Source organism: Leuciscus leuciscus (assembly GCF_965113295.1).
Source record: "Leuciscus leuciscus genome assembly, chromosome: 16".
NCBI lineage: Eukaryota > Metazoa > Chordata > Actinopteri > Cypriniformes > Leuciscidae > Leuciscus > Leuciscus leuciscus.
This window is the reverse complement of record NC_138740.1, coordinates 5,602,675-5,663,622: the sequence shown is the minus strand read 5'-3', so window position 1 is coordinate 5,663,622 and position 60,948 is coordinate 5,602,675. Positions and strand designations below refer to the sequence as shown.

General features: G+C 38.4%; 1 protein-coding gene and 2 long non-coding RNA genes across 4 annotated transcripts; 1 reads left to right on the top strand and 2 right to left on the bottom strand.

Annotated features, from left to right (window-relative positions):
* Positions 1-392: 392 nt before the first annotated feature.
* cpeb4b (cytoplasmic polyadenylation element binding protein 4b) lies at positions 393-36,875 on the bottom strand. 2 transcript variants are annotated; one of them, XM_082141279.1, is made up of 11 exons: positions 36,444-36,875; positions 33,721-34,879; positions 20,764-20,854; positions 15,177-15,227; positions 14,151-14,174; positions 11,895-12,065; positions 11,672-11,761; positions 7,993-8,111; positions 7,748-7,862; positions 6,790-6,971; positions 393-4,210 (listed from the first exon to the last, which is right to left on the bottom strand). In XM_082141279.1, exons 2-11 carry the CDS (start codon positions 34,825-34,827, stop codon positions 3,983-3,985), a joined length of 2,178 nt encoding a protein of 725 aa, XP_081997405.1. In that variant the 5' UTR covers positions 34,828-34,879; positions 36,444-36,875; the 3' UTR covers positions 393-3,982. The 2 variants fall into 2 exon arrangements, with proteins under 2 accessions (XP_081997405.1, XP_081997406.1); XM_082141280.1 differs by lacking the exon at positions 14,151-14,174.
* LOC309478035 lies at positions 15,234-19,090 on the top strand. The gene is made up of 2 exons (XR_014198772.1): positions 15,234-18,390; positions 18,439-19,090. It is a non-coding gene; the product is annotated as an uncharacterized lncRNA (long non-coding RNA).
* LOC309478030 lies at positions 16,194-20,757 on the bottom strand. The gene is made up of 2 exons (XR_014198768.1): positions 20,227-20,757; positions 16,194-20,190 (listed from the first exon to the last, which is right to left on the bottom strand). It is a non-coding gene; the product is annotated as an uncharacterized lncRNA (long non-coding RNA).
* Positions 36,876-60,948: the final 24,073 nt, after the last annotated feature.

Genomic DNA, 60,948 nt, shown 5'->3' with positions numbered 1-60,948 from the left:
AAATTATGAGATGATGTTAGTTTTGGGTGAATTAACACTTAGCAAACAGCCACTGTCATGATTGGCTGACGCATAGGAAACCGTATCAACGTCCACTCGCTATTTCACGTGTTTTGAAAATATTATCCATATAAAAGCATAATTTTCAGACAAAGCATTATGAAATCCTTTACTTTGGGTTTGTGATGCAGTTGCTGTCAGATTCAACACTGCCGACTGCTTCACCGGTCAACTAAAGTTTCTTTGTGAACGATTACAAAACAAAATGCTCCGAACAAACATATAATCCTCTGACGCGATCCGGGATGATGTCATTCAACAGATGAATTCACAGAGAATATCTAGAGGACGAGACTCGAGTATTTCAGGGAAGAAATGCAAAAAAGTCCATGTCTTGTCACAGTTAAGTTTTATTCATTCAACATTTCACATTACAAATATTTAAAAATTATGCATATTGTTATAAATAGTTGGCTGCAAACAATTAAATAACATTAGATTTTTCTTTTTGTTTCACTAGCACTTACAGACCAACTCCTAGAATATGGACATTTTTGTATAACATAACTTAATTAGAAAGAAAAATACAAAAATAGGAACTTATAAAGTGAAATGACAATAAAAATTAAGGTGATATCTTAAGTAAAAAAAAATGCTATTAATAAATACAACAACCTTCCCATACACAGTTAAAAACTATTGAAATTTTGCCATTAAGTAACATCGTTAACAGACAGATATTTAAATATTTATTTTCCTTCAGAAAATGTGAACCATATATTGTGGAGCACAATATAGCAATTAGTAAAAACTAGACACTTTAACATATTAAAAGCTTCACCTCAAAAATATAACAAAAATCTGATCAAAATTATAAAAATTAATTATACATTCCAATTAAAAATATACCAATAAACAGCTAAATACATTGTTGACCTAATAATTACAATGCAATCAATCACAGTAGCTTGAAATAAACAAAATAAGCAAATGAGCACAAAACCTTTAATGTTTTAAAAATAACTTCAATTATTTATATTAGTACAAATAGTTTTGATTTCTTTTCTTTTTTACAAACACCAGCATGAAAAGGATTACAATAACAGTAGAAAATGACTGTGAAAAACATATTAACATCTTCTTTAAATGTCGGCAATTAAAAATGGCATTAAAGAATTACATTGCAAAGAGTCTTTATCTGGAAAAAGTTCAAAAAAAGTATTGCACATAACAACTCCAAGTTAACTTGCAACATTTACCACATTCAAGTCTTAAGTTCCCCCTTCCTCCAAACGGGTTTTGATTTACTTCAAACAGACAGAGGGGATGAAGTTTTTCTCAAGTCTTTTCACCAGCGTACTATAGAAGATGCTTTCGTCCTGCACTGCGAATTCATCGTTTTAGAGTTCTGTGTATGTGTGTGTGTGTGTGTGTGTCCTATCGAGACTGGATTATATCATGGGAAGAAGGGTGCAGGGGTGTGGGGTGGCCTTAAACGAAAGCTTTAGGAACATCTGGTGCACAACCACAACAATTAATTTCAATAGCTACGTTTTTTTTTTCTTCTTCTCGTCATGCATGCTAAGGATTACAATAGGAACTAGTTGGCAGTTCAAGAATATATATATATATTTTCAACTGTTAAAATACCTAGACATCAAACATCCATTCTTGTGATACGAGGAACCAGATTAGCATTCTCCTTATATTATTATTATTATTATAGTTTATATTCCAGCTATGGAGACAAGGTCATCTTTTTAGCCATTTTTGCGCAATATGAACATGAACGACAACGTGTTGTTCTTTACTCATGCTGCTGTCAGCTCATTTTTTTCCGAAATCTACTGTAAGGGTTGCCATTAAAATCTAGTGTACAAGAGCCAAGACCTTAAGCAATGCACTTTTGAACTCTCCTCTGCAGATTTGTCGCGTCAACACAAGTGCGTGCTTTAGTTGTAAAGATTCCTCAGCACTGAAATGTATAAAAAGCATAATTGAAAATAATATATATTAAATTTCACTCAACCTCTTCTTTTTTTTTGAACTCTTAAAATGAAAATTTCCATATATGCACATCTCTCAGTAACAAAAGTACAAAAGCTACCTTTCACAATGTGAAAAATTGAGGTATTGCAAAAAGGAGTTTTTTTTTTCCATTTGTGAAAAATGTGCCTAAAATGACTGTTGAAAAAAAAGTATTTAGAAAAGTAGTGCATAATAAAATGTTTATATGTGCATGACAAAATAATTTAGCTAGAAAACACTGTACCAAAAAATCAGCAGGCCATGTATAAAATAATCATCTTTTTTCTCTTTTGCCGTCTTATTAACAGCAAATTCTTCAAAAAGTGTTTAACTTCGAAAATGTTGGAGCGCCACAGCCAGCGGCTCGAGTGGCGGCGCCGAACGGGTCTATCGGGACGCGAGCATCCGTTTATCACTAGTGTATCACTAACTCCCTGACTCTTGCGCTTTACGGGTTTCCGATCGATTTGAAATATCTCGCGCGTCTCCTTACGTTGGACCTTTGGGAAAGCGGGGGGGTGGGGTGGTTCTCACTAGTGTTACTAGGACTTTAACTGCATGCTGATCGATGTCAAGGCCAATCTTTGGTTTGCTGGAGCCCATCTGGTCTTTATACTGAATGGGACGATGACTTGGGTTTGGGGGGCCGAAAAATTAAAATCCGAAAAGGCCGAAAGAAAGGAAACATCCATGGTGTTTGCTAGCTACTACACAGCCATCTTTGGTTCCCTAATGTCGGAAAAGTAAAAGCTCTTGTGTTTGGGGGATGGAGAGATGCATGGACTACCTTCAGTTATGCTTTACACTCAGGCTGAGCGGGTCGGGCTTCCTCTCTTCTACGTAGCGTTCACTGCTGTTCTGCTTGTACGTACACCTCTTCTCGGGGCTTCTGGGGGCTGGGGAAAGGCTCACGAGACACATATTGCGAGTTAAAGAATGAAAACGAAAGGCTTGCCGCTAAAAGCCTGAGAGAACGACGGCAACGAAATCAAGTTCCTTGCACTGGAACCAGCTTGCAGGCAGACTACTGCAACTTTAACAACGTACATTCCCCACTAGGATTGCTGAATCTCCAAATCAAAACAGGAAGTGACAGAGCAGATTTTCTCAATGTGCCGTTTGCTGATGTCATTTCCTTTTCTGTGGTCCTGGGGGGGAAAGGGTGAGAGACGAGCTTTGATTTTTTTTTCTTTCTCTTTTCTCTATATATATTCGACTTAAACTAGCAGCTAAGCTTGAGGTATTAGTTTTCTTGCATGTCACAATGGAGATCAAATCCAGACAGCTGTTGTGGAATCAGTTGTTGTCATCAGGAAACATTAAAGATTAGCATGGTCTTAAAGTACAAAGTATAAAATAAAAAAATAAAAAAAAACAGAGCGTTGAGAGAATTCGCTTCTTCTGTTTTCATATCCCAAAGCTTTGGTTAACAACTCGGATCTTAGACCACACATCTGCACTCCGGCTGGCGAAGAAACAAGTGCACTCTTCGACGCGCCGCTTCGTTTCGCACATGCTTCTTTTTGCCTTTTCCGTTAAATTAAAATAGGACGTAATACTTCCAAATCGCAATGTTAACAAAAAGCCAATTCTAAAAGTCATGCAGATACTTACTGACAAATTATACTAATACTCAATATATTCACATCTCTGTGCACTCGAAAAATGAAATATAATGGAGTTATAAAAAAATAGAGAGATGGATTAGACATTTTCTTTTTCTTCCTGAATCTTTTTTTTGGATACACATCCATTTTTTTTAAATATATTAAACGACAAATTAAAATCATATATTTTTTTGTTTGTCTTTTTTTCTTCTTTTTTTTTTTTAAGTTAAACTAAAAAGGAACCAGCAACAGAAAAGTGCATTTATTTCGATGATGATTCTGCGACTCCTCTCTCTCTCTCTCTCTCTCTCTCTCTTTCTCTCTCTCCCTCCCTCTCTCTACCAGCTTCAGTTCCAGCGGAAGGAGATGTGGCGAGGTCGGTCTCCTCCTTCCTTCACCAGGGGCTTGTGAAACTCGCGGCCGGCGCGCGAGTGGATGGCCGCCCAGCAGTATTCACAGTAATACTGGAGACAGGTCACGTTAGCGCAGAAGAACGGAGCGAACTTTCCTCCGCAGCGAGTCCCCTGACACTCATCACACAGCTGGTCATCCAAGACGTATGGCTTCACTTCCACCTGGACCGGGACACATCAGCAGACGGTTACACACACCTGTGCCATTCATATCCAACACTTGCAACTTATGTATTGTTTAGATTTTTTTTTTTTGCATTCTGACATTATTTTCATGATAATTATGGGCATTTTCCATTCAAGTAGTTTGTAATCCCCATTATTCTTAATATTAACTGTCACTACAGCAAAAATGTTTATATTGTTAAAAATAATTAAAGGACTTTTTGAACATAAATCCTGAACATTTCAGTCTCAAAATCCCATCTTTCCTATTTTTAAGTCCTGCATTATAGAAATTAGGACTGGGTTAACAATATCAATTTCACGATTTTAATCGATTTCGATTCTTAAATCTCAAGAATCGATCTTTTAGTCTATGATGTTTTCAGTTGATGACTGATCAAAACTTCTCAAAAAATAATCTTTGTGCTTTATTAAGTCTGATATAAAACAAAGCCTCAACTTTCTGTCTATTTCATTACGAAACTCAAACCGTTTTGGCGCTAATTAATGTTGCGCGACAGATCGCTGTAGCGCCTCACTTCAAGTAACGAGAACCCAGTGTTTCCCCTACAATGTATTAAGCAGCGTTTTCAGCGCCGCTGCAAAATCTTCACATGATCAGTAATATCACGACATTCACTTACACACGTTGTCATAAGGGAACGTTCACATGCAAATATTTCAAATGTGGGCGCGCGGAAAGCGCACTCATAATAGAAGCGACGCAGCAACAGACACAACGACAGACGCAAAGGGAGAGCGAGCAAGCGCTTGTGGAAAGGAGAAAGCGGTACGAACTTTTCTCCGTTGAAGTCTATGGAAAATATGCCATCCCGCCCCTCCGTGTTCGGCGATCAGGTTTCATTCTCGCGCAGCTTGTTTCGTAACTTCACGTGCGGGTCTTTTCCGCTCCGTGTTTGCGCTGCGCGTTCTGCTCCTTAACGGCCCAAACGCTCCAATCATGTAGGCTACCGATCATGCACTGGAAAAGCAAAGTCCGCTCAAATAACGTGAAATTTCTCAGTAGTAGACTTCTTGTTTGCTGAGCTGGTATAGCAATGCTGGGCAACAATGGTAAAATTACCTGCTCTGATCACATGCTCTGGTAATTAGAGCTTTGTATGACTATACTTTATTTTGATAATTAGTAAAAAAAAAAAGTATGTTGCAACTGAATGAAGAATAATATATTGATGTTTTATATTTTAATATAGGGCTATTTTTTGTCCAATTTGTGTGGACATTTAAATTTTTTCCCCTTTTTTGTGTTTAATTTAATTAGTGATTCTACATTTAAATATTGATGATTACAAGTTTGGGGGAAATGCGATTAATCACAGCATTACATTTGAGACCCTGCCCCTGATGAACTCTTTGCACTTCCCTGGAGGTTAGTGAAGTAAAATAGGCTATGCAAGCTAGTCACCTTTTAAACTAATGAAAAGTTTCATTTGGATTTTAATGTTCAAAATGTCTACAGGATAAAATAAATGAAAGTACTGGTTACATGATGATGTATCTAAGTGCTAAAATGTGTTACAGAAAAAAAGATCAGTAGTGCAGGTGAGGGAGGAAAGAGTTTCATTTTTCAATTCATTTATCAATTTCTACCTTACATCTGAAAATTAACACAAAAGAAAAACAGGAATAATCCTGTCCTAATCCTGTTTGTGACCAGTTCAAGGTACGTGCTGCAATAATCATGCCTTCTGTTGATGGTCTGTCAAATTTGTATATCTCAAAATGTCCATTTCTATCCACAAAACTTGCCAGAATTCATGGTTTAAGGGGTTATAAAAAATTAAATAAAAATCTTGCACCCCCGGACCCCCCGTGAGCGGCTTGGTAACAACCTCCGGCACGTAACAGCACCGCTGCTGGAAAAATGCATAGGGGAAACACTGGAACCGATCATCTCTTCTGCTTTACTAGTTACAGCAGTGAAATAAACACGAATGAACAAACACGAATGAACATCAGAAGGGATGTTGAAAGATACAGAACAACTTACTGAAATGTATCATGTGTCATGTAATCGCTCAACGAGTTCAACCGCAGAAAGACGTCAATAAAACAGCTTGTAAACAATTTCACGTAACGTCACGTTTACCTCAGAAAAACCATTCAGAGGAGCATTTTAATAAATATATGCACTTTATTGCATATTTATTGAATTTCTACTTTACCTATTCTTCAATATGTAATGTATTTTTTGAATAAATCTGTCATGTTTTTATGACAGAAACAAATGTGTCATACATTTTTTTATTACAATAACATTAAAAAATAATAACAATAATGATGTTCCCTGTATATTTTACAGCATTAGTTGAAAGATATGTTTTGTCTTGAGGAATTTTGCCATGTACTGTACTCGAAATGAAAGCTTGCGAATCAAAAACGAATCGTGAAATTTGTGTCAAAGGCCAGCCATAAAATATCAACTAAAACCTGTCAATAAGCCAGAAATATATTGAAATGTCTTAATTAGGCTTAGAGTTTGAGTGTTTGTGAGGCTCTCTGGATCAATGCCATGTCATGGAAGGGGAGTGTGCATGTGTGTGTTCAGCACTGACCCGTTTATCAATTTCCCCATGCTGCAGTTGTACGAAACGAGCACTGATAGCAGCGATGTAGCTCTGCTGATTAGAGAAGGCCACCCGCCCCGCTCCCTTCGGGTACTTCAGCTCGGGGTCTGTGTCGATGCCTGCGTAACACACGCCACCATACAGCCTGTCCATGATCATCGCCAGCTCCACTGCCACAGACACAAACGTTCAAGATAAAACAAACATACTCAAATACAATCACAACTCCCCATGAAGTTTACAAGTTTAGGGGAAGCTACTTTACAAGTGTACTATTAACAAGCAGTTAAGAGAGAGTTAAGCTACACTAAACTAAAAATATATTATGGTTTACACAAAAATATGAAGTAGCACAACTGTTTTCAATACAGATAATAATTCAGAAATGTTTCTTGAGGAAATCATTATATCAGAATGATTTCTGAAGGATCATGTGACACTGAAGACTGGAGTAATGATGCTGAAAATTCTTTTATCACTTTTTTTATGGATTAAAGGTTACACTTATATTAAATTTGAATAATATTAAACAATAATACTATTACTTATCATAATTTATATTTCAATAATTAAATAATAAAAACGTTAATATAAAGTGTCATTTGCTTGGTGTTGATTAGTAAACTTAAGTATTTCTACACCAGTGGTGAGTTTCCTGATAACTATATTCATTTCCTAATAAAGTACGTTAAAGAGATCTTGCAAACAAGGAAGATCCCACTCTCTGCAATAACCAATTTTTTGGGTCAATATTTACAGGTATAATTCATGTTAAAAAAAAGCACATCTTTTCAAAGGTAAATAATGTTGAGGGAGCCACTAAAACAGTCACTGGATTCAATTCTAGGGGATCTGGATTGGTTCATCCTGGCACAAATTAAATCAAACAGATCGTACGAGTGATTATGTGTCTAATGTCACACAGAAAGAAGCCGCCGCCTCACACCTGCACGAAGTGGACGTGGCACTCCACCCACAAATATGGTCTTCCTCGGGTCGAGAGGCTGGGATCCATCCATCACAAAGTCACTGTCATTGAGATTCCACGGGCGAATCTGGACCTGTTACAAAACAATACATTGAAAAAAATTATCTAGTTTTTACGAGTTCAAATCCACTGAGAAACGAATCTCAGGTTTTATGAGGACGAATGAGGGCAGTCTAACGCCTGGTTTAAAAGTGCGTCCTTACAGGTTTGTCTTTAATGGTGGGGCTGGAAACGCATAGGTAGAGTTTTCCGTCCTCCTCGATGCAGGCGTCAATAAGGGCTTGAACTGAGCTCTCATCTTGAAACAAGAGGAATGCGTAACCTTTGGGGAAACACATTTTAGAGTTAGAAAGCTGCAGGAAAGGCAGAACTACTACATTTGACATTAAAAGAATAAATACAAAAGGACATGATACCAAAACAACTTGTCTTTTAACATTATCCGTAGCACAAAAATCTAAATTGTGACAATTACTCAAACTTCTAGCTTCAAAATTATGTGAAAATAGTCTTGCTTTATCGTTCACAAAAAAAAATACATTGATTTAAATGGTGTAAAACAGGTTTTGCTTGGAAAGCCAATATGCGAGGGGGAGGAGTAGTTTACACCTTAGTCCCACCCACTCTGCATAATGACTCTGCATAATTAGCCATTCATTCAGGTGTGACACTGACTGAGCCACAATGCAAGGACAAAATAGCCTATATATTTAGAAGAAGACTTATATTGACCATTTAAGATTTTGCTTACATCTATCTTGTAAATATGTTTTGCTATTTTATTAAAAAGGTTACAATTACAACAATAATTACAATTTCAGCAATATTTCTGCAAAAAAGTACTCTTTCTTTGTAAAAAAAAAAAAAAAAAGATTATAGGCCTACATTTTATCATATGTATTCATTAGTTTGAATATAGCCAACATTGGAACATCTTAGTCTATGACTTTATTTTTGACAAAATAGTATTTTATATATATTCAGAAAAGCTTATTTGATGTGACAGTATATTCTACAGTAAAAACTGTACCCAAATCTAGTCAACAAAATGTTGTCTTTCATACTTCGCCTGACTGTAACGCAGTAACTGTAACTGTAACTGTAAAAGCAGTTTATTCTTTCACACACAGACGCGCGATTCATATTTAGGCTAAACACTCTTTACAAATAGACGCGCGATTCATATTATAGAAACGCGATTCATCTTTTTGTTTACATAAGCCTACAACGTTATTCCATAACGTTATTCCACATTAACACTTGAGAAAGGATAACTTAGCCTACCTCACTCCTCAGCGGGATCTGCTCCTCATATCAGCACGGAAAATTTTCTCCATAAGGTAGGCTATATTATGCCTCTTTGTTTACAGCTGATGTGGGGGCGTTTCACAGACTGAAATGGTTCTCAGAATTTGCGTTTGAATAGCACGCGCTCTCCGGGGCGTGGTCACATTACTTTTGAATGGCTCCTAATGAGCTCGACTGGAGTCGCTCTCTTTTTATACAGATTACAGAAGCTGATAATATTTGTTTTTTATATAAATTACTTCATTTAAAAGCTGCGATCTCAAGCTTTATGCCCGTGGGTCTGTTTGCCTGTTTGACTGAATTTTCGCGGAGTTATAGATAATTTTCGAACGCGTTTCAAATGGGAGTTTACTGACAGAGAGAAGGCAGAAATAGCATCATGTTAGTTTTTCTTTATTTGTCAAAAAGCAAAACACTTTATTTGTATTGTGAGTATACAGAAAAAAAATAGAAACTGAACAGGATCGATTGATGTATTACACGAAAATGAAAGATCAAAATTAACAGAGCATTTTGTGTTTATTTTTCATTGCTAAAAAAAAAAACGAGCAAAACGCGCGGGCGCGTTTTTGGTCCCCAGAGGGTTAAGATCGTTTTAATGTGAGATATCTGTCCTTGTATTGAAAGTCCATTACACCAAAACTTAAAAAAAAATATATTAAAGACATTGTAAAAAATAATCCATATGAATCAAGCGGTTTAATCCAAGTCTTCTGAAGAGACAGGATTGTTTTATATGTTGAACAGATTTATTCACATATAATTCATATATTCACTGTCCATCAAAGTGTCTCTTCAAAACACGTCACAAGTGGAGCATTTACAAGTGGAATGGACGATTAGTGCAGGGACAGAAACCTCGCAGGCTTCCTTAAAAATTATGGCAGGGTAAAAAAAAAAAAGAGAAAAAAATCTAATTTTGAAGAACCGATTTCGATTCTAAAATCCCAAGAATCGATCTTTCAGTCTATGTTTTCAGTTGATGAAATAAGCTTTGTATCACACCTCCCAACCAACAAATCGCAATAAGCTTCATGTACATGAAATCTCAGATTTTATAAAAAAAAAAATATTACAAAATTCAAACAATAAATACAGGTTTGGCGCTCTTTAATGTTACAGATCGCTGTTGCACCTCAGTTTGAGAGAAGTGGCATGTGAACCGATCATCTCTTCGGCTTTACTAGTTACAGCACGAAATAAACATGAATGAACAACAGAAGTATGTTGAAAGATGCAGAACAACTGGCCAAAACCCATATCATGTCTCATGCAATCGCTCAATCAGGGTCTCAAATGCAGAAAGACGTCTATAAAACAGCTTGTTAACAATAGGTGCGTTTCCATTACAGATTTGCGCAAAACTTTTGCGATTTTTTCTAAATGTCGACAAAAAACTATTGCGAAATGACACGTTTCCATTAACCGATGTAATGCGACTAAAACTTCCTCTCGCGATCAGTAAAATCATTCCAAAAACCATGGTGACGGACATTGGTTGGTTTATGTACTGTATCCCAGCCACTGCACTGGCCATTATTATTAATCGAAGGAGATGTATGTGTGTTTTCCAAGCATTAATGGCAAGGAAAGACCCTTATTATACTTGTGAGTGGCACATATGAGGTGTTTCTGGGTGTTTCTCCCTCATTTCTGCTTCCAGGTCTTGATTGTGGCATTTATTTGAGGTTTAGAATCCATTATTCCTGTAATTCTTTTGTCTTACATTAATTTAATAAAGAACTCTCTCGTATTCTGTCCAAACACACCGCGTCATCTACGTCAGGTGACTGTAAATGCGCAAAAACTGTTTCCATTGCAGTTTTGCAAAATATTTATTTTTCGAATTGCCTGAAAAACCACCTCATGCGAGCGTAAAAAAAAATTGCGATAAATGGGAGTTTTTGCGAAATTCATGTAACGTCACATTTACCTCAGAAAAGCCATTCAGCTTAGAGAGGATATATGCACTATATTGCATATTCATTGTACTTTTAATATTAAATGTGTTTGACTAAATCCTTCCATGTTTTTATGACAGCCACCATTTAAATGTTTTTAAAACATTTAAGAAACTATTATGTCTTTAAAAATGTTATTATTATTTAAAAAAAGTCCTTGTGTGTACTTTAAATGGAAGTAGCGTACAAATCAGTTCATTGTAACCTTTAATATTATAGTGATGTACCAACTGGTGTTCCCTGTATAGCATTAGTTGAGAGATATTATGTTTTTACCTTGAGGAAATTTGCCATATACTGTACCTCATAAGATCCAATGAATCAATATCGAATTGAACTGAAATCGAATCGAATCGAATTGTGAAGTTTGTGTCAATGCCCAACCCATTAAAAATATCTTTACTTGTGTTTCAAACGAAAGTCTAATGACATTAGGGTGAGTAACTGATGACAAGAATTTTCCTTTTTGAGTGAACTATCCCTTTAATAAGTGCCAAAGTGCTGTCAATGTGATCAATCCAGCAGAAACTAAAACGTTGGTTACTATTAATGGCTCTTTCTCGAAAGCCTTTAAAAGGGTCCCATCTCTCCCAGTGCCAAACCCTCAGCTCACCTTTCGGGGGGAAGTACGACTTGCTCTCTGCTTTGTGAGGCCAGTCCACAAACAGGTGCCCAAAGCGGCGAAAACTAGCGGTTATCTCATCTGGAAAAGATAATATAGCAGATAAGAGCAAGCAGCTTTCGTGGAAACAGTTCCAAAGCTAACAAAGAACCTTGAAACCTGTTTTTGTTTTCATAAGCATGAGAGTAGAGGTCACCCGAAACACGTGCGATACCTTCGTCGATGTCAGGAGGGAGGCCACCCACGAAGACTTTGCGAGAGTAGCGCTCGACCCGCTCTCCGTTCTGGTGAGGGAAGCAGTGTGGGGAACCCAGGCCAGGCAGGCTCTGATCCGCTCGCTCCTCGTCTGGGAAGCCATCTTCCATCGGGAACAGGGACGAGTGTCCTGAAGAGAGAGAGAGCAGGAACTATTATCTGTGTTACAATATCTGCGCACCACACAGGGAAATTAATTCCACTGACGGATTATTCGGAGCCCAGAAACACTAAGACAGACAATAATTGCATCATCTTGGTCGTGCAATTTTGAAAAGCGTAGGGATTTCTGAGTTATGGCTCCAATCTATATATCAGTCCAATGATAATGCAGGTCATTTTCTGCACAGAGAGTTGTGTTAAAGGAAGGATGCGTGTACACTAGCGTTCAAATGTTTGGAGTTGGTGAGATTTTACATGTTTTCCAAGGATGCATTTTTTTTATTAAAAGAAACAGTAAAAACAGTGATATTGTGAAATATTACTACAAGTTTAAGTTACTTCTCTATTTTCATATGAACTTTTTAATGAAATGTATTCCTGCAATGGCAAAGCTGAATTACTCCAGTCTTCAGTGTCATGATTTTGTGCTCAAATCATTCGATATTCTTATTTTTTTCAGGATTCTTTGATGAATTGAAAGTCCAAAAGAACAGCACTTACTTGAAAAAGCAATCTTTAAGCAAGACTTTATCTAATTTAATGAATCCTTGCTACATGAAAGTATTCATTTCTTTAAAAAGAAATCTTACTGACCCCAAATTTTGAACGCAATTAAATTAAATCAAATCAGATTAACATTTCAAGTTAAATGTACTTTATACTATATTAGTTATGAACAAACTAGATTCCTGACCTGAAAACAAATGCATTTTTGAAACATTTGTGCAAATGTTTGTTTGCCAAATCTATACTAAAATAATAAGCTGTGCGTTACAGATTTAGGTATTCTGCATTGTAGAAATGCATTTCTACAATTAAGAGAATATTTGGATCTGTTGATGTAAGTGTGAATGGCCTGCGCATGGTCATGCACTAAAGCTTCAGGGTCACTCCGTGTCAAATCAACCAAATTTCAGAAACATCCCCAGATAAAATGCTAGATTTTGATAGTATTTTTTCTGAAGAAAGACCAACATAAATGGTAATCAAAGCCAAAATATTAAATGTTATGAATGTATATTGACAGTAATCCAATTGTCAAAATGACAATTTTCACCTGAGATTTGGAGCCGAATTTCAGGGTGGTAAGAATGACTTTATAAAGATGGCAGCATCATTATTTTATTTTTACACAGAGATTGGTCGGGCTATTAGTGGAATCTGTTGACTTTAACAATCTTTGTTGCATTATATGCCAACGGTGACCTTTCAAAAATGGGGAAAAGCACTTTTTTTGCCCCAAGTTTGCAAGCAACTCAAAAAGTTTTTAAAGATATCTTAATATCCTTTTAGATTTTGGTTTTTAACAAACATTTCTCTTAGTATCTTCATTTTAAATGCCCTATACAGTTCAATCCCAGAGATATGGAGATCTTAATGCAGTTCCATGAGTAAATTGGCAAATTTACAAAACCAAATGTGCGTCACTTTGCATACAGCTGATACTTCTTTCTCTTTTAAAGAGGAATTTCTAAACTACAAATAATGTTGAACTTAGAAATGCATCTTGTTTTTATTTCTATCAACACAATTGCATTGAATATACCCGTCTGAGTGCCATCAAAAAGATTATCCATCTAAAATGAAGTATTTTTTATCCGGGGACCTCTGGTTGAGTGGACACAGAATGAGCCGTCAGTAACAGGAGCTGGAGGATGTAGTATTAGTTCACTGGCTCAAGCCACTCCAGCAGATTTCCTCCTGACGTGACACAACAGCGGCCTGAGCTGCTTTACAAGACTTATGTAAGGGACTTAGTCACAACTGTGGCCTGGATGGGTGTGTGTGTGTGTGTGTGTGTGTTGGTTGTACAGAACACAGAAAAGCCAATCAAATTTACTCTTCACCAAAAAATAAAAAATCTTCTGAGTATTTCAGGAAAGAAGCACACAATCGATACACAAATGAAAATGAAGGTTGCAAGTGTTCATGCAAACAATTAACAACGCCCCAAAACATGTCATGCAGATGCTGGATTATTCCACCGATAATTATGATAGTTTGAAAGTCTTTTTCATTTTGCTCATTTGGATTTGTTAAAAGTTGTCTTTACCTCGTCGCCTCCCATAATTCCTCGCTGCATGTAAAATAAAATGATCACACGTGAAGTAACACATCCCCAATCAAAAAGTGAACTTCCTGACTAAACCAGAAAAATGTGGTTTTTCTATGCCTTTTATACCAAACCTGACTGAATCAATTTCACGTTTTAAACTATTGTGTTGAAAAGTATGTGCCAGTTTAGATCAGTTAGCCGACTAATCTGGATGATTATGATCAAAATCGTGCAAAATCTACACAGTTTGTTGCCCAAAGTGCTCAAATAGGACTCAAACTAAAACTGTCTGGATTGTCTTGGCTCAGTGACTCAGAAGTCTGCATGTATTTTTTTAAGGAAGCACTTGTGTGATTCAGCCTATCCTCCTGCCGATAACCGAATGACTATTCTTCACCAGAGACACAATTTAGTGAGTATTGACACGTTTATTAGCATTTCTGATTTAAACTTCAGTGGGAAGTAATACTCAAGTGAAACGGTTCAAACAATCCACAAATGTAATAATACTTCCTTTAGTTTCATTAAGAGAGAAAAAAAAAAAAGTGGAAAAACATGTCGACTATTTGCATGTATACTACATTTTATCAATATTTTATTTTTTGCATTTAACAATTCAAATTTACTTAGCCTAGTTGAAATGATGGTAAATTTTATAAATCAAGATATGTTCATACATCCAAAAAAACAAGCTTGATTGAGATTTTAGCACAACCATACAAGATAATACACGCTAATATGATGATATATATATACTAATATTCTCCATTTGTCTTAATTGAGGTGAAACTGGCAAACTATAAATATTTGCATTACCTCATGCCTCAAATGAAACGCTACAGTCCTATCAGCCAATCAAATGACCACTGAACTAGTAAGACAAAGTGCTCCTAACTAAACCTACTTTAGTGCTTCCTTGACAGAAACATGCAGACTATTTTAACACCAGCTTGTTGGGTCTGTCCAGCCCAGCCTTCAGCTTGAGCCACAAGCACACTAAACCAGTATAATACATGTACATACCATTTATGGGCAAGGGGCTGTCTCCTCCGGGATGGGTGAATCCGAGGCGACCTTCGAGAGAGGAGGGTATAGATCAGCCGCATGTTTGAAATGACACGAAGCACGTTTGTATTAATACACATGAGAGTAACAGGTCTGTAGTTTCACACTTGAATGTACGTTATTTGTCACTTGGTAAAGGTGGCTGTTCAGAAGCAAAAACAAGTTAAATGTCACCTAAACAAAGTTCCCTTACAGTTGATCCAACCACACAACTGGACTTTGTGTTATACCATAACTAATAATATTTTTCTTCACAATTTAAATGCTTAAAATTTTGTTTGCACAACAAAACTGATTTACACATTGTTTGTCATAAAAACAACCGCCCAGTAATTAGACTGATGTAAGTCTCATTAAATCTACAATCCACATTACAGATGTTATACAAAAGAAAAAAACAAAAACATTTCTTGGATTCAGAAGTTGAAATAGTTTCAGAAAATTCTGATGTCAGAGTAGAGCAACATATTTATGCAGCAACGCTGTGTTGAAACAACACCAATGTCTAAAGTAACACCCCTAACCATAAAAATGACAACAACAAAAAATATGATTCAAACAACTTTACAGTAATACGAGTTTTGACAAAAATAGGAAGGCTTGTGAACCCACCCAAACCCTCAAATAACACACTCCGGCTTGACCCAGATTTGCACAAATCAAGTGATTGGCCTATTTCAATGTCAAAACCGCACACCTTGCCAAAAAACCTTGGGTTTGCAGGTGTGTGTGTGTGGTTCAGTGAGTCACTTGTGAACGACGACTGATTCATACGCAAACTTACAAGGTTTGAGGTTGGGGTACTAACTCACTGACATGGTTCACAAGACTCATCTGAACGTGAAGAGTTCTCCGTGTTGAAGGTGCACATCCCTAAAAAAAACGCCATTCTACTCCTCACAGGAATAACTGATGAAAACGGTCATCAGAAGGTGCGTTTATAGGCTTTCAGGTGTTACATTTCAAGTGTCATAGTGACTGTTCACTACAAGTCAGAACGTATTTCCGGGTGTCTCACAATACTCTCCCGGATGGAGATCACTTTCATTCTCACGGCGAACCGCCTCTTGCAGAAGAATGAGAGGAAACATCACGGTTTGCGTCTCTCAGTGGTGTTAACATGGCTCTGGCCGCCCCCTCCTCCTGTTGTTCACTGCGAGAGCAGTCTGGTGGACAGGGCCAGCACACCATTTTGTTGCTTTAGCAAGAACAGAGAGCTCTTTTACAAGCAAAGGACAATGCTGGAAGCCATTCAAAGCAACTTGTACACTGGACTACTTCTGTTCCCCGTCTCTTGTTTGTCATCTCTGCCACACTGGGCTGGTGTCTGCGGGGTCACTCTTCTGGGTCTGAGGGGACAGTTACGCTCTTCTAGAGAGATGCTGACCCTGAGGCTTGTACTCATTTGGTTATTAAATTACTATTTATGAGAGAGAGAGAGAGCAGTTTTGATTCAAGAAACCCTCCAACAGAGATTTCATTGTGTGTGTTTTTAAATCCACAGTTAGGGTGACCACGGGACGCTTTGCGTTGTCCCGCACAGCATTTTCACCCCTTGTCCCGCACGTCGCATATTGAGAAAATGTCCTGCATTTTCATCAGTCTATATGTTTTTAATTATCATATTAAGAAAACGTGCATGCGTTCTTTTGCCTTTTTAAGAAAGCATTTTATTTATTATTTTTGCGGCGCAGTTTTTCACCTTTTTAACAGCGCTTCGTCAGAAGTACAAATACAACAGCCGTTTTTTTAATCCTATCCAATGGTTGATAAGAAAGGAGTAAACGCGGTCACTAGTAGGTTGTGACGGCTGTCAATCAAAATGTGGAGAGGTGATTCGTTCCATGTGTTCCTGTCAGAAAACAAATGGATAATTCGGTGCATTCAAATTTTTATTTAACAGAATTTAATCAACTTCTTGTTTTAATTCACATACTTTCTAAAAATATGAATGTTTTTGGTATTGTATTAAGTTTTGGTTTTGTATTATATTTGTTCATTATTTGTTTTGTTGGATTTTAGTTGGACTTGGTCAGAACGGTTTCAAAAACAGTGATCTGCATGATGCCGCTGCCTTTGGGCTCAGTGATGTTGAATTTAAATGGCATGTAAAATAAAGACATGTGATCTTACATTGTGATGTGATGGTGTTTTCTGGAAGGGACTAAAGAACAAAGAACTTTTATCAGCTGAAAGGCAGAATACAAATGTTTTTGTCAAGTTAGACAGACATTATATAACAGTTTCAGGTTATGTTTTGGTGTTGGTAACATGTCCCACATTGTCCCACACAAACTTATAATCGTCCCACATTTGGTTTGTTTGATGGTGGTCACCCTATCCACAGTGTGTTAACTGCATTAAGCATGGTCAAAAAGTGTAAAAATACAAAATAGGACATCAAATGCTCCTGTTTAAAGTCATGAAATGGCATTTGCATCCCATTTTTACTTCAGTAACATGATTTGTTGTGATCTTCAATGAGAAAAATAAAATGGCAGAGGACTTTATGCATCAAGAATTGATGGAAAACACCAGAACAGAAGCAGGCCTGAATTCAAGTTGATTGTGGAGGTCAATCCTGAAACAGCGTTGCTAACACCATGAATCTGCAGAGCCACGGCAAACTAAATTATATTTGACCTGAGCTGCGAGCTTAAAGTGTGAGCCGAATGTGATGAGACAAAAGAGAGTGCCTGAAATGGGAAGAAAACAACCGAACCAAGTTGTCCTTGAAGGCTGTAGGCAAAAACAAGCAAAAAGAACAATCTGATTCACAAACAAATGATTTTTATGAGTCGATTTCTATGGTGAATCATTCGAGAGCACCCACAAACTCATCATGTGTTAAATCAGCCTGATGAATTGTTCACTGAATGAACTCGCTGAACCCGTCAGAGCAGTTTCTGAATCAACATCTGACTCACTTACTGAACTCTCAGAGCTGTGAAACTTTAATTAGGAAAATTACAGACTGACTGTTCATATGACAATGTGCAGTTAAATATAAAGACTTAAAATAGCCTTTGTTTTTCATATTTTCATTTACAGAATAGCGTGCACATAGACGATCAGACCAGTGACGTTAATTAAGAAAGTAAATGGGGTCAAATCTGATTTCACGTTGATTACCTTATTGCAGGTGTTCTTATTACCATTTATGAAAATGCACGTAAAAATAAAACAAAATGTAACAGTCCCCTTCAAACCACCGCCACAGATTACAAGTTTACAATTCACAAACTCTCCATGTCCTGAAAGCAGACTGATGTGTTTATGAAGAACAGTGTAAGCTTCAGCGTTACACACACACACCACTGTTTGCAGGTCAACACAGAGCTTTATCTCTCTTTTTGCTCTGTTTGTGTGTATGTGCGTGTGTATGTGGGCGTGCAATGATTCAGCACTAATGGGCCGCTTTTTACAGCTGCTCACTCTCACACCAAAAAATTTAACACCACATCTGTTGTTAAAGAAATCTACATAAGTACGCAAGAAAACACAAGGGTAGAAAATGCCACTGGAGAGAGCACAAAGGTAACAAGTCTCCAAAGGCAAAAAGGAAACGTTTTAATGCCCGTTCACTTTCTTTTTTTTTTTCATTGTAATCCCATTCTGCTCAATTGGGAAATAACAAGCGGCTGTAAGCCAGCAGTGACCATAAAAAAAGATTAGATCCACTGTCTGCTCCAGAACATGCTCTAATACACGCTTGGAATAACGTCATGTGCTCATTAACTGCTGTTTGAATGCATTTACAACTGATATCAAAGGTGAAGCCTCAAGGACTGCTTTGCGATCCGTTTTCTGCTGCCGTAAAACAAGAATATGAAAGTGATGCAATAACCAAATAAATGAATAAATAAATAAATGGAGAACAGAACTGGAGCTTCATCAAATCAACATATGATTTCCAACAAAAAGCTGAGAAAATAATGTTTTTCGTCAAAGACTTTGCCAGAATCGGATTCAGAACGATGATGAATACACAGATGGAGTAGATCGAGTGCTTCAAAACCCCCAAAGCTTCCACCGTTTTGACGTATTTCTCTGTGACGTTCGGCAGTTTTGATCTATATGCGGCTGAACGTTTGCGGATTGTGATGAAGACGAGCCCACCAGCTTGCCTTCGGGGAGAGACGTGAGTCCGTAAAGGGGTGTAGAAATGATGGCGCACTCGCACAAGGTGGAATTTATTTACAGTGTCAAGAGAGGTTTGTCCACAGTGTAGAAAATAGTGCCCACAAAAATGACAAAACAAAAAAAATGACTAAAGTACCAAAGAAACAACAAAAGGGAAAAATAAACCAGAAAATACTCCAACAAAAAAACTATATACAGGCAAAAACAGGTATCCACAGTATACTAAAGGGTTTGGTGTTTGCTCGAGGCACTACCGTAGCACTTTTGCATCGACTTGGTAAACAAGTCCTGACTTCAGGTTTGGCCTTGTCTTAAACCCGCCCCTTTTTGGGCCACACCATTTTCCGGAACATATAGGCTAACATTTACTACAAATACCTAATCTATTTGATAATCAATAATAATCCATTCCCATATATTATATATATATATTAATAATAAACACATAATCCATTCACTTAACACTAGGGATGCACTGATATGAAAATTTTGGCCGATACCGATAACTCTTTACATTTGAAAGCCGATAACCGATATATTGGCCGATAAATCGAAATCCAAATTTGTGTATACTTTTTGAGAGCCTGATTACAAAAACTAAAGTTTCGAAATTAAAAGCCATGTCCCAAAACACAATTTTATGAAGCCGATATCACAGCACAAAACTGAATTTTCCTTATTTGAAGTGATTCCAATCATATTTCAAGCAAATTTAAAGCCATCATGGTGAACAGTGCGCATCTGAAGTGTCTCAGCTGAAGGAAATAATACATTATTTATCGGCTTTAATATATCGGACAAATTTTCTTGTCGGGCCGATAACGATAACCTAAAAAATTTGCATATATCGGCCGATACCGATAACCTAAAAAATGTGCATATATCGGCCGATACCGATATGGTGGCCGATATATCGTGCATCTCTACTTAACACATAATCTTTGCATTTGAATACACACACGAACACCTATTCACACTAGACAATGGTTTCATCAGCTTCGATGCGCCGGCGCGACCCGGCCGTGACGTCATAAGCGGCCGCCGCTCTATCGTTCGGTTTGGCCGGCGCAACTTTCCCGCTGGAAGACTGACTACGCCAAACTACAACCTTTTAGTAAGTTAAAAGTTGAACGTTTTTTGAAAGCCATGTCATTTCAGAAGCAAGAGTCTTCAAAAGTAGTACTATGCGACCACAATGGGCAAACATTTGTTTAGTGCATAGAAAAAGAAAAGCAGAAACCCAACTGTGTGAACGACCCCTCACTGGAGGACAAGCCAGCTACAGCTTCCATTTGATTACAGAGAGAGCAAAGCAACTTAAACCACGTGAGCAGGACAAAGGTTTTTGGACATCAATACGGTACTTTGACACACAATCTCCTTTCGTGGACTCTTATCTTACCTTTCAGAGTGTCTTGCTCAGCCCTCATGATGTCAATCAGAGAGTTCTCCAGAGAATGCATGTTAAAGCCATCGAATGAACGGGGACGATCCTGTGAGGGGAGAAAAGGAGGATGGGTATCAAGAAGAAACACACACAACTACGATGGCATTTCTCATATCCCTCAGCTCTGCGGGAGTATCCCTTTCATCTACAATAGAGTTCAAGCTGTTGTGCTTTTGTTCATCTCAAAGAACTATATCCTGTTGAAAGCAAGTCACAAAGAAAAAGGCTCAACAGAGGCTCTAGACCAAAGTATAAATCCAATTTTGTTCTCACTACTCACTTGACCCCTAGATCATGTGGCTAATGTCTGTGTGACAAGTCTAATGATTGACATGACTTATAAACACAAAGGTTGAAAAACTGGCTGAGAAAGCACAGCGGCTTGATAAAAAAAAACACTAGCAAAGATGATTCCACTTGACGGTTCCTATGGGTTTATACGGTTGGGTTACAATGACCGACAGACAATGTTAACAAGTCAAACCATGCGCACAATCATATCTAAAAGGGAGAAAGCCATCTTTAACAAAGAGATAATATTTAAAAGGGAGAAAGCCATCTTTAACAAAGAGATAAAGCCTGAGATTAGCTATTTACATGACAAATGGCTCATACAGAACCTTAAAAAACACAGGTTCAGGAATATTCTTACCTAGATCAAAATAGCCTAATTGCATCTGACATTGGCTTGTTGAACAAGGTAAATCAACGATGACTTTAAATGGATTAGGATATTCCCTTTACCTCATGATTCAGCACAATCATGCGTCTTAAACTGGATCAGAGGTCTCGACTTATATTAAACACACCTCAGACTCAAGATTTGTCTTTCTATTGTCCACCAAAAGCAAACGATAACAGAATCTAGGTCTTCCTGTTTCTTGAAGGTCAGAAAGACAATTCTATGCAACTACGTCAACACAGACGCAAACGCATGACCAAAGCATTAGAGTAACAAACCTCCGCACGTAAAGGGGTGACAGAGTTCCCTTCAAATGTCTGCGCCAATTAGGGATGCCAATTTACATAAATTCCCATTCATCAATTAATTGTTAGCCTTAACACTGCAGTGGCATATAGCCAACAGCATGACAGGGTGTGCAAATGCTGCTTAAAACCACATGTTCCTCAGTAAATGAATGAGAAGGGTTGTAAGTCTAAATAAAGGGCTAGTAGGATTGTAAAATAAGTCGATGTGATTGATCATTTAATTTTTTCTTAATCAAATATATAATGACTAATACGTGTCACCAATGCCGCCTCAAATGCGTGCTAGTCAGAATGTGTAACCCTTGTGGACGTGCTTTTCCTGGAGCAACACGCTGAAACACTGCAACTAAACCCAATGAATTCACAGCGATTTATTACAAAAGTGTTCTCATAATAATGATATGTGATATGACAGTCCCAATCTTAGTTATTATTAGTCGTGCATTGCTGTTTGATCTGCACACGCTGAATGAACACCGGTAAACTGAAGCCCTTTGCTAGCGGGTTATTTCACTCAACGAAACGCAACCTATATCAGATTAATCAGACATATACAAAATAAACATAATATTAAAAATGGTTACAGCACAAAATGACACGAATGCACAAGTGAACTTGAACTAGTTAACATGCTCTTCCTGGAGCAACACGCTGAAACGGCAAATAAAAAACCAAAGAATTCACAATGCTTTATTACAATATATTGTTCTCTTGATAATCTTATGTAATATGACACTCCCAATCATAGTTATTGACACGCTTTATGCCTCGTTAATTCTTAACCAAATGCATCCTATAGGAAGTAAATCAGATATAGGCCTACACAAAATAAACATCATATTACAACTTACATTTGCACAAAACAAAAGGCTGTGAATGCACACGCAAACTTATAGTCATGAAGGTGCAAATCTAGCCTTAATGTAAAATGGTCCCAAACATACGCGTCTCGTGGTTGAGCAGCACACATGTGCATGACCTTGCTTAATCGACGATTGAGAAGTTTGAATGATTCAATTATTATAGACAATTAATCGATTGTCGATTAACCGTTAGCATCCCTAGCGCCAATAATGGAATAAACCACTCAAAACTACTCACACTCATATGGTTCAAAATCTGCATGACTCACTTTCTGCTGTTAAAGACAATTTTGTCCTTTCAATGAAAGTCAAATGGGGGTTCAAAAACAGACTTTTCCAAACTGGTTTCAAATGACATGAGGGTAAAATGACAGAATCCTCAGTTTTTGTGAACTATCCATTTGAAGGAGAAGTTCACCAGGGCAGGGCAGTGGAATGGGGAAAAAAAACAAGGTCTAGACGTGTTTTTTTTTTTTTAAGTTGAACTACTTTAATGGGAGCGCTGCATTTTTAGATCACTGTGTCACACATGAGACTCTGACACATCCTTCAATGTAAATATAGAAAAACTATAAAAAAAAAAAAAAAAAAGCATAGTGGAATGCAGAAACCTTTTCTGTGTGAACGGTCCCTTAAAGCTTCTATGACTTCACTTTAGCCAAGATTTTTGTCCCGATCTGCAGTCTGGATGTGTCGACAATAGTTGCCAAAAGTGTATAATGGGCACGCCACAAACTTTCAAAAATTGTTTTGCTTCAGACAATGATTTTATTCAGTCGGAGGACAACAAACATGTTTTAAATTTTGATTTCAATTTTAAAATCACATTGTCATGCAAAGAGGTACATGTTTCTACGCGGGTTTGTTGTGTTCGTGACGACTTGAAGGTCTGGTAATGAGTAATCCTCAGTCGTTTAGTGTATGATGTCAAGTTTCTCCTCTAGAACCATTAACAAAGTCGGCGAGTATTTGACACATAGTGCTCTAAAACCAGTCCAGATTTTAAAAGCCATAGTGTATTCCAGCCTTTAGATGTTATTCTCCACAAAGTCACGACATGTTAATGTCCACAAAGGAAGCTGCAGTAGCTGTGAACGCCAGCATTATATGCGGAATCATGCTTTGTTTTCCCCATTCTTGCATAAGTGTGATTCAGGCCTAAAACAACCCATGGCCCATTTAAAACTAATATTAATACTACACTATAAAAAATAATTAAAAATCCATAAAATTTACTGTAAAAAATACAGTAGCAATATTTTAGGTTTTACAGACTTAACTTAAATTTACAGTAAAATTATTTTTATTTCATAATGATATAATGTTAATTTACCGACGTATTGAAGTACTAGGCTAATATAAGTTTTGTACCATTGTAACACACTGACAACCACAGTGGTGATTAGAGTCACATGATGAATCAAAGCTCATCAAAAGCAGCTTTTCCACAAGCCCGAGAAAATTAATGATAATATATAGAAACTGCACAGTGTCATTCACACAAACACTAAACACCATCATGGTAACACGCATGAAATGCAATAAACATTAATTTAACAACATTAAGTGTAACATAAAACAGTAATGTACATAACAGATTAAAAAAACTAAGAAAAACTGTGAAGAAAAATCAAATGTGAAGTGTCACGCAGGGAATTGTGGGAATGTCAATTACATTTTTTTCACTGTAAATCATACAATGATTTGATCTTTTTCACGTCCAAAACCTGTCAATTTAACAGTATTTACTGTAAAATAATAATACAGTAAGGTTTTCAAAACGGCTGTTGTTGGCTTTAACACCTTTATTAACGTTTTAAACACAAGAAACCTGCTCACTGCTGCATATACGAAGCCACCGGGTTCAGCCGGCTATTTATATAAATAGCCAATGTGTTGTACCTGATCTCCAACATAACGCAGCTTCCATCTGAACTGGCTGGTGCCGTGATTAACGGCACAATCTGCTCGTGCTCAGTCAGATCTGGCAACCGCTGGGACCTTCAGAGCACCACTCATCCCCCTCAGCTTAGAGAGCCCGTGTGCTCACGCAGGGCACTTATGCCACTGACGCGCTGATGCTGAACACGAGAGCGGGCCAAAGGCCGAATTCAGAATAACTGCACAGTGCATTCTGCTGAGAGCCCTTTGATGAAGAACCAACCCCACTGAAGCCACCATTGAACAAAAACTGCATTCTATACACCATGTCTTATTAAAAAGGTGTTAATAAGCACGTCCCACTCCTTAACGCGAGAGCTATTTCGGGTTTAACTATAATTAGACTGTGCACAGGGCTTGCTGACTCAAAGGCCTTTACCCACCAGGGGCATGTTTTCAGGTCATCATGGTTCAAGCGATATGGAAAGAGTCTGCTGTGAGCTTTTCAGAAAGGGACCTTGATGGAACGCCCTGATGTGAGTGATTAAGTGTGGCATGTTACGGGTGATTTTAGGAACGACATTAATCTGAAATGTCACGGCTAAACTAATGAAAAGGGGAGACGGGGAGAGTGAGCGGCATAGGCTTGACATTGTTTTTTATGTTGCAGCAAAAGGTATTTCAAAGCCTTCCACATCAAATCACTCTAAAGCCTATTAATCCGGCCTTTTCCGCACGGTTGGGAAGGCAGGGGGTATGGAAACTTTCCACAGGGGAGCGCAACTGACTCCGCTGATAAAGTAATTAAAGTGTAGAAAGAGCGCTCGGTCAGATAGATGGTCAAATAACCATGAGCGTCATGGTCATATCTCAACCGTAGACCTTTTCCCATTGGAGAACTTGATCACAAAATACAGTTGCATTTTGACAACTGAAAAAAAAAAAATATATATCACTACAGTTAATGACTACAGCAGCATTACAAGAAATAAATAAATACAACTTCAGAACTCCGAGTTGAAGGCAAATATTAAACATTAAAGGGAAAGTTCAGTCATTTACTCGCCCTCATGTTGTTCTAAACCCACAAGACATAAATTAAGATATCTTAATGAAACCTGAGGTTTATTTCCCTCCACCGTCAGTCCAGGTAACCACAACTTAGAAGAAGATCCAAAAAGGTCATAAAACGTGTCGTATAACAAATCCATGTGAATCGAGCAGCTTCATCCAAGTCTTGTGAAGACATTCGATCACTTAATAAGATTAGCAGATTCAATTTAGGCTAAGCTTTTATTAACATCTAAACAACGATCGACATATAAGCTATATATATAAGAATAAAAGCCTAAATTAAATCTGTTCATCATATAAAGCAAAGAAAGGACAGAAATCTCATCATATAAAGCAACATTTCACTGAAGGGACAGAAATCTCTCCGGTTTGAGTTTTGAAAAATTAAGAAAACATTATTGGTTTTGAATCAACATGACTGAGTAAGATGATGACAAATGTAATAGTTAGTTGTCCTTTAAAGCAGTTTAGTCTAAAAACATATGCCATCAACAGAAGCCTATTTATTTGTACAGGGCTCTAGACTGCGACTAAATGGTCTCTCATTTGTGACCTTTTTTCGCCAAACGAAACAGCGCTACACGAAGTGAACCGTGCCACACGAACCATTCATCAGCTCGGCTCACAAGACTAGATGAGCTAGAGCGAATGCGTTCACTTGCTGACCGGTCTCGATCACTAAAACAGCGCTGTGAGATCCAGTGAGAAGCATTCGAGTTCTCCTAATCACACCAGTATTGGCTCTACTCCACTAAAGCCAGACAAAACTTTAACTACACGGATGCAGAAAACAGGGGAAACACTGGCTTTTCAACCCACAAATCACCAACATTTACCATGAATTTACTGTAGTAACACTAACTGTAACCATGGTGGCAGAAATGTGGGATAACAATAATGAATTGTATAATATTATAATTATAACATAGACGTATTTAAGTAGCAATGGAATGTAATCAGTTTTTTAATATTTTATATATATAAATTTACATCCGCATCTCAAGCTCAAGATACTGCAACTGTCAAACGTGCATTTCCAACAAACAAACATGTAATACTAATATCCTATATAATTAATAATTATTCATTATTTTTGGTGCTAGCAGATCAGGTGTTGGTGCCACCATCTGGAGAACTTGGTGGCACTGGTGCAAATGCTCTCAAATGTAAGTCTAGAGCCCTGTTGAACTGAGAAAAATAATAATAATACATATGCCATGTAACATAGGCCTATTGCTTGACTGATCAAATTAACTCTGTTTTAAGGTTACACCAAGGTAAAAAATTTCAAATGCACTACTTTTTTTCCAGTTCAATGCAAAAAAAACATCCCGCTGCTATTGATCATTCAATGAAAGCACATACATTGACCAGGGAATATGGCACTCCACTCATATGGCGTCCATCTTGTGCAGGTTTACATAGAAAAACAATGGAAAAGCAATGCAAAAACGAGATTCTGAATGACCGAAATTTCATTTTTGGGTGAGTCTAAAACCAAAAAACACTTTCTTTGTATCACACCACAAAGACCACCAAGAATAGAGGCGGTTTCATGAACTGTGGAGCGAATGTCTGTGCTGAGGCAGCCTGAAGCCCACACAATCATAGGAGACTTTAAAGAAGATTATAGAGAGTTAAGATGATGGCTAGAACATACAAAGCAAAAGACCTGGCTGACCCACTGCATAGTGACCTAACAAACAAACCATACTTATTACTGTAACAAAACCCAGGCATCTAACGTTACAGAATTAAGCTAGAAAGGCAAAAACGTGATAAAAAAGTAGGCTGTGTGAGAATGATTTGCATGGAGTGTAAAATGTAAAGTGTGTCATATTATGCAACCGCACAGTCAAATCCTTGACTAACCCTAGCCGAGCGACAGATGAGTATTTGCCGTGGGCACCTGCGCCCCATGACAATAGCCAATCAGAAGCTGGCCTTGCAAATAAAACAAACAGCTTTAAAATGTCTCCATGTCAGCTTGATCGCTAATTGAGCCTTGGGAATAACAGCCCAATTGGATTAAAAAAAAGAGACACTTTCCAACAGCCATATTTTGTTTTTCTGTTTTCTTTACAGTGTCTTCAATCATCTAACCTTGTCACAATATCCATCTTCACCATCATGCATTGCATGTCCCATTTCTCATTTTCTCTCCGAGCAACTGCTTAATTACACATCTCGGCAGCGCCTGTTCATGTGTGAGTCTGTCAGTGTGTGTGCGTGTGTGTGTGTGTGTGTGTGTGTGTGTGTGTGTGTGTGTGTGTGTGTGTGTGTCCTGACCCCCCTCCGGAGACAGCCTTTGCTTTCACACCAAACATCAGATATTCTTGGCTGAGAGTACACAGTGCCTGTGGAAACTTCCAGCGACATTATGCAGTGCTGGGAATCACATCACGTCCTCAACCAGCTGGAGCAAATAGCTGCGAATAAGAGCTGCCTGTTCTCAGCGGTGGAAGCCACAGGTTCCAAGTGCTATCGAATACCTTTAGTTTGTTGGTTTTACAAAGAACAGAACACATCTAGATCACCAAACTGCAGCCTGACCCGAGTCTCTATACCAGAGGATGAGCTCTGCGCACAAACACCTCGATAAGAGGATCTGGACGGCACCTGTTCCCGGGAATCAAGCGAAAATGAGGATACACTGACACAAATGAGGACTGATGGCCCATTGGATTGACAGTAGCCATGTTTCCATCCAAATTTGCGAATTTAACTCATGCGCAAAATGGGAATATCGCATAAAACATTTGTGAATAAAGCACCATCCAGTGAGCCGAAGAGAACAAGATCGTCACTTCCTGATAATTTGGTGCATATCAATTAGAAAAATGGAAGTTGCAGCAGTAGGAGAAGCCATTGTATATATTCACTTTCGCATAATAAATTACACGAAACACAGTTCTGGCATGTGTTTCCAATTTCCATCATAGTTTATGAGCATGTTTTCTTATTGGATAAATAGCAAAAAATTATGTATCTGACTCAATTGAACGTATGCATTATAAAAAATTCTGGGTTGTTTCAACCACATATGTTTGGGTCACATATGGACAAACCCAACCGTTGGATTTTAACATTTTGAAAAATTAAACCAACCGTTGGATTTAAAAAAGAAAAAGAAAAATTAAACCAACCGTTGAATAAAAATAAAAAAAAGTATAAAAAAAAATAAACCCAACCTTTGGATTTAAAATATGAACAAATTGAACAAATTAAACAAATTAAACAAATTAAAAATAAAATAAAAAAAGATTTTCTTTTTCAAATATTTATCAAATTAAATCAAATTAAATCAAATTAAATCAAATTAAATCAAATTAAATCAAATTAAATCAAATTAAATCAAATTAAATCAAATTAAATCAAATTAAAAAATAAAATAAACTAACCGTTGGATTTAAAAATGTAAAAAAAAAAAAAGAATTGCCATTGATTAAAAATTAAATCAATGGTTGGTTGTCCATATGTGACCCAAACATGGGTTGAAACAACCCAGCAGTTTTTAGAGAGTTTTTTTTAATTTATGCGCATCTTGGTGGTCGCATCCAGAGGTTTTTATGCAATATCCAAAAATGCACAAAAATAGGTTGATGGAGACATAGCTACTGCTTACTATAACACTAAATATGAAATGAAACTCAAGAGGCAATGATGCGCTCAAGTCATGTAGAGGAAGATTGAATTTACGAGCTGAATGCACATGAATGCCACCACAAAGTAAATGGATTCATAAATTAAATAAAAACACTCTTGGATGTGCATTCTTTAGAAATCATTTTGTTAGAAAGAAGAGTTACAAATCTTGCTGTATTGACTGTAGAAAAGGTGCATAGCTCAGACCAAAGTGATCTGAAGGTACGATGTCGTAATTACGGCTTCCCCTCTCATAAGAACTTCCCCGGAGGACGTGAATGCACCACAAGATACGACGACTAGCCGAGGTCACGTGAAAATTACAACAACATGCTCAAATTTAACAAAATTCTGATATCTTCAATCATTTTCACCACAACATTTAAGGTTTTAACTCACATTCACGGTAAAAAAATAAATAATGTTTCATTCACTGATATAGTAACATCATTACACACTAGTATTCTGTTTTAGGCCTGTATAATAGACTAAATTAATAAGCGCTCTGTAGTTATTCACTAAAATAATGCAATGCACATTAATTAAACAACATAAGATAATGTAAATAAATGATAAACAAAAAATAACAAGACACATAGGCCTAATTGTTTTAACAAAATGCCATCATATGGAAAGTCTCACTTAAGAAATCTTTGGGAAAATAAGTTTCCATTTTTTCACTGTAAATTACAAGATGACTTCATTTTTACTTCCAAAGTCTGTGATATTTAACATTATTCTATTATATGACTTAATGTCCCGTTAGATCCATTATAGTTTGTCACCGGATATAGTAAAGGGAACTTGCCATTTTTAAACCAATTAACAGTTTTGCTGATATTATTTGCATTGCAAATTAGTTCTCTCTGTTATATTTTTTTATTTTATTTATATTTTGTTCAATAGAGACAGAAAGCGAGAGGGGAACAGGATCAGGACTCAATCCCCAGGGACTATATATTTTAGGGGAAGGATGACACATAATTATGCTTTAAAAAAAGAAAAGGAAAAAAAGAAAGATATGTATATTTTCAGACAATTGAGAATTGACCTTTTAATAAAGGCAATGCCTAACAACACCCTTTAGCAATGACTATATATATATTTATATGTATATATTTATATGTGTGTATGTATGTATGTGTTTATGTATGTGTGTGTGTGTGTGTGTGTGTGTGTGTGTGTGTGTATATATGTGTGTGTGTGTGTGTGTGTGTGTGTGTGTGTGTGTGTGTGTGTGTGTGTGTGTGTGTGTGTGTGTGTGTGTGTGTGTGTGTGTGTGTGTGTGTGTGTGTGTGTGTGTGTGTGTGTGTGTGTGTATATATATATGTATGTGTATATATATGTATGTGTAGGGCTGTACAATATTTCGAAAGAATGAATCATTCTAAATTGATTGGTGTGATTTTGTAGGGGAGTGAATCTGCATTGAAAATAATAAACAAATTACAAGCATAGAAGAATACAATAGAACAAAGATACAAATGAAATAAACATCTGTCCCAGGCTTAAAACCACAATTAATGGTCTGGTTTCTACAACTCACTTAAGAGCTCTTAAATCTGCCTTTAAACTTGAAAGAAATAAAGATTGATTGATAATTCTTGATATCGACTGATATGAAAAATTGTATTGTGATTTTTATGGCCATATAAGCCAGCTCTATGCCAAAGTATTAGAGCTGCATGATTAATCGTTAAAAACACCCACACAATCTCATTCCTAAATGACAACGACTCGGCTCCGTCTATTAAAGCTTTGACAAAAATCACACCGAAACATTCAGATCTGCGTTTGCGCTGCCGCTGATCCAGAGAGAACAGTTGTCATGTAAAGGTATAAAACAGCTTCACAAACAAGTCTTTTCAACCACACAGTGTCATTATTTCTGTGTTACAAATATTCATATCACAGAAGTACTAGAATAAAAGTTCAGGCTATAGTTCAGATATAAACACGTCAATGGAAGCGATCAAAGTAGAGCAAATCACCTTTTGAGAGTAACTTAGTCCTTCAAATAACGATTGTATAGCGATAACATCGTTACGCCAGTAGGTGGCGACAAGTGACTCTTATCGTTGAATCAAATTCAAGAGATTTGATCAAAAACGCTGATTCATCCAGTACTGAAACAAGTGAAGTATTAACGAGCGACTGCAGCAATTAATATTTTGTCAGAACCTCTAGTAAATGACATGTTATTTTGTTTAATTGTCTGTTGAGAACTGTGGGAGAATCTCTGTTTGAAACAAAAAAAATTATAGAAATCTAATCACAATCATCACTCCACCCTCCACCACACGCGCGCGCGCGCACGCACACACACACACACAAACACACACACACACACACACACACACACACACACACACACACACACACACACACACACACACACACACTCACTAAATAAACAGGAGTGGTTCTAGTACAGCTTATAGACACTTACGACTATGTCGTACTACAGCTGCTGCAGCATAAATTAATTGAACTTTATATTTATGTATTATATACCACCTTGCCCCATCTTAAGATCTGTTAAGATAGCATCCGTCTATCTAGCTCCAGTTAAGTATGACACAAGGCCAAAAATATACTACCAGGAATAAAACAGGTCGGCCGACATTTTAAAATCTGTAGTGCTATGATTAACGTAATGGCTTATGCAAATGTACTCAAATGGGTCAAAAAGACAATGTGTACATTACAATTATTCGTTTTGTAAGATAATAATCTAACCCAGGCAGTGTCATGGTAGGCAACGCTTCATTTTTGAGCAGTTGTCAGCAACTAAAATCTCACAGAGCTGTTTGGAAAACAAAACAGGCAGAGCAAAGTTAGTCATCCAAGCCTCTGGCACATATTGCTTTGGGCCCAACTCAAGCAGAATTTGTCACAATGTGCCATGAGAGAGCAGAAACAGGCAAATTAGAGCTGTGCAAATGCACAAAACGATCCATGTGTTTGTGGGGTTCACACACTGACAGACACCGCAGCTTTGAAGCCACCAGGCATCATTCATTTTCAACGTAAACTGCCGATTTCTGACAACACGAGCAACAGAGACTGTTGGCAATGTGAGAGAGTTGAGCTGAGCTTGTGCAAATGAGCGGTTGCGACACGTTGCGAAGACTAAAAAATGGGAGTGCAGAGACATACAACACCCTTCATATAGAGAGTAATGCTTGATATAAACATTTTATATACAAGTTATCTGCATTATATAGCTGTAATTAAGTATTTTGGCACAGTTAAGGTCTGTTCACACCAAGAACGTTAACTTTTTTAGTGTCCACACACCCAACGGATGATAACACTGCTTAATTTAAATGTGTGCGGTCTGCCACTTTAAATGTTCGAGCTCTTTAAAGTCGTGTGGATTCTGATTGGCTGTCAATGTTTCAGCTAAAAAAAACAAAAAAAATCCTTCTGAAAGCGATTTGAACTATGTCGTTCCTCTTTGTCATTACCAGTATAGTTGTGGTGTGGATTTCCCTGTTCTCGTAAAGGTGCGGTCACGTTTAATGTTGCTTGACAAGATTTCACAGGCAAAATACAGAATCCACGTGAATGTGACGTTTCGCTCATGTTCAAGCTGGACATGCAAATTCGCCGCGTTGACCAACAAACAGCTGCTCGGTTTGGAAGTGGCGTGATGCCTTTTCGCCTGTAAAATTTTGCTGAGATTTTGCTCATGTGACCGAAAAAAACAGCTTTGTATTGTTGCAATGTCAGTAGTGCGTGTAAATGAACAATGTGTACTCTGTCTTTACGTTCCCTGAACCAAAATATCTTAAGTTTGTCAGAAAAGGTATTTTGTCAGCTCTAGGACTTTCCTGAAAACTACAGGTTGTACTTGTACATTCTTGTATCCGGCTCACAGATAGACAGATCGAGTTCAGTTCATCATGTTGGAGTTTCCCTACCTTTTTGATAGGGAAGCACCGAAATTTCGGCCGCCGAAAATGATCGGCCATTGATAACTAGTCAAAAAAGAACGAGTCTATTGCACATAACTGAATGAAGAATAATATATTGTTATACAGTTGTCAACATTTGAAGTGGATCAAAATCCAATTCATCAGAGTTATACATGACTTCTTGTCTTAGGACCACTTTGATGACCTTTTTTGATCCACTTCAAATGTTGATTACTGTATTTATAGTTTATATTATTTTAATATAGGGCTATTTTTTGTCCAATCTTTGTTACTTGACATAAAAATAACGCTTCCATTTTCTTTTGTCATGTTGCACCTTTTGTTTTTTTGTTTTTTATGCTTTCTACGGCACATGCACATTTTATTAAAAGCCCATCTTGCAGGCTATGAATTCCCACTTTAAAACATTACAGTTCTCGTCCTTGGTGTGAACGGGGCCTTTATCAGCCAGGCCAATATATCGGTTATTATCATTACCTATTTTTGAGACATCATCATCATGTTAATATTACACACACCTGGAAAGGGAAGATATTCTCGCTCCTGCTGTCATCCATCCAGGACTTAGGGTTGAATCCGGGACTGGTGCGGGAGTACTTCTGCTGGGGCATGTGGTTGTTGGGGAAGGTCTTCTTCAGCGGGGAGATGGAGTTGAGAGGCGTCATGCCTCCGTTCAGGCCTCTGCGATACTCGCGTCCCTGGGACCCCCCCCACCCGCCGTAACCCCCACCCGGGCTCCAGGAGGTGGAGGAGGGAGAGGGCGAGGGGCTCTGGTAGCTGCCCCACGGGGAGGGAGGCTTGCTCAGGCTGTTGGAGAGATGCGGCAGCTGGCCGAAGGGGGCGTTGCGGTGCGGGAACGGGGGCTGGTGAGGACTGGCCGGGGAACGCCGATGCTGCTGGTGCTGGCTGTGGGGGTGCTGGAAGTGGGGGTGGGGGGGGTGGTGCTGGGATATTGGACCAATCTGAGGGGAGAAGTTGCCTCCGAAGCCCGGGCTGACATGGTGGGAGAAATTCTGGAACAGCAGCGGGCCGTTGTTGGCGGAGGCCGCCGGGTTGAAGAAGCTGATGTCCTCATTGATGATGGTGGAAGGAGTGGGGGGGATAGCAGCTGACCAGTTGTTGAAACTGGTCAGGGAGGAGGAGGTGCTGGATTGGGCAGCCGTTCCCAGTCCCGAAGTCTCCTGATAGTCAAAGGGTGTCAACACGGGGGAATCCAAACGAAGCTTCTCCTTGCCGTTGGTCCCGTCGGATGACCCACTCTCCACTTTAATCTCTTCAGCGCGAGCCTTTTCCAGCTCGGAGATGATGCCACTCTCCTGGTGTCCGGGCGAGAGCTGTTGTTGTTTCTCTTGGGTCTCTTGCAGCTCCTGCTGCTGGACTTTGGGCTTTTCCGAGCCCAGGATTTCATCTTGCATGTTGCTGTGAGCGCCGGCTGCCGGGAATAGCCATGTCGAACCGGTGTTAGTGCCATTCCCAGCCGGGGTGCTGTTTATGAAAGCGGCAGGGCTGGCGGTCGCATTTTGGTGGTGGTGTGGGGGTTGGAGGTGAGGGTGGATTCGTACTGGGAAAGCAGACTTGTTGCCAGTGTTGTTCTGCACTAAGACTCCAAACCCGTAATCCCCCATTTATGTTCTCCAGTTCAACCTGGCTCCAACAGTTATTCTTGCTTCCTATGCCCTAAAAAAAGAATACATATCCATGGTTAAAATACTCCATGACACAAGTTGCACAACATAATTCATGACACACTACACTAATAAAGGGTGTGTTTATTGGCAAAAATAAAGGGTGTGTTCACACTTCACTTGGTACGTTTGGTCCGGACCAAAAAAAAAAAAGTAGTTTTGGTCCGCTTAGTGTTCACATTGGCATTTTTAACACCGAGGCTAAAGATACTGAGCCTAAAGGCATACGGATACGTTTACAACCTAATTGGCCGGCTTTTATGACATAGCCTATATTTCGAGACTGAACTTACCGAACATCCAAAACAATGTTTTGTGTGCTGGGCTAAATGCACTCGTTGTATGTGTGTAGCCTACATATGATGGTATTTTAACCAGCTGAGAACTCGTGAACAGCTTAAAAAATTTGTCAAAATAGTGGCAGGAATCCCTCCGTCACACCCAACCGAAGATCTGCCGCGAGGAGACGCGGTTATGATGCCCGAACCCAACTGTGATGTGCAACATCATGAATATGACGAGAACAAACCGGTTTAGGGTCGCATCTTGTGGCATCACGTCCCTTATTGGTTCGTTTACATGTCTTTGGTCCATTTTGCATTCATATATCATTCGAACCGCACCAGAGTTCGTTTGGGAGACCCATCTTTTCAGGGGTCTCGGTCCACTTGTTTGGTGCGCACCAGGGTTCGGATGGCAGCGTTCACACTTATTCAAATGAACCGCACTATTGCATCAGGGTTCGTTTTAAAACGAAACAAACATGCCAAGTGTGAACACACCCAAAGTCTCCAAAGGGGGGGTTTTCACAGTGATGCCATTGAAGAACCATATTTGGTTCCCAAAAGAACCTTTCAGAGAACAGTTATTAACCATTATTTTCTTAGTGTGAAGAACACTTTATATAATCGTAAGAATCTTTGTCCACTATAAAGAACCTTTTGTGGAATGGAAACGTTCCATGGATGTTAAAGGTTCTTTATTTATTTATAATAGTGTGGAAACACTGAGGACACCCTTTGGTGAGAGACTATGTGGCACTCTGCCACCAGACGTCACATATACTGACAGTAAAGGTATATTTGATGAACATGTCATATCATTAATCCCTCGACGATGTTGACGGTCTATGCCATACTGGCTATAACACAAGTTATAAAGGTCTCTCGGGCTCTAATTATAGATTCGTGACGTCTCATCAGCTAACAGCTAACAGGCTACCGGCTTATTCAACAGGAACTGCTAAAAGGCTTCATATCAAGCGAAAGGCCGACTCGACCGTGTTTTTCTGACGCAAAAATAACACAGTCAGGTAGCTTACACGACAAATCACCTCATCTGTTATTATAAATTAAATATCATCTGAGGGGAAAAAAAGGTTCTTCCCTTTTTAACGAACGAACGCTCGATCAGAAAAATGATGACGTCTTCTGCTCGCGAGCTACAATACGCATAACACTGCACGATTTAACACATATAAAACCACAACACACATGTAATGTTAGGGATTGAACATAAATACGTTCACAAAGACAATAAATAAATTCATTTTTCACCTTAGCGGCTGATCCGAGCGATGACTGAGGACTCGTTCCAGATATCACAACGCAAACTAACGCAGAAGCTCGAATAACCCGCTGACCTGCTATTATGAAGTGGGGATCTTTAATCCGTCAAGAGTGTCTATGTGTTTTCTCCCTTCCTCGTCTTGACGTGTCCTGCCTTCTCAATGACACAGCCCTGTCTCGCTTTAGCCAGCTGCTAACCTTTAAATCACTTGCGTAGACGATTCTACGGCATTGACTTCAATATACAAAGACTAGTTTAGTTACTGGTGAACTACAAAGCGTTCATGCGTCCTTTTCATTGTTGAATTTTTGTTTCTCTGTATTATTTTTGTTAATTTTTTTTTTCTCCACCAGCGCACTTCTATTCCCTTCGCTGTGCTGCCGCTGCTGTCCTTTTCCTCTCCAATCTACTGAAGCCAAATGACAAGGAGACCCAGTCCACACACACTTCCGGCTAAAGCCCCGCCCCCATTGCGTCAGACCACGCCCACGGGAACCTCACAAGGCGGCTGTTCCGCCCACGCTGTTTGAGATCAAGGAATTTAATTGGTCAGAACGCAAGTTATTCCCGCCCACTTTTTCCTAATTTGAATGCGATTCATAAATATGTGTCTTCCCTTTAAGGTCATAGCCTATGCCTTGAAATCTCCGCCCTATAAGGTCAATAAGCTTATTAGGATTATTTTGTGTATATTTGCATCACCATATGCAATATGTTTAAATGCACGTATCATCATGATTTCTCCTGTCCCCCTGGTGTCAGAATAGGCTACTGTGCAAATTTGTGTGCCCTTTCTTAAGACACTGGTAGGAATTGAATCAGCAGGGGTGAGCTTTTCTCTGCTGCGATGACACCTGCTTGCACCCTTCTTCCCTGTTTTAAGCGACCTGGATCAATCTCATTACCCGTGTTCCAGCAAACGGATGGGTCAGAGAGCAGGGAGAGGAGAGAGAGGATCTGAATATGTCATCTGTGCCCTTAGACAGAGGTCTCATTAAGATCTGCTGCTGTTTTCACTCCATAATGGAGCTCCTCCACCATTATCATTTGGACCAACAATGCAGAACAATGAGATCTTAGGTACGAGACAACACAGTGTGTGTGTGTGTGTGTGTGTGTGTGTGTACATGTTTTTCTATCCCGGTGGGGACTTTAACCTGAATGCACACCGACTCAAGAGACTAAATTAAGGTCCCCATTAGGAAACAAGCTTATAAATCATACAGAGGTTTTTTTGAAAATGTAAAAATGCAGAAAGTTTTGTGTGATGGGTAGGTTTAGGGGTTAGGGTTAGTGTAAGGGAAGAGAGTATACAGTTTTTACAGTATAAAAAGCATTACGTCTGTGGAAACCAGATTTTTCTAAACCTAGACAGAATAATCAGGAGGTTGTATCACTAATCTGCAATAATGACCGACTAGCTGTACAATTATTCTGCTTACTACACAACTACAAATAAAACAACAAATAGACATGAAATATTGATTGATTAACTGAAATTATTTTATTATGTTAGAAGAAGGAGACAGTGGAGGGATCGACAAGAAATATCATAAGGCCTATTTTAAAGTCCCCCTATAGTCAATAATTGTATCCCTTAAAACTCATCTTTGATCACCAAAATTACACATTTAAACTTTTTTTTCTTGAAAAAAACTCGTCATGCCTTAAAATAGCTTGAATGTAACTCGACACCCTTGCCTCATTTAGTATACGCAGTTCTATGAATATGCAAATGAGCCCCGCCTCCATTCACTCAGCAGCAGCTCAGAGATCCACTCGTTGACGATCACACGTTGATCTGATTGGTTACAAGGTTTGTGACGTCAGAAACACCAGCGATTTCAAACAGCGTTTTTGAGACCGTCTTTGTTTCACTGCAATTTAAAGGAGAAAATACTCAGCAATGCTGTTGACTCATGAATTTGCACATGGTTTGTCTTAAAGCATATTAAAAATACCGCAATTATTAAAACCTTGATTTTCACCACAGGGGGAATTTAAAATATTTGTTCAATCAAAATGAAGTATCCCAGGAATGAATGTACTAGTGATGATTGTACAAATGTAACTGAAATACTCAAACAAACCTGACCAGCTGCTTGACACGTGACACGTTTTTGCCCTAAACATTCACCACAGACATCAAGAAAATAGGCTTGTTTGACTTGAACCAGAGTGATTCAAAAGCATAAGAGCCGTCTGCTCTCTAATCGCTCTCGCGTACTTTGATGTCATTCAGCGATCGGTCTGTGCAGCGCCGGTTCAAGTTGAACAAGCCTAGTGTTTTTTCTATGGAGCCACATTGGGAAGCCCCGCCCACACTAAAATCCAATTGGCCAAAATCTTTCTGCTTTTATTCAGCCAAAACCTGGAAACGAGTTAGCATTTTAGCACTTCCAAGGTCCTGAAGTCAATAGGTTTTTTTGTTTTGTTTGTTTTTTGGTTAAACGCCTGAAATAAGGTCTGTGGTGAATACAAGCTGAAGATAATTTCACATTTTATTCAGACATAAAATACATCAGTAATGCATTTTTTATTTTTTTATAGATTTTCCTTGTCTTGAGCAAAGCTGTTGCTAATAAGTGGCTAAATGGGACTTTGAGCGTCATCATGCCGAACAGGTAAACTCATATATCTATACTCTACTTTGCTTTTACAGCCTCACTGTGTTTAAAAAAAAAATTTAAATAAAAATTGTTTTTAAAGAAAGAGTTGTTGGAAGCTTAGTTGTGGTGAAGTCATTCAACCGTGATGTAGTTCGTTAGTAAATTTTACATTTAGCTTTTTACGTCTGTTGATTGTATGTAAGCTTCCAGATGATCATGATGAACAAAACACATAAGAATCATAAACTTTTGTCAGTCGCAGAGCTTATGTTCTGAAGTAATCCAAAAGCCAATGGAAAATCCTATTGGGTTTTTGTCGAGGGAACCAGGGTGATGCAAACTTCCGGGTTGACCTACAAAAATACGTCATCATTGCAGTGCTGTATAACTATTTATAGTCTTAGCCTTAGCTAGCAGTCCTCTGATATTATGAACGAAAGGCACAAAACTTCTGATTGTTTCTTCCAGAGATATTTCTACTGTCACACTCAGGCTTGAACCAGCATTAGGGTAAAGCTCAAACAGGTTTATTTATAGATATGGCAGGAACACAGTGCACAAACAGGTAAGTGACGACACTGTACTTGACATCGCTAGCAGATAAGATGGACTTCTTTGTCTTACAGAATCGTTGGAGAACACACACCCACACACACACACACGAGAAACCACACTGAGATGAGGGATGACTGGAAGACGACTTGAATGACTGGCGATCGACTTGGTTGAGGTAAACCACAGTAGCTAGTGCCTTTGTACGCGTGGCTTTGTATGAAGCGTTGACGTAATTTCCACTGAAACAGGAAACTGAGGCGGGACATATTGAATGGCTCCTCCCCCTTTTCAACTAGTCAATAGCGTTTAGTTTACCTCACAGACTGCAAGTCATACTTGACAGCACCATTGAAGCAAATCCGAGCGCTGATGATACAATGGATTCAATAGTAGAGGAGTGAATACATTCTAGCCATTTCATTCTTAACCAACGTACAGTTGGAAAAGGGAATAAAACTCGAGGGTTTGAACAACCGAACACACATCTCCAACCCATATTGCTCCGTGACGTGTCAACGGTCGCTTTGGCCAGGTGGTATTTATAGCATACGGGGTGGAGCTTTAAATTCTAGAGAGCATTTGATTGGATGAGAAGCTGAAGTCCGCAGTGAGGTCATAAAAATCTGTGATCCATTTTAGCGGAAGTGAGAGACTGTAACTTTTGAGTGCTTATATCTCCTTAATGTGAATTTTGTCATTGTTTTGTAACACACCAGCTTAAAAAAAACGTTTAAAAAGGGCCTTTAAGCTTTTGGACACAGCCAATAACTGAGGGAATGTGTGCACTCTATATAGCAGGTGATTAGGGCATCTAATTAAACTACTTCATTAAAGGTGGAGTATGTATTATTGACAACTAGTGGTTGAAATGGGATATGCAGTCCAAATTCAAAATATCGGAGCGAGTTGTTTCCCCCTCCCCCTCCTCCTCAGACTCAACGCTCATGTGGGTTTCCAGATTGAGGACACGCAACAGGAGCGAGCGCAACTGACAATTGAAGACGACGAGCCTTACACTGTAAGGTGATGAGTTGATTTTTGCGTGTTTTAATATGCCTCTGGACATAGAGCTTTTAAGAAAGGTAGTCGGGTTGAATCTGAGATCTCTCACCTAGTTTATTGCTAGCTTCCGTGGCTACAATACGCTGTTTTCCGCCAACTGGCGATCTAGAGTGTCAAAATACTATTGGGTGAACTAGCAGTGGGCGGAGTCACACAGACCAAAACAAATACAGACATTACAATCCGGATCACACATTTCAAAGTAGAATAACTGGCTGTGGCATTGTTTTTCAGAGAAACAAGTATGTGAACTTAGCATGTTTCTTAAATCTCTGCTAACATATGGGATTTTTGTGTTGTAGTACAGTTTAAAAAATTACTTACAGCACCTTTAATCACTCATCTAACATTAATTCGAAAAGTTGAATAGTAACCCCAGTGAAATTGTTCATTTGCCAAATTGTTGCTGTGTACCTAATCCCTAAATCTCCGATTTCCTCTCCATTACAGTGTCTGCCAACACAGTCTCAGATGTTCAGTACTTCAGTGTGATGACACTTCTCTCTTAATGTGGAATGAAGATGCCAGCATGTTGGTAGACAGATTGAAAGGCAGAGACAAAACCAGTCAGACTGGCTTTAATGGAAACACACCTTTGCAGCACAGCTCAAATGATCTCCATGCAAAATTATGCAGGCAGTCAAGCGAATTTACGTGTATAAAGACAATTTGAATGAGGTTGGTGCATTTGAACAAGCAGATGTGCTCTTGCGTCTCGCTGTTAAGATTCAGCCACTGCAAACGCGACCCTGGTTCGGTCTCCGGTTTCATTCGCCAAAGAGCCAGCTCAACTATGAATAAAACATTGAATCTATTAAAAAATTTATCACCCCTACCTAAGGCATAATTGGCACAATACGTTCTTCAGGAGAAGAGAATGAAGTTGTAACGAAGATGCATTGTATTGTGTAATACTGCTTATTTTGTGTGCCATGAAATATTTAGCTAGTGTACACATGCCTAAACAAAGCGTTGTAAGCTGAACACGCAACTGGGATCGTATTCTCAGTCGGAGCAGCAAGCGACTGGATCATCCTGGTTATGCAGTATATATCATCATGTATTCAAAATAAATATGTATAAAATATATATATATATATATATATATATATATATATATATATATATATATACACACACACTATTATAAAATATGGATGAACTCACAAGATGGAACTCATATTATTTAGTTTTCTTTTATTACAATATCACAACTCTTAAAAAATTAAATTAAATAAATCCCTTATTCTATACTGGACTGTATACTATACTAGGCTATATTATATGTCTAAAATGAACAATTCAATTTATTAGGAATAATTCTTTACTTTACTTTCTTCTTTTTTGGGGGAAAATCAGATAAATTTGTAATCAATTTGTAGTTTCTTTCCATGTTCGCAATATCACTTGCGAGTTCCTGAATGGCATCATCCTCTAGGAAGTGACGTATTTTTGTGGGAAAGTATAAGCCAGAGATTTGAAGAATTTGATGATGTTTTGTTGGGGTGTAACGGTGCACAGAAGTCACGGTTCTGGACGTACCTCGGTTTTGGGGTCAGGATTCGATATGAATTCGGTACAAAAGGAAAAAGCAACAAATCCCCAATGCTAGGTTTCTTTTCATTTATTTTGAACAGACAGTAGTTGAAAGTATTGTTGAAAGGTATTTAGTCCCCCTGAGGTAGTTGGTACAGTACAGCCTCCTATAGAGTATTAAGCACTAAGCAGTAAAAAATGCACTCTTGCATCACATTTTTTGTAGGCTGATAAAAAACAAAAGGTAGACTATTTGGTTACAATCCGCTACAAAACTGAAAAGAATCTCTTGTGTTATAAAAGTACAAAATGCACAAAATTCAATATTAAGCTTTTTCAAGAAATCACTGAAAGATGAGCGAGAAGGAGAACAGTTCATATTTCATCACTGGACAGCAGTGAGACTTCCATGACACAAATCGGCACAATGCCAAATGATTTTGTCTCATTATAACAGCGGAAACAACTTAAAATAGTTTTATTATTTATGGTCATACAGATGAAGTAAGACATCATTCGAACAATATTGTATACAGTGTATTGTATATAGTGTATACTGTACACTCACAATAAAAACAAAACATTGTGCTTTTGTAAAATAAAGAAAACAAACAGGATGCCGCTTTGTGCAGTCCCGGTTTCCTTTCCGTTAATTAGTGTAGTGCGTCACAAAAATTGATCGAAACTCAGCGTATAGGCTACTAGCAAGCTGTTGTGTGCCATCTCGCCAATGATGAGTCGCCATTCTTGTTTTGGGATAGTGCACAGATCGTCTCTTCTTTTTCTGCTCTTTTTCCTGTAGTGGCGGTTTGCAAACAGTGTAACTTACTGTATTCGTCGTTTGACTGTATGCACTGAACTGTGACGTCCATACCATGACGGTTCGGGATGAATACATGTAGCGTTACACCCCTAATGTTTTGTCATATAAGTTTGTCTATCTCATTTTAAAATGTTGTTGTCAAAGTGCAGGCAAAGAGGAGCAGGAGATTCTACACGACAAAAATAATGTACAAAAACAGAATATAGAGCGCACACAGTCATTGGCTGTGTCCAAAAAAAGAATCAGCGAAACCGCTTCACTCATGTAAAGATAATAATAGGACAAAGAGAAGAACCAAAATGGTTAAATACATGGCTAAATGAGGGATCAAAACAGACTCAGGTGAACATAATCAATGAGTAACCATAGAAACCAACTAGCAACAGGATCAAATGGAATTGGAAATAAACACAGGAAGAAAACAAGGGAACCAAAGGAAAAATAACATAAGAGTCCACACAGAGATACCTGTTATATATCTGTTATTTTATAACCATACCTGTTATATACTGTAAAAAGAAAATATATTATGTAAATGTATGCATAAAAATGTGTAAATTTAGTATACAAATGAACTGCCTTGTGTAAGTTACAATTATGCATTTATTCATCAGATAATCAAGTTATCATTTATAGTTGAAGTGCCTGAGCTTGACCAGAGCATGTTTCTGAATGTCTGCTACAGAACTATACAGATTTTAACAGGAATGATCCGACTGTATTAAAACAGACAGGGAGCTTGAGCAAAAAAAAAGAGCTTGTGCATATTGCTCGCCATCTATTTGTTCTTGCTGGGATCCCTGAGGGATAAAATCCTAATTAAGCTGAAGAGGCTGAAGCAGTCAGTAGCACATCAGCCCTGCTTGTGGGAAGGAATGCGGCTAGGTGGGCGTTCACGTCAGAAAAGCATTTGCCATTTCATTACTCCTCTGGGTCCTGAGAGGAATAAATTATGGACGAGAAGCTCAGCAGATATGAGTGTGTGCATACTGTATGTTCGAGAGGGAGACAAAAAAAAGTGTGCATTGACTGACAGATTGCATTTATGCATTGTCATGTGATTAGGATGTAAACTCACCTCAGACATCCCAGATATCATCCAAACCTGTATGACTTTATTTCTTCAGTGGAACACCAAAGAAGAAATTCGAAGGGTACGTTTATATGACAACGATATACAAAAACCTTCACGCATACAGACGACAACATTGTCAAAACGATCCCCGTTCACACGGATCCTTGAAAATGACTAAAAAACGCTGTACTCTGCTGTCAGACCAGTAGTTGGCGATGTCACTTTGTAAAGAAAAACTACGTGGCTGTATTACGCATGCGCATGCCGTCACCGTTTTCACAAATTAACGTTTTTGAAGTTTGCACAGAGGCGATAGTGGTATTGTTTCAAAAACTTGAACTTTGAAACCCATTTTTTATTTTCAAGCCTCCAAAACGCTGTTGTTGTGTAAAAATAACTGCTAAAACATAAAAAGTGATCAGTTTTTGGGAATACACGGTGTCGTGTGAACGGCCCCTAAAGATGGTCACTGTTTTCAGTGCAGTCACAATGAAAGGGATTGAGGATTTTATGATGCAAAAAGGATCAAAAAGCGCAATAAAAGAGTCACAAAAGTTCTCCACGCATCATACGATAGCTTTGTATGAGAAATGGGTCGAAATAGGTAACACTTGACAATAAGTTTTTAGTTTTAATTTAGTACTTCAACTTGAACTAAACAAAAATAAGGCCTTGGCAACTAGCTGAAATAAAATCAGTTTTTTATGCATTATTGATGAATTTTTTAATGAACGCTTTAGTTTTAGTTTTAGTTAACGGTAATAACCCTGTCAAGAAGACTTGAAATATATTGCACACAAGTCATCCAGACATCTTATGCTACTTTAATGGTGCTTTGGAGTCCTTTTCTGTGCTTAAAAAGCCTCATTCTTCAATCACATGGAAAAGAGCGACCTGTAAAATCTTCAAAATGTTTACTTTTGTGTTTCACGAAAGAATGATGTGACCAAATAATACTGGAAGAAATTTCATTTCCGAGTGATCTAATTCTTTAAAATGCACGTTCAACACCAACGTCATACAAACGTGCATGTGTCTGCGTGTCAAAACACAATAGCAATTACAGGGGCTGGCCTCCGAACTGAGATAACTCATTCTTTCCCTCCCTCTATAAAGCGCTCCCAACCCCGTGAAACGCTGACACGGCTGATCATCTGAGTGGCGGCTGTAAAACGCTGAGTCAGCCTGGCCTGCACCATCCTCCTCCACAGCAGAGATGCTCATCAATAATGAAGCGTTCGCTCAGCCGGAGCTCAGGTCGTGAAGCTCACCACCACACACTGCAGTAGCTTCAGTATCAGCCGGGTGTCAGCGAAGGTGAAATAACGCATGTGGGCTTCAACAGACGGCTGACGTGCGCTGTTGGGCATTTTGGGATTGGAATAATTAAAACTGTTATTCAGCCTCATAATATCAATAAACTCCTATCATGTAAGTTAGTGTCGCTCCAGATGTTCCCACCTCGACATTGTCGTATAAAAGCTGCAAAACAAGGTGGTTTCCCCGGGCTTAATACAGCCTAATTTCCTTCACAAGTTTGTTGCTGCCCTACTTAAACATGGGTGTTCCTGACTGTGTCTGCTTTGAATGCAGTAAATAGCATTAAATACCATCGAGACGGTGAGATGTTCATCTACAATACCTGATTGCAATTTAAAATAACTGTTAATTATATATATTTTTTTTTTGTAAAATAAATGTATTGTATTGTAATGGCAAGGTAGAATTTTCATTAGTGTCACATGATCCTTCACTCCTCTGTTCATCATATAAAGCGATCAAGTCTCTTCAGAAAATTTGGACTAAATCGCTCAATTCATTTGGATTAGTTTTACGATCTCTTTTTTTTTTTAAGTGTCAAAGTGGTAGTTGCGTAGCTGTCAATGGAGGGACAGAAATCTCTCAGATTTCATCAAAAATATCTTCATTTGTGTTCTGAAGATGAAAGAAAGTCTTACAGGTTTGGAACGACATGAGGGTGAGAAATTAATGACAGAATTAAACATTTTTGGGTGAACTAACCATTTAAAAATGAAGGTTTCAAGAGGGGGTTTTCACGGCGATGCCATAGATGCCATGGTTCTTTGTTTCTAAAGTACCTTTCAGTGATCAGTTCTTAAAATAACCTTTTATTCTTAGTGTAAAGAACATTTTAAAACTCTAAAATACCTTTTTTTTTACTATAAAAACCTTTTGTGGACTGGAAACATTCCATGCACTATAAAAATAAAGGTTTTTCGGTTTTTTGTTTTGTTTTGAAGAACCATTTTTTGCTCCCTAAAGAACGTTTCAGTGATCAGTTCTTAAACTAACCTTTTATTCTTTACGTGAAGAACATTTTAAAACTCTTAAGGAACCTTATAAAGAACCCTTTGTGAACTGGAAACGTTCCATCGGTGTTAAAGGTTCTTCATGAAACCATCGATGCCAAAAAGAAAAAGATATTTCTTTGTTACAATATTTGTGCTATCACTTTTGATAAATGTAATTGATTTTGATAAATGTATTAATCCTATATAATGTATTTTTCATTTCCCCATTCCAATTTATTGATCATCGAGTGTGACCTTTTCATTGTCATCAGGGCTTGGGTTACGAGATTGATTTTCCACCCGGCTATGTTCATATAGGCCTCAGTTCACAGGGTTCACGATGAGGACATGATGGTTAGCTGGACTGGCTCAGATATGGGACACGGGTCATGAATCAGCTTTAGTAGTGCATTCAGTGCCATAATATATCTGAGAGACTAGCATGCTAGAAGAACTCAACAAGACTCACATTTGGAGGCTTTGCCATGAAAATGGATTTTTGCAATGCTATACCTTGTTGGCCATTCTTGTGTGTTTGTTTACAGAAAGAATGAAGAGCTTTATCTCTCCTAAACACTTTAAACCAATCTATTGCCCATTATTTTATTTTATGCGTTTGCAGGGATCTAACCATAACTCACTAGTAGTTAATCATCTCAAAATATGCCTTTACAAGAAAGAACTGTGGCTGTTTAATAGTGATGGTCAGATTGTCATATTCGTGTACCATAGTATTTACATGGTATTCAGAGGTATGTAAAATAATACAGTGGAACCATGGTATTACCATTGCATATGTCCAAAACATAATGTGCTTTTTGGTACATATTTATTGATATGCTTTCTTTTCTGCCTCTAAATGCAAATGTATTCAGTTTATAATAGAGGCACAATTATTTAAAAAGGTTTGGGAGAACAGGCATTAATGCAACACAAAAAAAAAAAAAAAAAGACTACTAAAATATTCTGTGCTTTAATACATGTCCACACAGTAAAATAAGTGGTGTGTTCAATGCTATTCTCATTCCACCTTACACACCATTTTTCTCTCTATAAATTGTAGGCCTCGGCAACAGACAGATGGTGTGACGCCATATATCAGAGAAGCAATCTGCACTCCCATCAAACATTCACACATCTTCACCTCCCTTTGCAGAACACACACACACACACACACACACACACACACACACGTTGGGGTTTCATGTTTTATGGGCACTTTCCATAGACATAATGGTTTTCATACTGTACAAACTGTGTATTCTCTCCCCTTACACTAACCCAATCACACAAAACTTTCTACATTTTTACATTTCCAAAAAAACATCACTTAGTATGATTTATAAGCCGGTTTCCTCATGGGGACCAAAAACATCCCGACTAGGATTTCGGATATTGCCATCTTTATGGGGACATTTACTCACATTTATCCTAGTGAAGTGCACTGTTTATCCCAGTCCTCTTCTCACTTAGCTCTGGATTTCAGAGGATTCTCCCTTCCCCCCAGCCTCAGCTCCTGAAAAAGCTCCCGGGAAGCTCAGTGGTGCAGTGTTTCAAGACTCCCCCATGTGGGATCTGTCCTGAATGGGTCATTCAGAGGCCGTCTAGCAATACGACAACACGTGGTCCAATCAAATTAATGGATATAGTCATGTGTCAATAGATTGGCTGATCTATACAATCCATCTATATGATCCACAGTCGAATTTGTGCGAAAGATATTTGTGATGCTAAGAGAAACGACTGAGCTTTTTCCTAAAATGTTTAATTGACTCCTTAATTAATTCGCTGTGATGATTGTTTAATAGACTGAATATTCTTACACTATATATTTTATAATTATTTATATTTAAGTATTTGAGAACAGTTTTCCCCTTCTTTATATTGTTCCTGTACCCAGTGTCAGTCCAAGTTAAATTCTTCATAACAAAACAAAAATCTGAATCTTTAAAACGTTTTATATTATAGTATCTTTTGAAATAAAGTATACATAAATACATTTGGGGTTTTTATATATTTATTTGATTTAAACAATATTAATATAAAAATCACTAAAAATATCTGCAAATAAAACATGCTCTATTCATCAACAAGGCTAGAATTTTTTCACCATTGATAATAATAATAAATGTTTCTTCATCAAATCATCATATTAGAATGATTTCTGAAGGATCATGTGACACTGAAGACTGGAGTAATGATGCTGAAAATTCAGCTTTGATTACAGGAATAAACTACGTTGTAAAAATATATTCAAATAGAAAATGGTTCTTTTAAATTGTAATAATAGTTTACATTATATAACTGTTTTTACTGTATTTTTGATTAAAGGTGCTCTAAGTCATGTCACGCGTTTTTTAGGCCAAAATATTTTTTGTCACATACAGCAAACATCTCCTCACTATCCGCTAGCTGCCTGTCCCCTGAACACACTGTAAAAAAACGCGGTCTCTGTAGACACCACAGGCTCCACAAACGGCAACAAAAACAAACTGGGCTCACCCGCACCACGAAACACAACAAACAGTGTTCCAGCCAATCACCGACAAGAAGTATTTGAGGGGTGTGGTTTGGGGGTTAGTGGGCGTGCACATGAAGGGGGTGTGGAGGAGAGACGAGAGAGAAGCATGAAGAGGGAAGTTTGAATTATGGCCGACACACGACTAAAGAGACGATGTTCCGATGAACAAATTGTAAAGAAGAGGGACAAGGATAAGGAACGCGCGAAGTCCCGTATTTACATCGGAAAAACCCTCGAAATGTGGCGAGAACTCCGCCGGCAGAAGGGCTTCCAATCCGACATAGTTGCTCTGTTTTTGCAGAACAGGTAAATCCATTTTTCTTTCTAAATTGACGTTCATGTTCGCCAAACCAACACAAGGATGTAATTAGCTAGAACTATGCAGTCAGCGTTAGCTTTGGTGAATACAACATGTTTCAGCTAGCGATCAATCTCTATTGTAAATGGTCAAGCAAATTCACAGTAGGGCGACAATTTGTGTGAATGATTGTTTTCACCCACTGTTTGTTATGGATTTGAATGTTCATTTATAGGCTATTGACAACTTTGACTAAATTTGTTTACGCCGCCGCCGTTGTTTATGCTGACTGGGAAACGCGAAGCTAACGTTATCTTGCTATTATTGCGTCCTTGTATGGGAGCTAACGTTATAGTTATAACCTCAGGTGGCGAAACGATTTTTAGACAATGTTTCTCTTTTTCTGCATTCTGTTCTGCAATATATAAAAGCATTTATCTAACTTGGTGACATTACACATTGAATGAAGTATCAGTAAAACGTAACTTTGTTTTTAGTGACTACCGGTACTTTGCCTTTCCTTTATGCCGGAAGGGAGGGGAGGAGGGAGGAGACGGGATGAGGAGGAGGGAGGGTCTAGCTAGCCTCCGTTTTGTTTGACAACAATTCGAATGTCAACACTCCCAGCATCACTTAGAGCACCTTTAAATAAATGCAGCCTTTGTGAGGATAGAGACATTTTTAGTTTTAGTAGTCTTTTTATATTTATATCTTATTTTATTTCAGCTTATTTTAATGACAATAATGATTTTTAATAGTTTTTGTTTTTTTCTAAGAATAATAACACTGCCAATCAAGCCATAGCTGATGCCAATAATCTCAAAATGGTCAAATATCAGCCAATATATAAAGGTCCATCACTTTCTTTAAACCATATCTACACCCTGCCTAAATTTTAAAGCATTAATTATCAAACTGCATAATTTCCAACCGCATACTAATGCAGTGACATTTCCACATTACAATGGCCATACATTGTAATCCATTCATTAGCATGCTTAAAATGTCGACTTTTCTGAATTGTTTTATTAATATGCGAATGCATTCCATTCAGAATAAGGGAACGACTATAGTGACAAATGCCTGTGTTGGTTAAGCATGCGGTCTCCAGTGGGAGTGAGGCGTGGGATGCAGCGAGGTCCGTGTGTGTGTCGTCCGCCGTTCACACACACACAGCCCAGAGCCGCAGCGTGAACACACAGCCTCGTCCCCTGGGCCTTCTGCAGACACACACGACGCTGATCTGAAATAAGGCCAGTCCGACTGCTTGTGGATGAGTGACTCGACAGAATCTAGATAATTATGCTATAGCTACACTGTAAATGATTTATGTTGTATTATACTATTTTTCTCAACAGTTTCTTGCTGTATAACCTGTGTACAGTATGTTACTGTAGATTTTGTTGTTTTCACAGTATTATATTGTATTCTCAACAGTTCTGTACTGTAGATTTTCAATGCATTCTGGGAAATTATCAGTTACTGTAAATCTAAATACAGTAGTGCAAATTGACAGCGGAAAAACACCACGCAAAAGTTTGCAGGTAAAATTGCTAGCCTACTAACGTAATTCTTACATAAAACTTTTTCGGGACTGGGTGACCAAGCATTATATGTAACCGTTGCCCTGTTGTAGAAAAGTGCTGTCTATTTTTTTTACCCTTTTCTTATTGCCATGTTTTGTATTGTATTTATTTCCACACTGCACTTTCAGATTTAAACACAATCATCATGTCATTCCTACATTTTCAGTACATAATGCGGTAATATACAGTACCATTAACAAAAGCCAGGGCCCAGATGCAATAAACCCCCTAAGCTATGAAAACACTTATAATCAATTATCACTATGGGTTTTCTTAACTTAACTTAGGATTGTTGCAACTGGTTCCTTAAAATCACCACCGTTTTTTGTATGCATGTGCCCTCATAATCTTTCACTTCCCCGATGATGTGTTTACTGGCGTGAGGGCGGGGCAACCTGTCACTCACATGAGATCGACCAATTGCAAACCACAACCATCCAATCAATTCCCATAGACAAAATCAAATCCCGCAATACATTTTTGTTAAATGTTTGAGAAGCTGTTTTACTCAGATATACATCACAATATAGGGAAGAAAAGACTATATTGCAGCTTCCGATTCATTTCGACTATTAGCTTTTTTTAACACCATCCTCCAGGAAGTGGCATTGCTCCCATGGGATTCATAAAATCTGTAATGTATGTGTTTGTTTGTGTCGCTCATTTTCCATTCTGTTAGATAAAATCTAAATCACATGCAGTATATTAACTGCATTCATTTCCCATCATATGTCTCTATATAGCTTAAAATATAAAATGCTAAAATATAAAATCCAATATATCATAACTATCAGCAATGGGATGTTTTGTGATATCAGTTGGTTTGTCTGACTCTAAATCATTCCATTTTGTTTGATAAAAAGACAGCAATCAGTGTGATATCAAACAACTGTTAAAAATATATTAAATAAATTGCATGTTGACACCCTCATGTAAGCTAACTTTCAATCACATTGAGCAATGGCTAACATTAGCTTTTTTATTTAGTAAGTGCTTGAGCATATTTCTGAAATTCTGGTGTTCATGTGCTTCTTTAAATTACAACAAACATGTTAGGTTTTAAAAGTTACTGCATACAAGATTGACCCAGTTGCATTCTGTGAACATAATCATTATGAATCACCAAACACCTGATTAACACGCAGTTACAAAAGGCAGGAAGTGCAGAACTGAATCATTTTCAGGAACATGTTATTTTAAACATAATCTATCTTGTGACCTTTTATAAAACTACCCTCATTGACATTGCACAGAGGAAAATTGATGAGGAGAAACGTGAGCTTCAGGGATCCATTTCTATGACAAAAGGCTTGCGTTACCAAGGGTTACTGGCTTTTTCCAAAGTACGGCTCTTATCACGTCAAACGGATGCCCGGCAAATGCACCGTAATCAAATTCCTGACAGAGGGTAATTAGTTCAGCTCCTGTGCTCAAAGCAACGGCAACCGGCACACGGCCAGTCCAGTTACAGTCAAAAAAGTCCTCCACATTGTTCTCATATGTTATGCTAACATGGCTAATGCTGCTCAATGCCACATCCACACACACACACACACAAAAAAGTGTTGTGTTCTCTCTGTACTAGTGTCTCGAATTAGTGCTGATATCCAAATCCTGTTCACTTCATGAAAAAAGCTCTAAATATAGTCAAATAAATCTTCTGTTAAGTGTGTTATTTTCTCTAAAATATTTGCCTCAAAGACCTGCAGAAATCATTTATGCTCTTAGCAGATGCTTTTTAACCAAAGTGGCTTTGCACATATTGCGTAAGTGGCAATTACCAGAACAGATAGCTAAAAATACACAATGAAGATGAACACAATGGCAAACAGTACCAAAACTGTGCAAGTGCTAGATCAGGTCATGAAAAAGTTTCTAAAGAGTCGACTAATCACTGTGCCAATGCAATTGTGTAGGCAGTTAGCGGGAAAGAGGAGTGTTAGTTATGCTATATACTCTAGATTTTAAGAGGAGTATCTTCCCTGATGAAAAACAAAACCTAAGGTTGTTTGCTGGTCTGCCAGCCATATGTTTTCCCAGCTTGACCAGCTGAAATGTTCCCAAAATCCCTCTAAAACCATCAAAGACCAGCTAGCCATCATTAAAATATTGTTTCCACTCATTAAGTATAATCAAGCCATTTCAAATGCATGCTGAAAAGCCTGCTTAAACCAGCCTAAGATGGTTTCCTGGACTTGGCTCATCTCCCAGCATAGATAAGGCCACGGGAGTGGATTTGTGAATGGTAGTAGAGCAACGCAACTGACACTGGTAGGTCACGTGACATGGCGGAAGTAGTATGTACAGTGGAACAGAGTGAGCTTTGGTGATAACTAAGCAAATATTTAATTTATACAATATAATTTCTCGCTAGAGAAGTGGAAAACATTGACCATCAACCGCAACTTTCAGACGCCATCTTTATTTTTTGGCTCAACTGTCACAGAATGGAAAGCACAGGATCGTGGGAAAGATATATCAATGCTGCCTTTAAAAATCAACCAGATGAAGGGACATCAGGAGACAGGAAGTGAAGCTAACATTGTATTTAGACGTGCCTTGATGCCTTCCTACCTTGGAATGCGTCCTCCGAAGGGAACATTTTTAGGTTTTTGGACACAGCCGTGGTTACGAAGTACATTTCCTGTAGCTCAAACAGTAGAGCATTGGTGCTTGCAACGTCAAGGTCATGGGTTTAATTCCCAGGGAAAGGAAGAACTGATAAGAATGTATACCTTGAAATGCAATGTAAGTCGCTTTGGATAAAAGCGTCTGCCAAATGCATAAATGTAAATGTACATTTCAACTAAGAACTTACTACTAGAGAGTATGTGATTTTGGATGCAGCCACTGTATAATGGTGCTAGCATAGAATGCTAAACCTAAGCCCAATGCTAGTACATTAGAGATGGAGTGTTTACTGGAATAGCATGGTTTTTTTTTTTTACTTACTACTGCTGTGGTGTTTTTCAGGTTGATAACGGTACATTATTCTATACTTGTGGAAAATTGCTCTGGCACTCTATTACAGTCAATATTTTTGAAATCACTGGTGTCTCAGACAAGAAATGTGAATGTATGTTCTTTGAAAATGGACTGCTTGCACCACACCAGGAGAAAGTCATCACCCAAGATGCACCATGGGGGCCTGCCCTAAATAGCCATCCAACAGGAACAGTGTTAAGGCCCTATAGCCACTTCCTGCAAAAGTAATCATCCTTAAAGCCCTGTCCCCAATTCTGTCCTAGAAACCCTGAGAACTCTTCACATCTTAGAAATACAAAGCACCTCTTTCCTGAAGGCTATGTTTCAAAGTTGTAGATCCCAATAGACCCTGAACACTTCTCCTAATAAAAAAGAACTATAATTTCAGAAACTTATCACATTCAACTCTCCCCAAACCCAGTTTGAAAACAGCACTCAAAAGATTGCTGTCGTCCTCAACAACAGGCCAGTTTTGTCTCTGGCAACCATCCCTGCTGGGGTAATATGTCAAGATTGTAGGAACATTACCCTATCAGGAGGATAGCAGTTTTTTTTTTTTTATAGGCAGGATCAGCTGACCATCAGTCAACAAAATATGACTACTTTTTTATCCCTCAAAAAGGTCAGTACCTTAGTTGTAGCAACACAACTAATGAATAAATAAGCCTCATTATGAAATTCTTGAAAAAACATTATCATCCTGGACAGGACACTCTTAAACATCATTGACCCATTAGCTGTACTTCCTTTATTCCGATTCATCAATAATGCATTAGATGTGCTTAAGGTTACTACTAAAGCAATAATTACAATGACAACCTGGTGGGAGGGGGTGTGTTTATGGCGATGACCTCCATGTGATTCATCATCCAGTGGCGTCACATTCAGAAACATTGTTCCACAGCTGGTTGCTCGCTCACAAGGTCAGATCACTGGGAGTGTGTTCGAGTGTCGTCCCCATTTGCTTGCCATGGCAACAGAAACGTGGCATGGCAGCAGCATACAGACTTCAGGGGGTAGCTGAGATGTAAGCAGAAAGACAAAACATCAATACGCTTCTTACGTGACAGTCCATTTTAAACTAGAGCTACGGTTAGAGCGGTTATATCTTCTAGACTAGACTTTAGTAGTAGTAGATGCCTTTTTTTTATTTAGTGCAAAATAAAATGAGGTGCGAGGAACAGAAGTACTGTCCATTTGATATGATGAATACCAGGATATAGATCATTCACCTAACAAATATTGAAAATAAAGAGTGTTTCTCTAATGGAAAATGTGGGAAATGTATTTTTAATGTTTTGTCGGCTGCAAGTCCCCTGTAGATCAAATGGCAAAGCCTGAAGCTAACAACATGAGTTCAGTTCCCAAAGTGTTTAGCTTGACAGTTTGAAACACCTACTTCAATACTTCAAATTCTTCATTGACTTTACACTTGCACTTCAAACTAACAGAGTGCAACAGAAAGGGAGCAAGTATTTTTGATCAAATCAATATTTGTGTATTACTTATATTTAAGCCCTCAGTTTCCCTTGTTCCTTTGTCCGGTATTGTTTATATTTGAGTTGTTCGTGGTTGTATAATCTTTCCCCTGAGTTTTCCTGTGCCCGTTGGATTTAATAATTAAAGACTATTTCCTGAAATCGCGATCCCCTGGCTCCAGTCACAGAGCCCATCACTCCACCTTGGCTCACCGACCAGTCGGCTCCACCGTGCCTCCTCCATCCCTCGGCTCCACCTGGGACCATCGTTCCTACGTCCTCAGCGGGCTCTCTCGTCCCTCCGGCTCCACCTTGGTCAGACGTCGCTCTCCTACACCATGGACTTCCGGGTCTCCGGCTGCGCCTCGACCCTCCACCCCTTCGGTTCCGACGGGCTCCGCCTTGGTCCTCAGTCCCACCGGATCCGTCTTAGTCCTCCGGCAACGGGCTCCACCTTGGTCCTCAGTCCCACCGGATCCGTCTTAGTCCTCCGGCAACGGTCTCCACTTTGGTCCTCAGTCTCACCAGATCCGTCTTAGTCCTCCGGCAACGGGCTCCACCTTGATCCTCAGTCCCACCGGATCCGTCTTAGTCCTCCGGCAACGGGCTCCACCTTGGTCCTCAGTCTCACCGGATCCGTCTTAGTCCTCCGGCAACGGGCTCCGCCTTGATCCTCAGTCCCACCGGCAACCTTTAATGCTTTGAGGTTCCGTCATCTCTCCGTCTCCGCCTGGGGAGTTGCCAGTTAAATTTAATTATTAAATCTCTATCGTCGATTTCATAAAAAAAAATATTTTATGTGAGCAGTAACTTTAAATGCATCACTGGAAAATAAAGAGTAGTCCTTTATCATTACAGGAAAGATACAATTGATCACAATTGATCATGGTGAATTTCTGCAGAAATGAATTTGTTCTTATTTAAACTTCCATTTTAAATCACTTATATATTATAGGATTTATATATATTTTTTATAAATGTGTGTGCAATGTTAAGCATATTTGTATATATTTGCAGGATATAGCATTGGGTACAATGTGGAATATCCTATTATTGATTAATGGATGAATCAAAATCATTTATTAGATACATTTTAATCCAAAGAGGCATCATAAACATATGCAGATCAGAATACCTCTAAACATCTCCGCTTTGGTGGGCATGTGTGTCTGTAGTCTGTGAAGTGTGTGTCTTCAGAGAGCAGTATTCTGGATTGTGCTGTAGAGATGGCAGCGATGATGCAGATTTTCTGAGCAGATGGGGCATGTGATAGGTCACATCTGGCAGTGGGGGAGGATGAAGGAAAAGAGACAGAGACTTTCTAGTGACCTGCACTGAGCCGGATGTGAGAAGGTGCAGTGCAGGCAGTTTTTTCCTCTGGTAATACCACATCATCACTAGTTTGCATAATGTACATTAAATGTACACCAATCTGGTGCAATATCGTGAGGAAAAAAAAAACACAATAAATAATTGTATTGCCACATACCTAATAATGAATGCCATTTGGTTTGGGGAAAAGTACAGAACCCTTCACATGGCATGATATATAACTTGTTCCCATGACTTATTTTTTTACCTTGTTTTAGGTCATACAACATGGTCATGAATTAAGTCGTAGGGACAAATGATTCATTCTTGGATACAATATCTATATTTTTGTCCACATGTCAAGCAGGTTGAGTTTTCCTGATAATATTAAAACCATTCAAGTTGTTTTCAACATGTTCTCTCAGCTGTCTTGAAGCATTATCTTCATACAGTGTGAATTATTACATTGCTCATTCTCTAAAATGTTTGGAGCACATTCTCTGTACAATAATAACAGTATACTTTACAACACAGGATGTATAAAGAGTGCTGGATAGAGGGGAATATTTAAAAACATGACCATGAAACATGATTTTTACCCATAAAAGTACCATTCATTAATATGGTACTAATTTAAAATTGTCGAAGTACCATGTTATTTGCATCTACCTTAAATGTAGCATACTTTTGCCATTTAGCTTGTTGCATAAGTAGCCACATAGCTATTTTTTCTTTAGAGTAATTAATAACTTAGCAAGCTAAATTTGTGTGTAACTTGCTCAATATTGGTATAATTTTAATACCGGATGTGATATGATAATGGTTTGAGATTGTACTCTGAAAAGCTCTTTTAATGTACGTATGTTCATAAGGGTCATCTGCATTTGGCTAATAAGTATATTTCTGCAACGGCAGTGTTCCACAGTGTCTGGAAACACTGTTTAGTGGTGTATGCGCGTGCTGGTATCTGTGAGAGAATCCCACTGCTCCATGTGATTCGGCGGCTCTCATGACTGGAGTACGAACAATGAGCTCCATACAGAGGCCTCGCTCACTCGCCCCTGAGGTACGTTTCGTTTCAACATCATGGTCGCATACAAGGGCGTTCATCAGGGTTCTGTCTCGGGCCCGTCCTGTTTTTCACCCTCTCTTTCTTTTCTCCTTAATAAGGCTGGGTTGTTGGCATAATATGCATCAATATAATTGTTTTGTTTTTTAATAAACATCAATTAGATTAGGTTTAAGAATGTTATCAATTTATAAGAGAAAGTGCATATCAGTATTGTAACTAACCACTCAATCTCATTGCTGTTATTTATACCTATATTTATAAGGATATTCCATTAATGGTTCTGGAGGGTTCGACAGCTGATATTATCCTGGGGCATCCCTGGCTGTGTGAACATCATCTCATGGAAGTCTGGTGAAGTTTTAAAGTGGAGTAAGGGTTGCTTTCAAAACGGTCTTTGTCCAGTTCTACGCTGAAAATCTGTGGAGAAACAGTCTCAGTCCAATGATCATCATGTTATCATCGGTTCAATTTCTATTGACAGCCCAGCCAGAGAGAGCCCCATGGGAATCCTGTCTTGCTACCATCAATACCTGGATGTTTTCTGCCCCAAAATAGCCTCTCAATTATGCCCTCACTGACCATGGGATTGTGCCATCGACCTTCTGTTGGGTGAGCCATTGCCCAGAGGATATATCCGCTCTCCATCCCAGAACAGACGGCCATAGAGGAGTATGCTGGCAAGGCCCTTGCGCAAGTTTACATCCACCCGTCTACATTCCCTGCCGCTTCGTGGCCAAGAAGGACCAAAGAAACCTTGAATACCCTTAGAGCCGTGTTTCCAAACCCTGCTCCTGGAGGCACACTAACAGTGCACATTTTGGAAGTCTCCCCTATCTGACTCATTTATGTCAGGTCTTGGAGTCTGGACCCTTGCCAGCCCTTGTGGTCTCTATTCTTCACCAACGATTTCACCCGAATTCACTATCTCGTTCTGTCCAGGATCCAAGAAAGTGAAAGCAGATGCCCTCTCTTGTATGTATTTCCCCAAATCCTCAACCCAGGGATCAGAACCCATAATCCCTCCTAACCTCATTGCCAGCCCGACGAACAGATCAGTCAAGCTACTACCGCTGATCCAACTACGCCCGGATGTCCAGATGATCAACTTTACATCCCAGCCACTCTACGCTCTACTCTCCTCCAATCTGTTCATTTCTTCAGTGGGCACTGGCCACCCTGACACTCAACAGACTATATCACTCCTCCAAGCCAAGTACTGGTGGTCTTGTATGTCCCAGGAAGTACGTCACTTTGTCCAAGGATGTCCTGAGTGTGCTATAGCCAAGTTTCCACCCCAATTACCAGCAGGCAAACTCCTCCCGCTGCCCGTACCTAGACAACCGTGGTCACTCCTGGGAGTGGATTTCATCATGGACCAACCTGACTCGGGAGGAAACACCTGTATTCTGGATGCTGTAGACAGTTTCTTTAAAGCGTGTTGCCTTGTCCCCCTGAAACAACTTCCTTCTGCCTTGGAAACTGCAGAGCTCCAGTTCCAACACATTTATGAAATTTTGGACTCCAGACATTGTGACATTTCCGTTGTTCTAGTTTATTCCAACGAGTATTCCTAAGAAGATAATCGTTCTCTTTTTTTATCCTTGTTACCTCGACGTTCTACCCTGTATGTTACAAGACTGTCCTGCATTCCCTCGTGAAGTTTACCTTTTAAACTCTGTGTTTCGTCACTGACACATCCAACCAATTTGTATTCATTGTCAAATTCAATTTTCTCCAGAAAGTAGACAGCATGTACTTTTCGGCAATATATGACTTATTACAGTAATTTCATGCTTTCCGTCAGTAACTGACAGCAGGTTTCAGGGAGAGCGGGAAGGATGGATTTGAACGGAGAGATACAGATCATGGCAGGTTAGAGAGTTTTGGATTGCATGAAATATGGCGAAGACGAGTACACAGCAGAAGAGGCAACTGGAATGAAGTTTGATGAGACTTGGGAGGGGGCTGAGTGGGACTCTTTTACACATCTTAGCGTGTGGTGTGTATATGTGTATGTGCGTGCATGCATGGGTATATGCGTCCATGTGTATATGTGTGTGTGCATATGTATGCCTGCATGTGTATATGCCTATGTGTGTATATAGTGTATGTATATATATATATATATATATATATATATATATATATATGTGCATGCATCTCTGTAAGTGTGTATAAATGAAAATGCTCCTTAGTGAAAACTGTGCAACCAAGTGTCACAAAAATCTTGTATATGTATATATATATATATATATATATATATATATATATATATATATATATATATATTATAGTTCATTTTCAAGTTTGAAGTGTTATTTCATTCATGATTTTTCAGATTAAAAAAAATAAAAATCAATGAATTTATTTATTTACAAACTTAGCACACTCATTAATGGTCAATAACTGTAATTTATTGAAAGCCATTTGTTTTATGAAGAGAATTACACCGTGCGCACTTGAAGGTAGCAAATTGTGTTAGAATTCTACAGTCAAAATATTCAGATATTCATCTGTGTTGTTACCCATTGTTACACAGCTGTTCTGAGAAGAGACTGTGTTGGTTCCTCTAACTTACCCTTCCTTTCACCTTTAATATACTCCCACGATTGGGTTCACTTTAATCTCCTGTGTCTTATAACAGGAATCGTAGATGCCAATAGAGAACATTTATTTAACAGTGTACTTTCACAGTTCAGTGTGGGTGAGGTGAAGGGTGTGGACTACTCGGCCGTAATTAATGTGCAATGTTGTGGTCCTGTAACCATTTATACTTGTGTAATAAAGAAAATGTTGAGATAGTAATGTGGGAAAACTGAGGACAGAATTTAGCATATAGCCACTCTAATTTAGTTATTTAGTGCAAAGGTAAACCCTTTGTTGGTAAAATTAGGAAACAGCTAAACAAAACTTTATAAGTATCTTCATACATTAATTTATACAAGATTTGTAATCATGCATTTTAGATGTATGGCCCTTGCTACGCAATGTAATGCAAACCACATCATGGATCATGAATAATACCTAAAATCATGTAGTTTGATAAGAAATTGTGAGTTGCAACTTCTAAAAAAATCTAAATGTTTTTTAGCTGCAACAATGTAATATACCATATACAGACACATGTAGGAATACACACATGAACACCATATACTTGCAACAGGATCTGGGTTTTAGAGTGAACACAAGTGTATCCGTATAACTGATCAATACAGGTTTTGTAAGTTAGAGGACACACCTTCTTAAGACGGACGACGCTACAGCATCAG

What these genes read in the sequence shown, in the direction of transcription:
- cpeb4b (XM_082141279.1), bottom strand. Translation starts at nt 34,827, where the DNA reads ATGGGGGATTACGGGTTTGGAGTCTTAGTGCAGAACAACACTGGCAAC. An exon ending in AGAATATCTTCCCTTTCCAG is followed by an intron (nt 20,855 to 33,720) that starts GTGTGTGTAATA and finishes CTCCCCTCACAG; the next exon opens with GATCGTCCCCGTTCATTCGA. An exon ending in GAATTATGGGAGGCGACGAG is followed by an intron (nt 12,066 to 14,150) that starts GTAAAGACAACT and finishes CTCTCTCTTCAG; the next exon opens with GACACTCGTCCCTGTTCCCG.